Source organism: Phaseolus vulgaris, chromosome 2, assembly GCF_051622355.1.
Source record: "Phaseolus vulgaris cultivar YP4 chromosome 2, ASM5162235v1, whole genome shotgun sequence".
NCBI classification, from domain to species: Eukaryota; Viridiplantae; Streptophyta; class Magnoliopsida; order Fabales; family Fabaceae; genus Phaseolus; species Phaseolus vulgaris.
Window position 1 is genome coordinate 24,551,060 of NC_143499.1, and position 72,089 is coordinate 24,623,148.

The following is a 72,089-nucleotide window of genomic DNA, read 5'->3' on the forward strand; positions in this document are numbered from 1 at the left end:
GATCCTTCTATAAGCTTTATTATTCATTTTAATATGCTTATTTATGCTTTTGACAATTGTCAGGTCAGCTGGAGTCAGAGGTATCCGCACAAACGAGGATCCTCAATACGAGAGATGTAGAATTGTTGGCTGCCAAAAAAGAGGTTCTAATTAAACAAATTAAATCAATGCTGATCTATAGCTTGTTCTTGTAGCTTAGAGAGTTTTATTGAGCTTCAGAATATTTTCTTATTTAAATTAGGAAGTATGTTATGTGATAATGTGATGTCATATAGAATTCCTGTTCTATGAGACAATCCTGTTTCTAAGTTGTATCTGGTAATGTTCAGTAATAGTATCTGGATGCAGTTTGAGGTTTTTGTCGGAATGTTTTGTCATAGATTAGACACTACTAGGACAACAAAATAGTTATTACTTTAAAGAATATGATATTTTCATCTCTTTATATTCATAACACTGCAGCCTATAATTGACAAAATAGTGTTATCCCTTGAATGGTTGTTGATTAGTCCCTTGGCAGCAGACATACAAAGACAAGACAAATCATTTACAAAACTACATGTCTGATCTTTGACGTGGGTTTTTGTGCCACTGCAGATCAGCTCTCTAGAGAAGGAATTTTCTTCATACAAAGTTCGTGCACATGCACTTCTTCAAAAGAAAGATGCTGAACTGGCTGCTGCTAAAGATTCTGAACAACTCAAAGCTCTAGAGGAAACTCTGAAAGTACATTTTATCAGTCCTTTGTAGAAGACATTGTTCAAGTAACGTATATAAATCAATCACCATTTACATTCTTAATTTTCTTCAGGAGGTTGAAAATGAAGTATTATCAATAACAGAAGAAAGGGATAAAGTTCTTCAAGATCTTCAATCTGCTATGGCTAATCATGAGAAAGAACTTGCAGAAAGGTGTCATATATATTGACAATTTTTTATGGGTTTGTTTGCCTGATTTTGAATACTAGCTATTATGAGAATATAATTGAAAGTAAAAGATGAATCACAAGTAACTGATTTTGTGAAAAACTTGCATGTCATTGATTTGTGCTTATGGCTTAGGTAAAAAGTTAGATACACTATTGTAATTCCCTTCTTGCTGTTGAGTGTGGAGCAGTCAACAATCTCTCATTTTATGATTTTCAGAGACACAACCCTTGAAAATGTCAAGCAACAGATAAGGAGCTTAGAAATAAAGCTTGACTCAGTTAATGCTCAGCACCTAAAAGAGAAAGAGGAATGGGGACTAAGTCTTAAAAATGTAGAAGAAACATGGAGAAGTAATACACTCTGCTACTTGGTTAAATAGTTGCTTATACCTTCTTTAATTCTCCTGTATGTATGAATTTGGTATAAGATGTTAATTGAGATCAAACTTTGCAGTCAAATGTGAGGCAATGAAGGTTGAAAATGAAGCAATTGCCACAAAAGATAAACAAAAGGAATTGGAAGAGCTCAAACAGCGATGTAAAAAACTGAAGGTAATCTGCATATCATTAAACCTGTGCTTGGACTCCCCATTTCCTGTCTCTTGTGCTAATTGAATCTATAAATTTTAGGAAGAGCATGCTTCATTTCATGATCTTGCTGATAGAATGATAGAGGAGAAAGACTATGAAATATCCAGACTTTTAGATGAAAATAAGAATCTTCGTCAGTCTCTTCAATCAAGACCACAAGTATGTTTTTTATCTCCTTTTTCATTATCATGAGATTTAAGAGATTGATCTTGTACTCATTTCATGGTCTGGATATTCATTTTGCTGGTTTCACAATGCTGTCTAATGATGTCAGGTCGATCAAAATGATTATTACACAACAGGTAGTAATTTATTTTTAGTATGAAGTTGTTCCACTTGCAAAGTTTCTTTTAAGCATCTCTTCAATGTTACGAATGTTTTATCATATTGATGTTAAATGCTTTCACAAGTCAAGCATTTAGGGGTGGTGTTGAGTGACATTTATTTCTTCAAATGTTATGTACAGCCTTGCATAAATTGGATTCAACAAATTTAAGCCCCTCAGCTGCAGAACAGCAAATTCTGGTATAGCATTTTCATTCTCAATTTTCAGTTTAAATCATTTATCTCTGTAATATTGTTATTTTTTCCCCTTTTTTGGAAGTAGTGCATAGCAATTTGGTCAGATTTGATAGAAAATATTTAGTGATCTCACCATCTCTTTATTAGTTTTTTTGGAGGGGAGAATGTTCTGGAAGTTGAGGAGAGATTTTTTATTCAAAATATACAAAACTATTTCTTTCAGACTCTATTGCATGTATTTAGTATTTTCTTTAGATTCTATCATTTCATCTGTTTTTCAATAAATATTGTCATAATTTCAGCTTTTGGCTAGACAACAAGCGCAGAGAGAGGAAGAGTTAGCACAGTCACAGCGTCATATTTTAGCTCTTCAAGTATGTCTTAACATTTTTAGAACATCTATCTCATATCACCCATCTGGTCATCTCCCTTTCATTTGTAATACAATATAATATAATATAATATTGGTGTTTTAGGAAGAAATTGAGGAGCTTGAACGTGAGAATCGTCTCCACAACCAACAGGTATTTATATGTGCCAAAATTTTGTAATTGTAATTCCATATGAAAAAATGTCATAAATAGCTCCATATCAAATTCAGAGTATTTAGTCTCTGTATTTTCCTTTTCCTCACTCTGTCTCTGATATCCTATAATTTCAGTAGGTCCTCTTTTCAGGGAAAGGTCTTACTATAGTACTTGTTTTTTCTGTTGCTACATCATTTTTTAAATTTGTGACTTAAAAAATAAACAGATAATTGAGCATTCATTAGAACTATTTTATTTTAATTACATGTTTATGGAAACCTAACCTAGCCGAATGGTGTTGAATCATCCATGTAGTCGACCTCTCCAAGCGGGATAACACTTTTGTTGTTTTTGTTTATGAAAATCTAGGCTTATAAATTTCCAAATATTCTATAACTGTAGGAGGCAATGTTAAAGACTGAGTTTCGCAACATGGAAAGATCAAAAAAAAGGGAAGGTGTAGATATGACATATTTGAAGAATGTTATCTTAAAGCTGCTTGAGACTGGTATGAATTTTGAAAACAAAATAAAGTAATCCTTCTTTTTATCTCCTTTATATTTATTAACTAGATTGAGAAGCTATTAATGTTAATAATTTATTTGATCAGGTGAAGTTGAGGTATTGCTTCCAGTTATTGGAATGCTGCTTCAGTTTAGTCCAGAAGAGGTAATTTTGTCATCTTCTATTTTCCATCTTAAGATAAGACTTTATGAAAGTGTGCAAAGTAAAGGGTTGCACTCTCTGTAAAGTGCTTACATCTCAAAAATTAAAATTAAGGGTTTTTTCGTTGGAAATCACTCTGTACCAAATTCTTTTAGGAGAATGTGCTCTACTGAAACAAAGGCTGATCGATAAAATGGCCTAACAGTTATTTTTCTTAATTATTTTATGATAAAGCAATTTCTTTTAGTGGCGTAACTTTTTATAAAATCAAAAGTTCTGTTTTTTTAGTAACTGAAAATAAGCAATTTTTTCTGCATTTAATCGTGAGTGCAGATTCAGAAGTGTCAACAGGCATATCACAAATCAACAGAAGTTCCACCAACTCCTGCAAGTGATGCTTCAGGATCTGCCCTATCACTTTTCTCAAGATTCTCATTTTCTTAATGGTTAAATGGAGTGCTGGAGAATTGTTTTGCTGCTGTTAAGCTCTAGGAGTATGTTTATTTACTCATTCTTACCGACAAAGCAGGTTTTGTATCTGTAAATTAAAGAAGAGGGGGGATCAAGGTTACAGCAGCAACTGTTCCATTCAGGCGTTTAGAGGCTGACAAGCTGTAAAGAAATATCACAACACAACTGGGAGGGAGAACTCACGGATGTTCTGCCAGTTATTTAGCTGAAGGTGCAACGACGTAGTTCTTTTTTTACCATTAAATATGTTAAACAAGTATCGCTAGATAACTGTATCATCTCTTTGTATGATTTTTCAATTTGCAATGCCAAAGGAATGAGAAGTATCTTTTTGAGTTCATGCCAAGTTTTTTCGTAAGTAGTTTTAGAAGAGAGAACAATAAGAAGAAAAAAAATGAAATTAAAATTAATTTATGCACATTTAAAACAAGAATTTAATTAAGTTATATAAAAAAAAGTTCCTACCATTTAGTTCTTGTTTATGGAGTAACTTGTTCGTTTTTTTTCACTTTTTTCCTTTTTAAAAAAAAACATGAAGTCATACATAGTTTATAGGCAACAAAACGGGTGAAAGTGTCTCACGTACATAAGCTGCAAAACTCTCACGCAAGCTCGATGCTACATGACAATGATAACTAAAATGCTCAATCAAATAAAAGGTATTTGTTTGTCCTCGCAAGTGATAGTCAATGGTGAGAAGTTAGAGAACATAGTTCAGGATTCAGATTCTCTGTTTTGAAAAATTCCACAATCCCTTTCCCTCCTCCTATTCATTTTCTGACTCAAATAAAAATAAAAGATTGAAGAGCTCCGCTCTAAAAGAAAGAAAAAGAAAAAGAAGTATTAACAGTTAAATCATGGAAAAGCTTATAAGAGTATAGTGGTCACTGGTTTTGTCCATACGTATGTGATAGTGAATTCTATATATAAGCTTATTAGTCATTGAATCTTATAATATTTAAGTTTATACTTTATATCGCTTGAAATATAAGGTCCATAGTGAAACTAAATTTAATTCAACATGACTCTAGATCCAGTTAGCCTTAAAAGCTAAACAAAATCATACAAACATCAGCAGCACATTATTACAGAATTTGGTATCCTGATATAAACTCAATTTCTCCTCTCTAATTCTTAGCCTCAAACCTTGTATACTAATGCTTGTAATAACAGGTGACAGGTGACACTAAAGTTGGATGAAAACATCCACTTAAAAAATCTGTAATTAATTTTTTTGTCTATTCTAATAAATAACCGATAAAATTGTTAACAAAACCTAATTATGAAACTCTTGTTGCTACTCTTTCGAAACTGGCAGAGGGTAGCGACACAAGGGGCAGGTGTGACTGGTGTATAGCCAGCGCACAATACATTTTTTATGAAAGAAGTGATTACATGGCAGTGTGTAGCACTCACCATTCACAACCACTTCTTCCAAGCATACTGAACAATAACACCCACTCTCCACAACCGTAGATTTCTTCACCGACGTTTCAATGGCTTCTGTCGTTGCTGGCACCATTCTCAAAGTAAGCGCCGCAGGGTCTTGCCTTGCCGCAAGCATGCTGTTATCAGCAACATTGATTACAACACACACAGGAATTTCTGGCGGTTGATATTCCGAAGAAGAAGGACCAGCATCATCAACTTGGAAGATATCTCGAACTTCAAAAGCAACCGACTCTACTATGTCCTCAATAGCCTCAGCGCTGAAGAGTCTGTGCGATGATAATGATGATAACAGTGTCCGCAAGAAACATAGACCCTCTTGGAAGAAGGTTTGGCTCGGTATGGGAGTAGAAGAGCGATAATGTATTGGAATTCGAGGTTCATTTCGAAGAAAAACTTTGATGGTGAATCTCAAAATAGCAGCAGGATTCAGAGTAGTGGTCTCATTGGAAGCAGATATGGAGATGTTGTAACTCATACGCTCATTCATCCCGAACGTTGTCCTGCTGTAGCTGTAACCTGATCCTGAATATACCATCAACAACATTAAATTTCAAATTATGAGATTGCTAAATCACGATCCATAAACATAAACACTGCTACTTCTCAAACTTACTTGTACTTTCTCCTGATAAGTCCATCGCTCAACCTTTCTTTCTGCGCAGGAAAATTATGAAACCTTGCATGTCAAATTGTGTTTATATAAAGAGGGAGATTTGTTTGTTGGAAATAAATGGAAATTTGATCTTTTATCTTTTGATAATGCATCATTTTAGCACTTGATAACTTAACTTCATATTTGTTAATTAGGTTTAAATATTCTTAAGAGATATTCAAGATATTAAAATTCCTTTTAAATCAAACACGTGGAAGATTTTTATGGTTTTAGAAAATTATTTTCTAATCTCTATTTTAGATTTACTTGAATTTCATTTACTTTACATTAGTTGTTACAAAAGATTATGTGTATAATTTGTAGTTGAAAGAGGATTTGTAACTGTTAAGTTGTTGATATGCCGTTACTTTTATCATATGAATAATTTTATATTTTAAAATATAATTAAAGGTAAAATGAGAATATGAAATGTTTGTTAATATTCTTTTAAGTTGTAGATACATATATGGGTTGAACTATTATATCATCTATTACTAATTATAAATTATAAAAAAAAAATTGTCTGATGTGAGTTAATATTATTTTAGTGCTTTTTCTCCGTTCCTTATAATAATAATTTGTTTTATTAAATTTAACTATAGTAATTAAAGTATATATAAGAAGTATTTATTAATCAATTAATCCATTAAATCTTAAATAGATTTTTTATATTATTAATTGATTATAAATTTTATTATATAATTTTTATAAAATAGTAAATTTATATTTATGGTAACGACTTGTATTTTTGTTGTCTTGATTATGTGTATGTAACAATTCAAAGATGATAATTAAATGTATATTATGCTTAGTCTTTAATGTTTTATATAGTATAGTTTCAAACTTTGAAAATGGGCTTGTTTCATGCTTTGGTTGGTTGGAGAATAAGAAAAAACACTAATGTTTTCGGATTGATTCTTCCTGCACCTCTATACATTGTTCTTGTATCATTCCCATAAATTTTTCTATTTTAAAAATGTCCTTTTGTAAAAAAAGTTAAAGTGTATTTTATATCCTGAATTACATAATTCAGAAGTTTTTTTTTTCAGATTCATAATTAACTTTTGGATTATGTAATTTAAAAGTTTTTTCATATTCGTGATTAGCTTCCATATTACATAATCTGGAAGTCTTTTTTTATATGAGTTTAACTTTTAGATTATGTAATCTGGAATGAGTTACTCTCAAATCTAGAAGAGATTTTCGCATTATGTAATCTAGAATACCATATTTTTAAATATATTCCAAAGTACGTAATCCGAAAGTTATTTCTAAATCCAATATTAACTTTCGAATTATGTAATTCAGATTTTAACTTGATTATAGATTTAATAAATCAAAAGAACACTACTAGATTCGAAAATATCTTCTAAATTATGCATGGGGTGACATAAGAAGGAAAAAAAAAGTATTTTCATATTTAATGTGGGATGGCGAAAAACATATGGAGATGCAGGAATAAACGTTTAGTTGGTTTGATTTTTGGGTTAAGAATAGAAAAAAAAAACCAAAGTTAATAGCAGATTGTATTTTTGTCTCTTCCTCCTTTCCTTTTTATTTTATCCAAATAATTCAAAATTCCATCACCAATTCTCTTATTACCTCCAATAGTTCAAGCCAACCGCGTGGAGTATGAAGTCTTTTTTTGCCTTGTTTCTCTCTAAGTTTTATCACATGCATCGTTGTTGGCTTTTGTTAGAAAATGGAAGAAATTGATGTTTTAAATTTTAGTTATTGGGGTTTGAAAGAAAATTATTTATTAAAAAATTAGCTATGGTCGAACCAATCTATTTTCAGTACTTAACTTTAGGGCTTACATAAGACTAAGGCAATTTCTCCTAACACCTCCATACATTTCCCCTGCATCTTTGTACTCATTGTTAATTTCTACAATACTCTTTTGGTTATGATGAAGATTGTAATGTATTTTTCTTCATTTTCAAGTGTCAGTAATTGTTTGTGGTAGTTGTTTATGATGGTTGGCAATAAACATTAGTGATTGAGGTAAATTTTGTGATGCTTTTACTGATAGTAGTTGTGTTTTTGTTCGTTTATTATACAATCCGAAAGTCACAAAACCAAAAAATAAAACACAAGTGAGACACAAAAACATAGTACAAAAGTAAAAATAGATTATCTTCGCATTGTAAAATAAACTTTTGGTTTCGAAGGTTCACAGTTTGATTTTGTTCTTGCTAGGGTGATGGGACCTAGAGAACTATTGGGAAGCTTCGCCTTCCTCCTTCCTGTCAGTCGGTCGTGCTACATTCCAACCTCCCTCCTTGCGCGTTCCTCACCTCTTTTTCCTAGCTTCAGCTCTCGACCGTCTCGTGAGCATCGAATGGGGGGAGGGGGTACCTGCAGAAGGCACTCTGACGCTCAAGTCAGCAAAGGGAGTTCGACACTCGGAGGTGTACAGTAATAATGACGTACCTTGTTTTTGGAATGTGCGCTATTTATATTATTTTAATGGACTTACCTTATTGGGCCAAATTAGTGAGGTGTATCGCACTTAGAGGTGTATTACCTAATTTATAATGATGGTTTAGCTTTGCTAACATTGATTGAGCATTAATGGCCTGAGGGATTCGGTCAGCCCGTACGGGCGCATTCGGTCAACCCAGTTGTGGGAGTCGAGTCATGGTGTTGACTGTTTAGTCTACACCAGTACACTTGCCCCCCAGGCTCGAGGGTGAATTCATCCGAAGAGTCTTAAATGCTAGTTGTCGGTCGGTCTTCTAACTTTAGTGTGACTATTGACGTGACCTTAGGCGGCGCCTGTGCACATGATGTGACCTGCATTGATGAGGGGTTTTGTGGGTGCAAAGCGTTATGAGCCGTTGGATCTGGGAGATCTAACGGTTGAGATCGTTGTGACGCTTGATCTCCCAAGGCCTTTGGAACTTATAAATAGTGGTCCCAACAGTGCCGAGACACTGTGTTACCTCTCTACTATTTACTCTGAGATTCGAGTATTATTTCATCCTCTTGCTGTGTCTTGGTATTCGGCTTTCTGTAAGGTTAGTGATGTCTTCTTTGTCTCGGCCCACTTCTTCTTCTTCTTCTGCTCCCCCTTCTCCTCTCCCCGTGCGTCCTTCTTCCTCGTATTCGTCCTCATCTTTGTCTTCGTCCTCTGGTTCCTCTACAACCGACTCTTTGTCGGTCGATGCGACACCAGGTAAAGGTTGTAAGGGGGGATGATCCGAAATGCTGTCGACCGGTCGAACTCCCCCAAGCAAGTCAGCTCTGAAGTGGAGTATGCTTGGGTTGATCCTAAGGTAACTAGGATCGCGTCCACCTTCTCGACCGAGGTCTCTGTCTCCAAGTTTTTTGCAGGGGTCCCAGTCTTGAAGCCGGATGTGCGTTCAAGTTTCTTTAGTGTTGAGCCTTGCTTGCCGACCGAGAGTGTTTGTATGGGTCGGCCTGATACCAGTCCTCCTTTCTTCTACATGTATTAGTCTCTTCCCGGACTTACATGTTTCTCTCCCTTTTGATAATTTCACAATGGGTGTCCTTCGGACGCTCAATGTGGCGCCTACCAAGCTTCGCCCAAACACTTGGGCGTCCATTAAGGCCTTGCGACTATTATGTGACGTTTTGCGTCTTCACCCTTCGCCTTCCTATTTTTTGAGCTATTATACATCTCACCCAGCCAACCATGTTCTGTGGCATTCACTGATCAGTCGGTCGGGTAACGTCATCTTTAATTCTTTTGCCACCTCTTACAAAAATTCAAGGAGAGGTTCTTCAAGGTTTATATTCGACCGAAGGCGACGACCTACTTTATCGATGAGACTGGTCGGTCGAGGTTCCCCCTTTATTGGACTAACGAGCCTCGTGATTTTAAGGAATGGCCTCGGCCGGTCGGGAGCGATGAGGAGCTAGAGGTTCTCTCGCTTCCGAGGAAGCTTCCCACGCGGAAGCTTATCAGAGTTTACATCTAGGTGACAATTAAGGGTATGCTTATTTCTTTTGTTTTAGGTTGGTCGTTTTGCTGTTGATTAACACTTGCTTTTTTTTACATGAATCATGAATCAAGACTGCCCCCTTGCTGGCGATGTGTTGGATGCCTTTAGGCAGAGGGCCACCCAAAGAAAGGGGTGGCCAAGCATCGAAACATTGGATGCTGCAAAGGGCTCAGGAGCCCGAACTGGCAAGGGCTCAGCTGGCCCTTCCAGTAAGTCTAAGAAATGGCCAAGGGAGGGGAGCAACAACGTGACAACTACCCGCTCCCCTGGGTCTATGCCGACACCACCACCTCGCCACGAGCCCATAAACATCGACTCACCTTCGCCGATCGAGGTGAACAAGGTGATTGCCCCTTCTTAGACCAATAGTTCGATGGAGGTCAAATTGTGAAACCTTGCATGTCAAGTTGTGTTTATATAAAGAGGGAGATTTGTTTGTTGGAAATAAATGGAAATTTGATCTCTTATCACTCTATCTTTTATCTTTTGATAATGCATCATTTTAGCATTTGATAACTTAACTTCATATTTGTTAATTAGGTATAAATATTCTTAAGAGATATTCAAGATATTAAAATTCCTTTTAAATCAAACATGTGGAGGATTTTTATGGTTTTAGAAAATTATTTTCTAATCTCTATTTTAGATTTACTTGAATTTCATTTACTTTACATTAGTTGTTACAAAAGATTATGTGTATAATTTGTAGTTGAAAGAGGATTTGTAACTGTTATGTTGTTGATATGCCGTTACTTTTATCATATGAATAATTTTATATTTTAAAATATAATTAAAGGTAAAATGAGAATATGAAATGTTTGTTAATATTCTTTTAAGTTGTAGATACATATATGGGTTGAACTATTATATCATCTATTACTAATTATAAATTATAAAAAAAATTGTCTGATGTGAGTTAATATTATTTTAGTGCTTTTTCTCCGTTCCTTATAATAATAATTTGTTTTATTAAATTTAACTATAGTAATTAAAGTATATATAAGAAGTATTTATTAATCAATTAATCCATTAAATCTTAAATAGATTTTTTATATTATTAATTGATTATAAATTTTATTATATAATTTTTATAAAATAGTAAATTTATATTTATGGTAACGACTTGTATTTTTGTTGTCTTGATTATGTGTATGTAACAATTCAAAGATGATAATTAAATGTATATTATGCTTAGTCTTTAATGTTTTATATAGTATAGTTTCAAACTTTGAAAATGGGCTTGTTTCATGCTTTGGTTGGTTTGAGAATAAGAAAAAACACTAATGTTTTAGGACTGCTTCTTCCTACACCTCTTGTTCTTTTGTTCTTTTGTTCTTTTGTTCTTGTATCATTTCCATAAATTTTTGTATTCCAAAAATGTCCTTCTGTAAAAGAGTTAAAGTGTATTTTATATTTTGGATTACATAATTCAGATGCTTTTTTCCAGATTCATAATTAACTTTCGAATTATGTAATCCAAATTTTGTTTTTCATATTCGTAATTAGCTTTCTTATCTGGAAGTCTTTTCTGATATGAGATTAACTTTCAGATTATGTAATCTGGAAATAGGGGTGGGCATGGATTGGATTTTCCAAAATCCAATCTAGATCCAATCCAAATCCAAATAAGTGGATTGGATTTAAAATCCATATTCACTTTAACTAGATCAAATATATTTGGATTTTTTTAAAATCCATTTAAAGTGGATTGAATCCAAATTAAATCCACTTTGTTAATTATATTAAATCCACTTTGTCAATTACATTAAATCCATTTTGATATGGATAAAGACTAACTTGGCTCGAACTGGGCCTAAGCCGACTCAACCTGAACACAGACCAACTCGGCTCTACATTGGCCCCGACCCAGATGACTCGACATCGGTCTGGGCCCGGACGACTCGACATCGGCTTGGGCCCATACAACTCAACAGCGGCCCCGACCCGGACGACTCGACATCGGCCCGGGCTCGAACGACTCGACATCGGCCCGGGCCCGAACGACTATACATCGGCTCGGCCCGAACGACTTGACATCGACCCGGGCCCAGTTGACTCGACATCGGCCCGGGTCCGGTCAGCTTGAAATCGGCCCGGGCCCGCCCGACTCGACAATGGCCCGGGCCCGCTCGACTCGACATCGACCCGGTGCCGCTCGACTGGACATCGACCCGGTGCCGCTCGACTCGACATCTACCCGGGTCCAGTTTGCTTGACATCAGCCCGGGCCCAGTCGGCTCGACATTGGCCCGGGCCTGGTTGGCTCGACATCTGCCCGGGCCCGCTCGCCTCGAAATCGGCCTGGGCCCGCTCGCCTCGAAATCGGCCTGGGCCCGCTCGCCTCGACATCGGTCCGGTCTCGATCGTCTCGACATCGACCAGACTCGCTCACTTCGACATCGATTTGGATTCGCTCGGCTCGACATCGGCCTGGGCCTGAATGACTCAAAATTGGCCCGAGCCCGCACGACTAGACATCGGCCCGGGCTCGCACGACTCAACATTGGCCCAAGCTCGAATGACTAGATATCGGCCCTGGCCCCCTTGGCTCGACATCGGCTTGGACCCGCTTGGCTCGACATCAGTCCGGGCCCGCTCGGCTTGACATCGGTCCGGGCCCATTCAGCTCGACGTGGACTTGGGTCAACTTTGCTAAACCTGCGCCTGAATTGACTTGGCCCAACCTGGATTGGGCCAAGTCAAAATCCAACCCAAAATACAAATTGGATAATCCAAAAATGTATCCAATCCATATCTAATCCATATCCAATTAAATGGATTGGATTTAAAATCCAAAAATATGGATTTGGATTTGAAATAAATCCATTTAAATAGATCAAAACTAATATGGATTTGGATAATTATGGATTAGATTTTGTAATTTGGATATTTTGCCCACCCTTATCTGGAATGAGTTACTCTCAAATCTAGAAAAGATTTTCGCATTATGTAATCTAGAATACCATTTTTAAACAAATATATTTTGAATTACATAATTTGAAAGTTATTTCTGAATCCAATATGAGTTTTTGAATTATGTAATCTAGATTTTTTTTTAACTTGCTTATAGATTTAATAAATCCAAAGAACACTACTAGATTCAAAAATATCTTCTAAATTAGTATAGGGTGACACAAGAAGGAAAAAAAGTATTTTCATATTTAACGTATAGTGAAAAACATATGAAAATGAAGGAAGAAACGTTTAGTTAGTTTGATTTTTGGGCTAAGAATAGAAAAAAAAACAAAAATTAATAGCAGATTGTATTTTTGTCTCTTTCTCCTTTCCCTTTTATTTTATCCAAATAATTCAAAATTCCATCTCCAATTCTCTTATTGCCTCCAATAGTTCAAGTCAACCGCTTGGAGTATGAAGTATTTTTTTTTGCCTTTTTTCTCTCTAAGTTTTATCACATGCATCGTTGTTGGCTTTTGTTAGAAAATGGAAGAAATTGATGTTTTAAATTTTAGTTATTGGGGTTTGAAAGAAAATTATTTATTAAAAAATCAGCTATGATCGAACCAATCTATTTTCAGTACTTAACTTTAGGGCTTACATAAGACTAAGGCAACTTCTCCAAAGACCTCCATACATTTCCCCTGCATCTCCGTACTTTGTTAATTTTTACGATACTCTTTTGGTTATGATGAAGATTGTAATGTATTTTTCTTTATTTTCAAGTGCTAGTGATTGTTTGTGGTAGTTGTTTACGATGGTTGGCAGTAAACATTAGTGATTAAGGTAAATTTTGTGGTGTTTTTACTGATAGTAGTTATGATTTTGTTCGTTTATTATACAATCCGAAAGTCACAAAACCAAAACAAAAAACACAAGTGAGACACAAAAACAAGGGGTGGCAAAGCGGGCCAGCCTGCCCCGCATTGGCTCGCCCCGTAAACATGCGGGTTGGGTTGGTCCGCCCCACAAAGATATTGCGGGCTAGAATTTCCAACCCGTCCGCATAAGAGCTAGCCCGCGGGTTTGTGGGCCAACCCGTGTTTTTTTTTTCTTTTTTAAATTAAATATTTTTTTTTTTACATTTTGTTCTTAAAATATTGTCAAATTAAACCTATATATTTGCTACTATCAAACCTAATTTTTTTTCTTCCTTTTCAAACATAGTCAAACATCAAAACATTAAGATAAATATCAAATATCACTATTCTTCCACTTCCAAAATATTAAAAATACCTAATTCCAAAACATTAAATATAAACATAAACATTAATTCAAAAACATTAAGCATAAACATTATTGACATTCTTCCATTTCAATAACATTGGATGTCACCTTAGAAGAACTTTCATCCATTTTTTCATAATTATAATCTTCCCCGTCATCTGCATACATTAAAACAATGACAATTAATTAATTAATTTTTCATAAAAATAATACAATAAAATAATCGAATTACCTTCAGAAAATCCATGCTTCCAACTAGAAGTACAAATGATTGCTTCCACGTTTTCAGGCAAAAGTCGATTCCTATACTTGTTAAGAATTCGAGAACCAATGCTAAATGCAGATTCTGATGCAACTGTGGTTATAGGGATGCTCAAGAAATCTCTAGCCATTAAAGCAAGATCAGAAAAACGTTGACTATTATTTTTCCACCAATCTAACACATCCATCTGCTCTGAATAGTCAAAATCCAAAGTTGGTTCATCCAAATAAGTGCCAAGTTGTGACCTTCCAACTTTATTAGCTACTTGAAGCTTGCACATTTTTAATTCCTATAATGATATAATAAGTTAGTATAATGGATTGCTGTAAAATAAATTAAAAAATGAATTAAAGTGCATTAATAAGTATTATTAAAGTATATAACTTACATAAAAAAAGACTTGGTTTAGACATAGATGATGAGAATGAAGATTGTCCTTGCCTTTGCTTTTGAACACTTGATAATGTTGTGAAACCTTTGGTAGAATATTCAGCAAAAAGTTTGTATAATTTTTTCTTGATCTTTTCCAATTTTAGTTCCCAAGTAAGTGAATCAATTTTTCAAAGCAAAATCCCAATGTTTCTAACTTCATGCTTGGGTCTAAAATTGCACCAAATGCAAGTACAACGCTATATTCATCCCAATATTTCTCAAACTTTACTATCATCAATTTAGCCATGTTCTTAATTAGTACATCTTCATCCTTCACATTTTCCATCAATAAACATTGAATTTTTCAAACTTGTAAAAAATACAAGTTGGAAGTAGGATAACTTGTAGCAAAAATCAAGTTAGTGATTTCATAAAAGGGAAACAAGAACTCGCAAATTTTCCAACTCTCTCCCACTCTTCCTCTGTAGGGCAATATTTATAAGATTCATCAACCAAATGCAAGCTTCCAAAAACACGTTGATATTTAAGAACACTATTAATCATTAAATAAGTGGAGTTCCATCTTGTAGGGACATCAAGACACAACCCAGAAGATGCATCAATATCACTAAACCTTTCAAGGCATTGTTTAAATTTCACCATTCTACTTTCCGAACCCCTCACATATTTGATGCTATTTCTAATTTGGTCCAAAGCATCACCAAGCACCTTTAATCCTTCTTGAACAATTAAATTCAATATGTGTGCATAACAACGAACATGAAAGAATTCACCATCACATATCAAACCATTTTGCAAAATAAGTTGCCTTTTTAAAGTATTTTGGAGAACATCATTAGCAGAAACATTATCCAAAGTCGGAGAAAAAACCTTTTTCTCTAGTCCCCAATCTGGTAAAAATTCATTAATTTTCTTAGACAACTCAAAACCTGTGTGAGGGGAGGCATATGACAAAAGTTTAGTAGCTTGGTATTTAACTTCCAATTCAAGTTAACAAAATGTGTAGTCAATGATATGAAACCCTCAGTATTAATAAATGTCCATAAATCAGAAGTTAAGCATATCCTACTAGAAATGGAAGCAATCAATTCCTTAAGCATTATTTTTTCTTTCATATACATTCTCCCAATATCAGCCTTAACAGTGTTTCTAGAAATCATAATTGCATCAGGACACAAGTAGTTTATCTAAGTCCTAAGTTCGGGATACTTAACAAATTTTTAAGGCAAATTGTGGCTAATAACTAGACTAGACAACAATTCCCGATATACAACTTGATCTATTTTTTTCCCTTCAACTTTCCCTGCATATCCAAAATCATTTGACCCACATCTTCAGATTTTCTTTTAACACATTTCATAATATGACGACTTAAATGAGAAGTCCCATATTTTCTTCCACAAGTTATATATATTTTGTTGCAACTATTGCACTTTGCCCTTTCTTTTCCATCCTTTCCCTCCTTAATCCTAGTAAAATACCTCCAACAATCAGATGTGCTGGTCTTATCCCTTTTCTTTTTTTCAGGTTCATAGTTTCATATTGTTTCTCAATATTATCATCTTCCTCCAATTCAAAGTCACAAAGAGGCATGTTACATTCTTCATCCATTACAATCAATTTGCAAATTGAGATCCTGTTGAAAAATATATAATCCCTAATTTATATGCAGATAAACCCAAATACCCAATTTATATCAAAATTTCAAACAAAATAAACACAAATCCCCAATTTACATAAAAAAATTCAAAACAAATAAACACAAATCCCCAATTTATATCAAAATTTTAAATCAAATAAACATAAATCCCCAATTGATATCAAAATTTCAAACCACATACACACAAATCAACAATTAATTTGTAGAAAATAAAACTTGCCTTGTGTGGTGGAGAAGGAGTGGCGGCAGCAGCTGCAGCAATGGTGCGGTGCGAAAGTGATCGGAGGCGACGTGAGTGATCGCAGGCGGCACTAGCGAGCGGAGGCGGCACGATTGAGCAGCAGTGGCGTGAGCAAGTGGAGTCGCAGCGGCACGAGCGACCAGTAGCGACGTGAGCAAGTGGAATCGCAGAGGCGCTACCGGCTGTGCTGGCGGAGAGAACGGCAGCGGCATTGCTAAGAGCGTTTGTGTGTGGACCGTTTGGGAGCAACAACTGAGCCCCTGTGAGATGTGAGCGCGATTGTGTTGTGTTTCTTTCTTTGAAATTTTTTGAAAACCTAATTACGTTGCCCTGCTGCTGCTAAGTGCCAATTTTTTTTTCTTGCGGGATAGCGGGCCAGCTCGCCCCGCTACTGGCCCGCGCAAGTTGCAGGCTAATGCGGGGCGGGGTAATGCGGGTTAGCGGGTTGAAAAGGTCAGCCTGCCCCACTTTGCCATCCCTAAAAAACATAGTACAAAAGTAAAAATAGATTATCTTCGCATTGTAGAATAAAGTTTTGGTTTCGAAGGTTCACAGTTTACTTCTGTTCCTGCTAGGGAAATGGGACCTAGAGAACTATTGGGAAGCTTCTCCTTCCTCCTTCCTGTCGGTCGATCGTGCTACTTTCCAACCTCCCTCCTTGCTCGTTCCTCACCTTTCTTTCCTAGCTTCGGCTCTCGATCGTCTCGTGAGCATCGAATGGGGGGGGGGGGTACCTGCAGAAGGCACTCTGACGCTCAAGTCAACAAAGGGAGTTCAACACTCAGAGGTGTACAGTAATTAATGACGTACCTTGTTCTTGGAATGTGCGCTATTTATATTATTTTAATGGACTTATCTTATTGGGTCGAATTAGTGAGGTGTATCACACTTAGAGGTGTATTACTTAATTTATAATGATGGTTTAGCTTTGCTAACCTTGATTGAGCATTAATGGCCTGAGGGATTCGGTCGACCCAGTTGTGGGAGTCGAGTCATGGTGTTGAGTGTTCAATCCACACCAGTACACTTGCCCCCCAGGCTCGAGGTTGAATTCATCCGAAGATTCTTAAATGCTGGTTGTCGATCGGTCTTCTAACTTTAGTGTGACTGTTGGACTTCCCAAAGTATGACTTTACCTTAGGCGGCGCCTGTGCACATGATGTGACCCGCATTGATGAGGGGTTTTGTGGGTGCAAAGCATTATGAGCCGTTGGATCTGGGAGATCCAACGGTTGATATCAATGTGACGCTTGATCTCCCAAGGCCTTTGGAACTTATAAATAGTGGTCCCAACAGTGCCAAGACACTGTGTTACCTCCCTACTATTTACTCTAAGATCCGAGTATTATTTCATCCTCCTGCTGTGTCTCGATATTCGACTTTCTGTAAGGTTAGTGATGTCTTCTTTGTCTCGGCCCACTTCTTCTTCTTCTTTTGCTCCCCCTTGTCCTCTCCCCGCGCGTCCTTCTTCTTTGTATTCGTCCTTATCCTTGTTTTCGTCCTCTGGTTCCTCTACAACCGACTCCTTGTCGGTCGATGCGGTGATGTGCCGCACCAGGTAAAGGTTGTAAGGGGGGATGATCCAAAATGCTGTCGACCGGTCGAACTCCCCCAAGCAAGCCAGCTCTAAAGTGGAGGATGCTTGGGTTGATCCTAAGGTAACTAGGATCGCGTCCACCTTCTCGACCGAGGTCTTTGTCTTCAAGTTTTTTGCAGGGGTCCCAGTCTTGAGTCCGGATGCGCGTTCAAGTTTCTTTAGTGTTGAGCCTTACTTGCCGACCGAGAGTGTTTGTATGGGTCGGCCTGGTACCAGTCCTCATTTCTTCTACATGTATTAGTCTCTTCCCGGACTTACATGTTTCTCTCCCTTTTGATAATTTCACAATGGGTGTCCTTCGAACGCTCAATGTGGCGCCTACCAAGCTTCGCCCAAACACTTGGGCGTCCATTAAGGCCTTGCGACTGTTATGTGACGTTTTGCGTCTTCACCCTTCGCCTTCCTATTTTTTGAGCTATTATACATTTCACCCGGCCAACCCTGTTCAGTGGCATTCACTGATCTGTCGGTCGGGTAACGCCATCTTTAATTCTTTTGCCACCTCTTACAAAAATTCAAGGAGAGGTTCTTCAAGGTTTATATTCGGTCGAAGGCGACGACCTACTTTTTCGATGAGACTGGTCGTTCGAGGTTCCCCTTGTATTGGACTAATGAGCCTCGTGATTTTAAGGAATGACCTCGGCTGGTCGGGAGCGATGAGGAGCTAGAGGTTCTCTCGCTTCCGAGGAAGCTTCCCACGCGGAAGCTTATCAGAGTTTACACTTGGGTGGCCATTAAGGGTATGCTTATTTCTTTTGTTTTAGGTCGGCCTTTTTGTTGTTGATTAACACTTGCTTTTCTTTACTTGAATTGTGAATCATGAATCAAGACTGCCCCCTGGCTAGCGATGTGTTGGATGCGCTTAGGCAGAGGGCCACCCAAAGAAAGGGGTGGCCAAGCATCAAAACATTGGATGTTGCAAAAGGGCTCGGGAGCCCGAACTGGCAAGGGCTCAGCTGGCCCTTCCAGTAAGTCTAAGAAATGGCCAAGGGAGGGGAAGAACATCGCGAAAAATACCTGCTCCCTTGGGTCTATGCCGACACCACCACCTTGCCACGAGCCCATAGACATCGGCTCGCCTCCACCGATCGAGGTGAACAAGGTGATTGCCCCTTCTGAGACCAATTGTTCGATGGAGGTTCCTATGTCACGCTTGGACGTTATGGGAGATGACCTGCAATTCTCTCGGGGGGTGCAACTTGAACTTCGCGAGGCCACCCGGGAGGTTATCCAGGTTGTCCCGTTGTCGGACTTACTCAAGGGAGGTTTGGAGATGCTCTATCAGTCTTTGGTTATGATTCAGCTGGGGTGTCAGGACCAAGACCGCCATGCCGAAGAGATATCCCGGTTGGAGCATGAGTTGTCCGAAACTTTGGGAAACCTGAAGCAATCCCTTGTTGCTAACTCCGAGTACGCGGAGAAGTTGGCTCGGGAGACGGCCGAGAAGAAGAAGGCCCAACAAGGGGTTACTGAGGCTGAGCGCCACGTGGCGGAGGTGGAGGTCGAGGTGTCGACGGTGATGACTGAGAACACCCGTTTGAAGAGGATGCTGGGGGAGAGGGAGGATAAGATCCTGACGCTAGGTGTCAAGGTGACTCGCTTGGAGACGGCCAAGGAAGGGGCCGAGACGGAGTTGGACCGCAACTTTGACCAAACCTTGGAGTTGCTCAAGCAGAGTTTCCTCCAAGCCGTCCGCCAAGCCCACGTTCTTTACGGAGGTCTGTCGACGTCTAGTACCTTCGATATTGAGAATGAGGTGTACGAGGGTTGGATCATACCAACGGCCGAGGCGAGGGCTATGGCGCTGGCGACGAAGGAGCGGCTTGCCCCGACCAAGGGGGGGTGAAGGTGAAGACCAACATGTTTAGGTTTTCATGTTTTTCCTTCGACCGGGATGTGGCCCTTTTTGTATCTCTCTCTCCCGAGACCGAGGTGTGACCTTCCCCTTCTTCTCTAATCAATACATCGGTCGTTTCATTTAATATTGTGCACTCTTGGTCTAACAAGTAATTCAACAAAAAATTCACAAGTTAATCCATCGGTGGGTTAGTCTTCGAATTAACAAGTTAAATCGACAGTCAACCTTTGTTCTATAATTCTTTTTGCTTTTAGGTTTGGTTATGTAACCAATATTGTTGGGATGTCGGCTAGTTATGTCGATCGAGACATTGAGTTACTTAGTATTGGCAGGGTATGCCGGTTAAGGCTTCATCTAGACCGAACCGAGCATGAGAGGTATTGACAGGGTATTCCTGTTGAAGCTACATCCAGACCAAACCAAGTTAGGCAGTTTTGGCAGGATATGCCGGTTAAGGCTTCATCCAGAATGAACCGATGCTTTGAAGGTGCAAACAAGGTAACATTGAAGAAAACCGCCTCATTAAAACCTTCCCGACCGAAGACTCTCCTTGGGGAGAAGCGATCGGGCGAAGAAAGAGTGCGTAAACTTTATTTTCTTAGTTGTAGTAAAATTTGAGGTGCGTGGCATTCCACGTCCTCGGTACAATTTTGGCCGAAAGCCACTCTAAATGGTATGCACTCCAGCTATGACTTCTCGGACTCAAAATGGTCCCTCCTAGTTGGATGAGAACTTCCATTCGCTTCTTCTTGCGTCGCTTCGCATTCTCCAGACGAGGTCTCCCTTTTGGAAGCTCCTCGATCGGACTTTGGTATTGTAGCGTCTTGCCACCCGAAGCTTTCATGCGGTTTCCTGGATCCTGCTTTTGTCACGAAGTTTGTTTACCAAATCGAGGTTGACCAAGAGGTTTTCCTCATTAAGGGTAAGGTTGAACATTTGCCTTCGGACAGTAGGCTTGCCTTCCTCGACCGAGATCATCGCCTCGGTTCCATATGTAAGACTGTATGGTGTCTCTTTCGTGGTTTTTTGCGGGGTACATCTGTATGCCCATTGAACTTCTATAAGCTCTTCCGTCCATCGACCCTTAGCCTTGCCGATACGCTTCTTCAACTCATTCAGGATGACGTTAGTGGCGGCCTCGGCTTGCCCATTGGTCAGGGGAAGCTCGATCGAGGCTGTTATGGACTTCATGCCGAGGATATCATAAAAGGACTGGAGTCCCTGGTCAATGAACTGTCGTCCGTTATCTGTTATTATTGTGTTCGGTATGCTGAACCGACACACAATACTTCTCCATACAAAATTTTGCACGTTCTTGGAGAAGATGGATGCGAATGGCTTGATCTTTATCCATTTTGTGAAGTAGTCAACTCTAACAAGGAGGAACTTTGTTTGCCCATTTCTGGCGCAAAAGGGTCGATGATGTATGATCCTGCCGGTTGACTCAGCGCAAGAGCGTTGCCTCGTCACGATCTTCCTCACCAGCTTAACACCACGTGCACTCCAAGTCCACTCCACAGATAGCCTCTCTGAGAACCTGAAAAACACACAGTGGCGCCTCTGCGGCCGATGGCGGTCCGACGCTCAAGTCAGTGGCAAGAACATCCAAAAACTAAGAGAGAATATGCTCTGTAGGACCGTACTGTAGGCACACAACCTTAGCAGTATCAGCCGTAATGAAAAACGTACCTCTGCAGATTCTGTTAAAGTTACCTTTATAGCTGGGTTTCTTCTCTCTCCAGGCCGTTATGCTTTTGGACGCGTGGCTCACGTCCAGCCGTGCACGTGTCACCATCTGGGCTGGGACAGCAGGTAGCGCCCAGCCCTACACGTGTCGTCATCTGAGCTAAGGCAACTTGAGCGTCATTTCTCCATTGCTCCCAACCCTACACGTGTCATCATCTAGGTTGGAGTAACTTGAACATCATTCTTGTGTAGTAACCAGCCGCACAGCTAAGTCCTCAACTCAAGGAGCAACCCAGCACGTAATGCGCTGTGAAACACCACCCGTCAAGGCGAGTATCGGATGCAACAAAGTGCATCATCTCTGTGATATCGCTCATCGCGAATGGCACCCTCCTTACTGCTACACCATGCATGTTCTAGCTGGGGAAACCTTGCCACCAACAAACGTCTGCTCTGGGAATCCTGTCGCTGATGAGCAAGGTGTTTCCCCCAACCCACTCGACTTTCATGCCCCAAGCTGGTGCCACCATCGTCTTACTGAACTTACACGCTTGGAATTACCCTTCTGAGCCTTCGACAGCCTTAACTAAGTTCGCTGGGAGACCCGGCGACGTGCTCCTTGTGGCGGTGTGTAAACCACCCGATCTCCTAGCATTCTCATATGGCGACTGCGACGCAACTCTGGTGATCGCCGGTTACGCACACTAGAAATCGGAGAATGCCAACCCACCGATCGACAACTATGCTTACTTTCGAGGCGACGTGCTCCAATCCACCGATCGGCGACTATGCCTACTTCCGAGCCATTCATCTTTTCTTGCCTATGCGTTCCATTGAGCACGCCCCACTCGAGCACGTGCAAGACACGTCATCACGCCTGATGACCTGGTCGGTACAATGTCCATTCCCCAGATGGAGAACGACCATGGGAACGTGAGGCTATGCAGCACTTCTGGCTTGGCATGGTGTAGGGGGCCAAACTCTTAGCATCTGGTGCATTTCTTCACATATTCAGCGCAATCTCCTTGGACGGTCGGCCAATAGTAGCCGGCCTGAGGACCTTAGCAGCCATCGTTTGGGCCCCCGAATGGTTGCCGCATATACCCCTTCGTGTATTTCAGTGAGGACATACTCGGCCTGCTCTTTGGTGATGCACTTAAGCAGGCGGGCCGAGTAGCCTCTTCGGTATAGGTCTTCGTTGAACAGAGTGTATCGGGCACACTATTGCTTCATCGTTTTTTCTTTCTCTGGCTTGCATGTGCCGTGCTTGAGGTACTAGATGATAGAAGTCATCCAGCTATCGGTATCGGTCTCAGCCACTGCCAGGCATTCGGTTTTTGACACGCTGGGGTGTCTTAGCCATATTTGCATGACTGATCTCTGATGGCTCTTCTTCTTGGTGATCGAGAGCCGAGATAAGGCGTCGACCCTTTTGTTCTCCTGCCTTTGTATGTGTTCCACTGGTGCCTTATGGAAGTGGGCAATGTTGTTTTGGGCGGTATGGTAGTACCGCTGCAGCAGAGGTTCCTTCACCTCAAACTTCCCCCTGATTTGGCCGACCATAACCTAGGAGTCAGTTTTGCATGTGACCTCACGAGCTCCCATGTCGCAGGCCAAGTTTAACCCAACGAGCAAGGCCTTGTACTCGGTCTGGTTGTGTTAAAATATTTTGCCTTAAAAAGAGAGGGGGTGAATTGTTTATAAAAGATTTTCGCAAACTTTGAAGGTATAATGAACTCTAATGCAGAATCACAGAGAAAAAAAAGTCAAGGAAACAATGAAACAAAACTGTTTAAGTTGATTTCCAGAAAATCAACTGGTTATTTTTGCGATTCAACCGATTGCTTTTATCAGCAGTGATTAAAAAAACTTAAAAGCAGAATGTAAATGAGTTCAGGGCAAGAGAAAAGCACACAAGCAATTTATACTGGTTCACTCTTATCCCAAGAACTACATCCAATCCCCAGAAACCACTAGGTATCTACTATGCAATTAAAATCCAGATTACAAACAACCACACCAAAGAAGTGACATTGAACACCTCAAGCCACACACTTCCTTTGATGCACAACACCACAGAATTCAGAACACCCTCTGATTCTGCTTACACCACCAATATTCAGAAATACAAGAGATAAAGAAAGGATTACACCTGATCAATATCGAAAACGAAAGATTACAATAATCCTATTCCACTCCTTCGTGAAAATCCAAAAGCTTGATGCAAATCTTGAAAACTCAAATCTGTTTTCTTAATCTCAAAATGTCTAAACTCTTTCAATGCCTTTAGGAGCGTAAACCAACCTTTATATACTCCAAAGGTTTGTTAAAAACATTTAAAGCAGGAGTCAAAACAGTTAGAAATCATTTAAAGTCGATTTACCAAACTTAACGAAAATCTGTTATGGATTTTTAAAAAACAATCGGTTGAATTCTCGAAACAACCGATTCAAACAACTTCAAACCCTTTTCAAAAACCACTAAGTGTCAAAAAATTGATTGAAACGATAAAGCAACTGGTTGTTTTTCCACTTCTTTAGAAAACAATCTTTTTTAAAAAGGTTTTGATTCAAATTAGTTTTAGATTCAAACAAAGAGTGGATTACACTTTAATCTACCCAGAACCCACCCACACAAGTAGCAACTCCAGCCTTCCACCAAACATCATGGATTTGGAGACATCAAAGCACAAGATCATCCTTGATCAAGAGGTTGTTGGTCGCCTTGAACCCGAACTGGAGTGCTTGCTCCAAGAGGAGGTCGCCCAGTCCTTTCAGGACGACTCCTGCTCCACATGTTGTTTTGTTGGAGGAGCCATCCACATAGAGTGTCCACTCGGCCGAGAGATCTGGCAGCGGGGTGAGCTCGGTCAAGAAATCAGCAAGGCACTGGGACTTGATGGCCCCTCTCAGTTGGTATCGGATGTCGAATTCAGAGAGCTCGACCGACCATCCTATCATCTGCCCTGCAAGATCAGGTTTAGATAAAATTTTAAAGATGGGGTAGTCGGTCCTTACCGTGATGGAGTGATTTTGGAAGTAAGGGCGCATTCGTCTTGCCATTAGGACAAGAGCAAGGGCCACCTTCTCAATCATCTGGTATCTCGTCTTGGTTGTGTGGAGCGTCCGACTGACGAAGAATACCAGTCGTTCTTCTCCTTCCACTTCATGTACCAGCACGACACTGGTCGCCTCCTCCGAGATCGCTAGGTATACCAGGATGGACTGGTCGGGCCTCGGCTTCTGAATGACTGTCGGGGATGTCAGAAAATCCTTCAGTTGGTTGAAGATTTCTTCACATCTGTCGTCCCAACTGAATTTGGTCACCTTCCAAAGTAGCTGCATCATCGGCTTCGTCCGTTCGGTCAGGCGAGGGACAAACCTGGAGAGGACTGTCAGGCACCCTAAGAGTTTTTGCACCTCCTTTATATTCTCGGGGCTCCGCATGTCGGTAATGGCCCGACACTTGTCAGGGTTGGCTTCTATCCCCCTGTGGGTCAGCATGAAACCCAGAAACTTCCCTCCTTCAACCCTGAACGTGCACTTTTCGGGGTTGAGCCTCATGTTAGCCTTTCTGAGGGCCTTAAACACCACCTCGAGGTCCTCCACGTGCCGGTTAAAAGAGTCGAACTTCACGACAATGTCGTCTACGTAGACCTCTACGCACCGACCGATCAATACTCAAAAGATTTTGTCCATGAGGCATTGGTAGGTCGCCCTGCCATTCTTGAGGCCGAACGACATGACCTCGTAGTAATAATTGGAATCGACCTTCATGAAGGTCGTCTTCTCTTTATCCTAAGGGTGCATACTTATCTGGTTATAACCAGAATAAGCATCCAAGAAGCTAAGGATCTTATGGTTGGTCGCTCCATCCACTAGCAGGTCGATACTGGGAAGAGGGTACAATTCTTTTGGGCAGGCGCTGTTGAGGTTCCTGTAGTCTGCACATATTCTCCCGCTACCATTCGGCTTGGTTACCATGACAACGTTAGCCATCCAAGTTGTATACCGAGCCTCGGGTATAAACCCGACTGATAGAAGCTTCTTAGCTTCTGCCTTTGCTGTTAGGCGCTTGTCATCGACGTAGTCTCTCTTCTTCTAGGCGATTGGTCGTGCTTCCTTGAACATTGACAGCCTATTGGTAATGATGTCTAGGCTTACGCCCGACATATCGGATGGTGTCCACACGAACAAATCTACATTTTTCTTAAGCATGACATGCATTATTTCGGCCTCGGCAGCCGCCATGGCCGTGTCAATACAAGTATTGTGCTCCTCATCCAGGAGGGGTACTCGTCGCAACTCTTCTCTTGCTTCCAGCCTATCCTCAGTTGTTCGGGGTCGAGGTCCACCAGAGCGACCGTGGGTTCCACCGGCATCGGCTGGGTCTCTCGGGGCGAGTGGTTTCTTGGGTTAGGAGAGTGGTCGTTCCTTAGAGACTCCACTCTGAGGCGTTCAACATAGCATTCCCTTGCTTCTTTTTGGTCGACGTGGACCATGAGGATGTCCCCTGATGGAAAGGGGAACTTCATCGCCAAGTGGGGTGTTGATACGATCGCCATTAGCCAATTGATGGATGACCGTCCGAGAAGGATGTTGTAAGAGGTATTTGTGTCGATCACTAAATACTGAATCTTGATTGTCTTGCAGCTTTTCTCCTCGTCGAAGGTGGTGTAGAGCTTGATGTAGCCCTAGGTTGCTACCCTCTCGCCCGAGAAGCCAACCACATGTCGTCATACGGTACCATCTTGGCCTCAGGTATCCTCATGGCCTTGAAGGTCTTCCAGTAGAGTATGTCTACTGAGCTTCCTTGATCCACCAACGTCTTCCTAATGGTGAATTTGTCTATATCAACTGATATCACCATTAGGTCGTCCTGTCGATAATCTACGCCCTTAAAATCATCATCTGTAAAGGTGATGGGTGGAATCCTCGGTTGGAATGTCACCGCGTTCACCTAGTGTACCGCCCGAATGTGCTTTTTTCGGGCGATTTTTGTACTTTCTTCGTCGGCGAATCCACCGACTATTGTGTTAATAACCTCTCGGTTTCCCCTTCTTTCAGTTCCCCGAGGAGGATCATCCCTTCGTGGAGGGTCATCTCTCCTGGACCGTCGGTCGTTCCTGCGGTCTCGATCGTCCCTAATTCTTGGAGGTGAACGCCTCCTTCAAGCGGGCTCGTCTCTTTGAGGGAATGCCTCGTGTCTCAGCCACCCCTGATGAACCAACGTAGGTGCCCGACTTGGATGAGCTCTTCAATCTTGTCCTTCAAAGTCTGGCACTCCTCAGTAGAATGCCCATTGTTCTAGTGATACTGACACTGCTTTCTTCGGTCGGCGTTGTTCCGGCTGGCCGCCTTCCTGGTAGGAGGAATCAGCTTGGCACTGAGTATCTCGTCCAGGATTCTCCCCCTTTCGGCCGTCAAGGGGGTATACCTTGAGAATCGGCTTCCCCGGTCTCCTTGGTTATCTCTGTGTTTATCGCCACGCTGGCCCGATTGGACTTGGCGATCCTTCTCGTCTTTGCTTTTCTCCCTGCTAGCCTCTGCCTGGGCCTGGTTGCGGAACTCCTTGAGCACTTTCAGCTGCATGAACTTAGCTGCTCTCTTCCTAAGTTCATCAAGGCTAGCGGCCGGCTGCATACACAAATTATCAACAAACAATCTCAATCGCAGGGCCGTCAGCATATGATGCATGACAACGTCCGGGCTGAGATTCCGGATGTTCATTGCCACTTTGTTGAACCTATGAACAATGGTTCTCAACGACTCTCCCTTCTCCTAGTGGATAACCACCAGGGCGATGGAGGTCAGGTGATGCGGTCCGCTAGTGATAAACTGGGTTTCGAACTTTGACACGTGTGGCGAAGCTATCTATGGAGTTGGGTGGGAGCTTGGTGAACCAACTGAGGGCCCCTCCCTTTAGAGATGTAGGAAATATTCGGCATAGTACTGCATCGTCCGAGGTGTAGAGACTCATATGGGTGGTGTAGGCATCCATATGTTCGTCTGGATCGGTAGTGTCGTTATACTGATCCCTATTGAAGCCTTTCCACTTGTTTGGCAGTGGAGCTTCTATGAAAGCGTTGGTGAAGGGGTGTCGGCGGGCCAATTCCAGCGTGACAGTCGTCCTGGCCGACTTGTTGAGACAAGATTCGCCATCCATCTCTTGGGTGGGAACCTTGTCCCTGGTCTCCTCCACTGGTCTTGGGTTAGGAGGGGAGGTGTAGGACCTGCTGACAACGTTGTTCGGCCCAGCAGATGGTTCTCCCTCCACCAGCTTCTTCTTCATCTCTTCATTCTCCGCTCAGAGAGCCTGCATTTCCTGTTCATTCTTCCTCGTAGCTTCCTCATTCTTCATTTTCATTTCGGCCATCTCTCTCTGTAGAGATAGAAACAACGACATCTGATCAGCTTCACTTATCCTTTCCATGCTTCGGATTAATACCATCTACTTTCGTTCTTCAGCTAGTTTCTCTCGGCCCCACGGTGGGCGCCAATTGTTCTTGCTAGGGAGATGAGACCTAAAGAACTATTGGGAAGCTTCGCCTTCCTCCTTCCTGTCGGTCGGTTGTGCTACTTTCCAACCTCCCTCCTTGCTCGTTCCTCACCTTTCTTTCCTAGCTTCGGCTCTCGATCGTCTCGTGAGCATCGAATGGGGGGGGGGGGGGGGGGGGGGGGGGGGGGTACCTGCAGAAGACACTTTGACGCTCAAGTCAGCAAAGGGAGTTCGACACTCGGAGGTGTACAGTAATTAATGACGTACCTTGTTCTTGGAATGTGCGCTATTTATATTATTTTAATGGACTTATCTTATTGGGTCGAATTAGTGAGGTGTATCGCACTTAGAGGTGTATTACCTAATTTATAATGATGGTTTAGCTTTGCTAACCTTGATTGAGCATTAATGGCCTGAGGGATTCGGTCGTCCCGTACGGGTGCATGTCATTCGGTCGGCCCAGTTGAGGGAGCCGAGTCATGGCGTTGACCGTTCGCTCCATACCAATACAACTTCAAATTGCAATAATTGTGTACTTCGTGGAACTATTGCAAGCAAGTGTAATAATAATGATTTTCTTGATAGAATTTATGTGATGTTGCATGATGAAAATCTTCCAACTACAAGAGATCCAGACCATCAGTTAAGTGGGGATTTATCTTATGCAGTAAATTAAAACATGTTAAATGATGAAATTGTTCAATCAAATATTGTGATTGGACAATGATAAAAGTGTTGTGACGAGAAGGGAGGTATGAAAATAGGGTGCAACTAAGATTATACCTCATTTAAAATTATTTAAATTTTGTAAAAAATGTTAAAACTGATTTTCCATAATTTATATAAATGTAAAATGAAAATATATGAAGATTGGAGAATTTGGTATATTTAATAACTCTGATTCAATCCCAATTAGTGAACATTAAAATACCTTTTTGGTGCATATATTAAAGTATCCAATTAAGTGCATTTCTCTTAATTTCTTCTAGGTAGGTTTGTTCGTTGTCATAAATTAACTTTTCATTCCATAAATTGAGTATGGCTTCTCAAATAGAGATGTCCTAAGTTAATTAATAATATAAAATTAGAGGAATTGAATAGATTATTCTTATGAGATTTAAGTTCTCTAATTTATTAACTTGTGTTGTGTAATGTAGTCGGAAATAAATAAATAAAGTAAAACAAATGAAAAAATAGAGGAGAAAGAAAAAATTATTTGATTGGATTGATAAAAATAAAGTGAAAAAATTAAAATAAATTTTATTTTGTTTGTTTGGATAAAGAAAAATGAGAGTGGAAAAAATTTAACCGTTAACATTTTACTTATTTAACCCACTTTTTTCATTTTTATATTATAAAAATATATTTGAAAATTAAAATTATAAATATACATTTATAAGAGAAATATTTTATTCCCCTGTTTTTCTCCCCTCTAATTTTGTTCATGGCACTGGAACAAAAGTAAATGTTTTAAGTGCTTGTGATTAAGAGTGAAAGTCTCTTACAGAAAACATATGGCGGAACCTATTTCTAACCTCTCTTCTTTAGTATTATTTTTTAATTAAAGTTAGAATTTGATTTAAATAATAATAAACTGGAATTATTTTCAAAAATTATAAAATTAATTTTAATAATTAAAACTACATAGGATAAAAATTCTTATGATGCTAAAAGTAAAACAAAATGTATTATAAGTTTTTTATATAGCGTTAAATATATTTTTCGTATTTTTACGTAAAATAGTTTTTGTCGTTTGATACAAAATTTAGATCTGTATACTTGTAGTGAAATCAATCATTTCAATTTTTTTTCTTTATAACAAATAGATTTTGAGTGTGAATTAGGATGTTAAATTGTTTTTTTATATTATAATATAATTTATACTAAAAATTTATTTATTATATAAAAAAATATTAATAAAAACACACTTTAATAACTTCTTTTAAATACAAGTAGGAATAGGTCTAAAGTTTAAAATAAATAAAAAATTAATTTTACATTTAAAATATAAGACGGAAAAAGATATTTAACTCTTTTATATATATATATATACACATATATAAGTAAATTTTGTATATCATATATTTAGATAAACCAGTTTTTAGGGATTGGCCAGTTGTGAACTGATTCATTAGTAATTTCATGAGTTGAACACTTAAATCCGGTCCGGTTTCATAGAACCTTGATTTTTACCACAAAACGTAATGTTCTTTTAAGTTTTTCCATTATTAGATTAGATAGGGTGTCTCTTCCCTTTCATTTTAATAAACCAATAAATAAAGAACTTTGGTTCCCTTGCTTGATTGCGTGAAGTAGCAGCAAAAAGACACTTCTAAAGTTGAGAATTCGAATTTATACACTATAGAATCATAACTGAAACAACAAATTCAATTTAAATCTCATAAGATAGAGTTTTTAGAAGGCCATACCAAAAATACTACAAACATACAATAACTTTGGATTATGTTTGAATTTTCATCCACCTTCAATTTTATTTAGAAATAAACTACATGTTACATCCAGTAAGACATCACATGTGACTCAATTCATAGAAACCTTGTAGTAACAGAGGGTATATCAATAAACCAAACCTACAAAACTACTTCACTTGTGTTCGACAACGGTAAAGTGCAATCAAAACACTACCTGCCAACCCAAATTTGAATATCAAACATGCCAGAAGAAACTGAAAAAAGAGACAGCTAAGGAACCTAACTAAAGAGAGCAAAAAACTGACAACATATTTGACCCTTTCTGCTTATACCAGACAAATACTTTGGCACAAAAGCTACTGCACCAAAGTAGAATTTAGAGCAACACACCCAAATTTGGATGCATCTGACTGAGGTTCCTTTATCCAGGCTCTAAGCATGCCTGACCTGAAAATCCTTCATGAAAGCTACCAACTTCTCAACCCCAGCCAAGGGCATGGCATTGTAAATGGAGGCCCTCACTCCTCCCACTGACCTGTGTCCCTTCAGCTGAACCATCTTCTCCTTAGCAGCCTCCTTGATGAACTCACCCTCCAACTCTGATTTCTCCAAAGTGAATGGCACATTCATCAATGACCTCACAGACTTCTCAACAGGGCACCTATAGAACCCTTTGCTCCCATCAATTGCATTGTACAGAATATCAGCCTTCTTCTTATTCTTTTTCTCAACCTCCATCAACCCCCCTTGCTCCAACAAATCCTCAAACACCAACCCACACATGTAAATCCCGTAGCAGGGAGGGGTGTTGTAGAGTGAATTGTTGTCATCATGGATCTTGTAATCAAACATCAAAGGAGTGAGAGCCTGAGCATTCCCAATGAGGTCCTTCCTGACGATCACAATGGTGACACCAGAGGGCCCCACATTCTTCTGTGCCCCGGCATAGATAACCCCAAACTTTGACACATCCACAGGCTTGGAGCAGAAATTTGAAGACATATCAGCAACCAAAACACCACTCTGGGCAACAGGGTACTCCTTAAACTCAACCCCGTGAATAGTCTCATTGGCACAAAAATGCAAATACCCAGAACCGGGATTCTGCTTCAAATCATCAAAAGACGGAATCTTTGTGTACTTTTCGGATTTCCCAGACCAGATCACATTGGGTTTGCAGTACTTCTGCGCCTCCTTGACGGCCTTGTCGCTCCAGGAGCCAGTGACGATGTAGTCGACGGCGTCGTTGGGGGAGCAGAGGTTGAGCGGCAAGGCAGCGAACTGGCTTGTGGCGCCGCCCTGGAGGAAGAGGACGGAATATTCCGGTGGGATCTGGAGGAGGGCTCGGAGATCTGATTCGGCTTTTTGGATTATGGAGAGAAACTCCTTGCCGCGGTGGCTCATTTCCATGACGCTCATGCCGGATCCGCCCCAGTTGTAGAGCTCGGATTGGGCACGGAGGAGGACCTTTTCCGGGAGGGTGGCGGGGCCGGCTGCGAAGTTAAAGACGCGATCTTGGGAGTGGGTGAGAGGTGGGGGTTGGGTGTGGAGTTGGGTGGCGCATTTGATGGATGTGGGTTTGAAGGAGGTTGGGCGCGGGGAGGAGAGGGGGAAAGGGGTGGTGCGGGTTTGGAAGAGAGTGGTGTGAGGAGAAGTTGCCATTGACATGGTTACGGTGACGATGAAGAACAAGAAAAATGTTGAGTTTGGTGTTCTTGGAAATGGAGAATGATGTTTGAGGCAAAGATCTGAAGAAGAGGAGCCAGGATTTATATTGAGTCGCACATTGGGAATGTCCTTGTTTTATTTCACTCAGTATTTTGATTTTTTTTTAACAAAAAGTGTATAACATCAATTTTCTTTTATTTTTATAACAAGCATTCATTTCTTTTTCTCATAATTGATTTTCATAAAATGTAACAGTATATTCAGATTTTAATTCCTTATGTTTTAAATTTATCATAGAATTGGGGAACACAGTGAACTTTATGCATAGGTACGTTTTAAATTAGTTGCCTAAGACATCTTTTTTATTCATGTTCTTGTGTGTTTATTAGTTTTATTTTTTCTATTAAATGTATTAGATTGTATTAATAAGATTAAAATATGTGTTAAGATAATTTGTGGTATTTTTCGATGTTGAGACACTGTTTTTATTTATTTTTCATTAATTTCATACATAAAGCTTAGATTACTATATTGCTTGTAAGATAATTATGTAATTCAACTAATATTTATATAAAAAGTCCTAAATATGGTGAAAAATGAAATCAACAGACAATCTAAAAACTTAAAAATTCCAATGTATATTCGATTTTAGTGTTTGTATGTATACGTTTCAAACCCAACGTGATTTTTTATTTTTTTTTGCATTGAGCTTTTTCATTAACTTACTATAAAAATATTAGTTAGACCACCATAACTTCTTTTGGTATCTTTTTGGTCATTTTTATTCAACATTCGTGTGGTTTCGTAAAATTTATATAAATAATCTGATGAGACATTTTTTATGGCTTTAATAAGTAAAAAAAAAAATCAAGCTCCAAATTGAAAATAGTTACTTTCGAAAAGCCAAGGATAAATCAAGTTTCAGAGTTAAAAGACTAAAATAAATAATTAACAAAATTATTTTTTATAAAACATAAGATATAATGAATACATTTTCATGTTATTAAATGTATTTTCTACGCATGCAACTTTCGAAAAATACAGTGTAAAAATTCATGACACTATCAATGCATACGTTATCTTCTTTCTATATAATATTTAGTTATAATATATCTTTTCATGTCTTTCACGGTTTGTCTTACTAATTTTTGTATTGTTTTTAACTCTCTCTTATTTTTTAATGATTAAAAAATATTAATGAAAACAAGTTTGTGGTCATAACAATGGGGAGGAAGAAAATGTCACAATCGTATCTACGAGTGCAATGCAATTTGTGAAAGATGAGTTTGGTTGGTGGTACAAAGTTGGAGTGATTATGTAATTGGAGAAAAGGAAAGGAAAGGAAATAGTGAGAGATATCATAACTTAGCTACCAACTAATTTAACCCGGCTTAAAGATTTTTTTTACGGATTTAAATATGAAAAAAATTAGATTTATTGAGTTTTAAGTTTATAAATAATACATTTTATTAACTAATAAATAATGTTTTATTTGACGTGATTTTGTTTTATATTGACATTATATGACTTAAATATATATATATATATATATATATATATATATATATATATATATATTCTAAAGTAGTTATATTTTAGTTACAATTATGTATTTTTAATTTAATTCTTATAATGTTAATACTAATATATAACTAAATGTTTTTTTTTTCTTTTATGTTTTAGGTGATTTAGGCGACAGTAGAGATGATTTTAATAAAATATTTGAAATTGATGTTGATTATTTTTCTTGATGGAATAGTACTAACGAGGGAGTAGTAAAGTTGTAACCAATTCTAACTAATAAAAAAATCAATTAAAGTAAGTTTATTTGTTTTCATGATTTTGGTTTATTTTCCTGTTTTGGTTGCATGTGAGAGATTTTGTTACTACATCTAAGAACATACTCAAATGAGTATAGATGAATAATTGTATATTAGGTTTTCAGTAATATGTTTAGTTTGAAAACTAGATATCTAGAAATAAGTTAGGATTCTCTATCTTTTCTAATTTTTGGAAAAAATTTAGTATTTATGAGTGAAAGATAAAATTAAAGGTTATGTATTTAAATTGGACAAGTAAATCTATTTTTAATATAATGGCTTAAAATGGTTAAAGTGGATCTTTATAGCTAATTTAGGTACATAGTATTTTTTGTTGGTCCAAAATTTTGTTTTAAACTTAGTTCAAATGAGTAAATAAGATTTGAAACTCATTTGAGACTTTTTTTTGCATAATCACTTATATTTTTTTTCATCTCACTTGAGGATTGAACTACTATTCGAGCAATACTCAAGTAAGAGCTTTAATCTTGAGTACAAAACATTATTGTTAGAGCAATTAGTTAAATGATTTAGATATAATACTTCTCACTTAATTTGAAGGCTAAAAACTAAGCTAGAGAAAGGTTGTAAGGAACATTTTTTATGAAAACTTATCGTTTGAGCGAAGATATTCAATAAAATATTTTTAGTGTATTGTGTTGATTATAAGTCAGTCAAGTGACCTTTTTTAGGGTTTAAGTCATTGTTTAGTTTAATTATTTAAGAAAATGTTATGAGATTACAAATTAGAGTAAAATTGTATAATTTGGATTGTAATTGAATAATTATGAAGAGTGTATAGTGTATGAATAATATGGATTCACTTAAAGTTAAGTGTTTAGCATAATGCATGATGTATGATTGATTCATTGTTTGTTATACAATAGGTATATAGCATATTATTAATACAAAATATTATATCTTTATTGAGTATCTCACTAATGTAGATTAAGACTTGAGATGATGAAAAATGAATGAAAGATTTATTGTACACTTGAAAGGTGTATTTGAAATTTGAATGTCTTAGACTTACTCTCATACATAATTTTGTAATTCATTTATACATTAAAGTCTCATACTAAATCAAATATCATTATATGATGCTAAATATGAGTCTTCTACAAGATATTTATTAATATTTTTATCATATATTTATTTAATACTTAGATACATGCTTTAATTTGTAATTAAAAAAATAAATTTAATATCAAATTATAAATTGTATATTTTTTATAATCATATACATATATATTTTTTTTATAAAAACTTTCATGTTAGGCATCACTATGAAACATGACATCTCAGTTAGGCTGACATTCCAAGTAACAACAATCACCAACTACTACATGTAAAAAATATTATTAAAAGAAAAAAAAAATACAAGAAAATATAGAAAGACTATACCAAAACTCATATATTAACAAAAAATAGTTTATAGGTAATCTATACCTATTAATAAATTTAATATTGAATTATAAAATGTATATTTTTTTTTATAATCATATACATATAATTTGTTTATGATATTTATTTATGTACAATTGTTCCGTGTTTGGTAATTTACCATTGTCTTATTGTTTAGAACATATTGCCATTAGATTTGAACCTCTAAAAAGTTAGTAAAAATTATAAATCTTTCTTATTTATTTTAAGGAATTCGCATGTACACTTATGTGGGGTGTTATTATTATTTTTTTCATTTGGCATTTTAGTATACGAAGTTTTAGAAGTTTCAATAAGTTGCTATGTTTTCAAAAATATTTATTTTGTTTCTTTAATTAAAATATTAAACCAATTAACAAAGTCTTAGAATTTTTAATTTGGTATTTTGTGTTTTGAAAAATATCTATTCTAATTTTTTTTATTAAAATGTTAAATAGATTTGGTAACCTATTTAACATTTTTTTTATTGAAAATGACCAATAAACGTTTTTAAAAGTTAATATAGTAAAAAAGCATCAAAATAGGTAACATTTAGCCATAATATTAGTATTGTTAAATTAAATAAATAGATCTTATCTTTGCATCTAAATTTTGTACTAATCCATCCAATTAACTCTCCTTTATATTTTGTTTTGGGTCATAAATTTGTTTTTCTACTTTTTATTGGACTTTTTGCAATTCAATTCAATTTCGAATTCTTCACTTTCAAAAATAAGCGAATTTCCAAGAAAGATTGAAACTTATGTCTGTGCAAGACAGTTGGTTGATGGGTCACTACCTAAACATCTCACTCAAAAGCTTTGTTTTAGTCACAAGAAAAATATTTTAAAATGTAAAAGTTTATATAATATTTTACCAAGGGGTGTCTATTAAATACTTTCAATGTAAGTACACTTTTTTTTTAAAAAAAATTAGAGAGAAGGATTTCAAAAATATGAAGAATGAATATATCATTTAAAAATATTATAAATTGAAAACCAAATATTTATTTTTATTTCTTAAAAACATTCGTATACTTAAATTTACTATCTTTGACTTCTTAAATTCTTAGAAAAATACTATTCTTATTTTTGTTCTAGATCTGAGTCTAAGTTATCCAATTTTAAAAATAATCAATCTTAAGTTAATACTAAGTAATCATATTTTCTATTAAAAAGTAAATCTTTTTTCTTATATCACATATCTTTGATTTTTTTTTATGCATGAATTCATGTTTGTTCTTGATGTGTAATATGATAAGAAAAATTGTCCTTGATTAGTGTGCATTATTAGGAATGTATTTCTATTTTAATAAATTTTATAAGAGTAAGTTATGACTTTCTCTACTCTTCATTCTTTTAGGTAATTGACTTGAAAAAACTTAGAATTTTAAGGAAAGTTAACTGAAGTCATTACTTAAAATTATGTGAAATTTTGAAAACCTTAGGTCAAGTACCTCATGATAAATTGATGTAATACCAAAGAACTTATAGAATATGTTGAATTTTGATGAATAAACATGTATGCATAAACCCTTTAATTTTGTATTATTGTTAAATTGTGAAAGTTGAAATTTTAAAATTTGGAATTATGTTAATGAGGTATATTTATAACTGTTTGAATAAAAAAATATTATAGAAATATGTGTTTTATTGGTGAATAAATAGATTGTTCGAAGTTAAGAGATGTTTTGATTTGTCTTAGTCAAATGGGAAATCAAACTTAGCTTGTATGATTGGGTGTGTCGCTCAAGGGACAAGATGACCGTTTGAAACTCATTATATTTAATGGAATGGCAAAACATTATCTCTCCTCTACGAATATACCATTTAAGCGACATTCCATAGTTTGAGTGAGAGAAACTCATAAACTTATCAATTTTCAAGTGAAGAATAATTCCTCTATTTCAATGGTTTATGTTTAAATTACATATAATTTTTTACAATTTATTTATATGTTATATTGAAATGAAATTAATATGGATTTATTTATATGTTTGTGTGTGTGCATTGCATGATTTGAATTGTAAGTTATGTGTTATTTGAGTTGGATGAGAGATGACAAATACCTCGAATGGTAGTCTGACTTGGTTTATAATTAGTGGTATTGATGATTGGAACTCCTTACTGAAAATATATTTTTTAAATTAGTAGATTAAGATATCAGATGTCGAGAAACTAGAAGAGAATAGTAGATGCAATGAATTATTCTGACTACCTTGAGATATAATTAACGATTCAAATAAGTTTTAATATGATTTAAGTGTTAGTCTCTAATGAAACTTGCTTAGTAGGTGTCTTTGAGAATGTCTCGTAGTCCCCTCTTTGTTGAGGTGAGAGACGAGTGTGATAATATAGTTCTTTAGACCTTTGTTAAGGTGAAGGGATGAATATGTTGATATCATACATATATAACAAGGCAAAGTAATATCAACAAATCACAAAGCATATATAGATGTATTATATATGTTTTATGATTTGTTAAAATTTACTTTAGTTTATCATTGTTTTTGTTTTTGTGATGACTATTATGATTGTATTTAAATTTTTTTTCAACAAAGATTTAATTAAATTAAATTGGGAACACTTCAGGGGTGTCCCAACCCTTATACAAAAACTAAAAAATTGTACAACTATTTAACTCCCAGACTTAACAATACAAGCCTAGGCTTCCCAAAAGAGAACAAACTCTTCAAGAATCAATGCTAACTCCCCTCAAACATATGCCCTCAAATCACCTTTCAAGATGAATACAGTTGCCCAACATTTGCATAAAATGCACGCCTTCTTCCTATGCCATCCAACTTTAAATTCTCATGAAAAAGGGATATTTTATACCCCAACTATGAAGCTTTTCTGTAGATTTCAAGGCTCATTACTCAAAGCCAAAAAAGCTGCTTAAGAAGTTTGTCACTGGGCTACATCACCAAACTCAAAACTGCACACAAAAAATCAGCAACCTATTATAAGCATCTTAAATTGGCTGCTACAATGCACACTGAAAGTCTAACGCTTCTAGTAGTCCAAACCCTCCTAAAGAATCAACATTTTGCCAGTACTGAAATGTCACAAAACCTTCAAAGCTTGCATATACGAATAACCTTTGTGATTCTACATCAGTAACAGAATTATTATTCTTTGAACTTCTACTTAAATCTGCATCCAGTTTTATCTGCATAAACAATTCCACAAACATCCCACTAATTGAAGGCACTCTTTTACGCTGGATGCATAAAATCTTCCAACCTCCTTCCACGATCTTTGTTCACTTCGTGCTTCTTTTACAGGATAGATTCCCTGCTCCCCACCATCTTAACCTGCACCAAGAAAACAACCTTCCCCACCAATCAAACTAATTCAAAGAGACAAAACAACCTATACCCTTGACCTTGAGTAACTGATGCCAATTTATTGCAACATCCAACCTTACTTACAACATGTATAGAAGATTGTAATTACTCTTTTAAATTACTTTCATTAGATTATGAAAAAAATGCTTACATACTTATGCACTTACCTTGTTACCATACTAACACAAGTTATAGGTGACAAAATCCAATCAGAAAAGGAGAATATAATTTTCTTCTCTTTATGTTTCATCCATACCCATGATTGTACTTGTGCCATAGTAAAGATTTCCTCTGCATCTACCTTTGCTTGGTTAAAGATGACCCTGTTTCTATGCTTCCATATACTCCATACTACTGAGACCCAAAGACTTTTCCATAACCTATTACCTTCCTGATTAAAGCAGATGTAAGAGAATTGTTCGAAATGATAATTCAACTCATTATGGTTCACCGAACTAATTCCCATCCAACTAAAACACATATTCCACACTTTACTTGATTCCCTACATGAAAGAAGGATATGTGTCATTGTCTCCTCTTCCCTTCCGCATAAAACACATAAAGTATCCCCTAATGTCACTCCCCTTTTATGCAGGTTCTGTTTTGTCGCTATCCTATTCGAGAGAGCCCTCCACACGTAGAATAGGGCTGAGGGCATAACCTTCAGATTCCAAAGAGACCCGAACACTGATACCACCCCCCCCCCCCCCCCGGCCTGTGATTTACTAACTTATTGTAAGCAGATTTTACCGAGAAAATGTATGATGGAGGGTCGTTCCATAACCTTGAATCCTCTTTACCTGGTTGTAATGTCACCTGTGATATTATAAACATGAAATCCTCTACCATAGTCTTTTCCCATTCGAACCATTCTCTTCTCCAACTTAATTTCCACTCCCACCCATCTGCATTCCAACTACCACAACTTCCAATAGGCTTATCTTTCAACTCAGAGTTATTGTACAATCTTCGTATCTTCCTTTGAGTTGACCATTAACTAACCATTCGTCTTCCCAAAATTTGATCTTCTCCCCTAATCCTACTTCCCAAGTCATATTCTGATTGAACCAGTTGTCACCTTGGTCAGAGAGACTTACTTTGAGTAAATCATTCCACCATCTAGATGTATACCTATTTCTTTTCGGTGCAATTGAATTCAACAGCCCCCTCACTCCATACTTTGATTCTAAGACCTCCTTCCAAAGTCCACTCTCTGTAGAACACCATCTCCATAACCATTTTGCCAAGAGTGCCTTATTAAACAAATCAATACGCTTGATACCTAGACCTCCTTCCTCTTTCTCTTTACAGATATTCTCCCAACTAGTCTAAGCAATTTTCTTCCCATCCGTTCCCCACCCCCACAAGAACTTTCTCTGTAATTTTGTTATCTCCTTGCACACTTCGATTGGTGCTTTAAAAAAGGATAGAAAAAATAGTGGTACGGCGTTGATAACAAATTTTATAAGGCAAACTCTTCCTGCAAATGACAAATTCCTTCCCTTCTGATCCTGCCTGTTGACCAGAACGTTGGAACTTGCCTCGTCAAACTTGGATCGACGTGTGCACCGCGTCAACCTCCGTCCTTCGCCGCGATCCACCTCAAGAACCTGCAAAAGAACAGAGCGGCGCCGCTGCGGCCGATCGCACTCCAACGCCCAAGTCAGTGACTGAACCACCAAATACTTCAAGAGTAACACTCAGGAACTCTCAAGGAACCGTGCAATGTTCTCTCTCACAGTATGCTCAAGAACTCGCAAGCGTAAAGAAGACAATCTGAACGTGCGTACCTCAGAAGTTCGTTGGGAAACCCTTATATACCTGGTCACTTTCTCTCTCCTGGCAGTTACGCATCTGGACACGTGGCTCACATCCAACCGTACACGTGCCATCATCTGGAGCCTCCTTGACTTGAGCGCTGCTTCTGACTCTCCTTTGGCTAAGTTACTTATGCATGATACTACTCAGTGCATAGCTGTCCTGGAGTGCGATCTCTATTGGATTGGCGAGCTAGGGTGCCTTCGTACACACCTTCCCCGTGGTCTCGCCGGCCGCCTTCATAATATGCACCACCTTCATCTTCGGCGATGTGCTCGCTCCGGCGATCTCTAATCACTTGGTCACCTGAGTTTACATCTGGCGACTTCATCTTTAACCCGGTGACCGCCGGTTCTGGTATGCTGGAGATCGGAGCACGCCAACTTAATAACTGGCGACTTCACGAGCCCCCCGACTTCCTTCCCTTCTGCCAACCTGGCGTCTCATCAACACGCCTCACTGTAGCTTGATGCCATGTCATCACTTCCGACTACCAGGGCGGTACACCTTCCATACATAAAGTTTCTTTCTTATCTTTGATAGTACATGCTCCCAAAAGGAACACCTAGATGGGTTTCCACCTATAGGTAAGCCTAAGTATGTGAAGGGAATATCCATTAGACTGCAGTGGAGTATTTCCGAATACATTTTCACCTCATACCTATCTACTCCAATTGCGCCAATCTTGCTCTTGTAAAAGTTTACTTTTAGGCCCAAGCTTAATTCAAAACATCTTAAAATAGCCTTAATGCACTTGATGTTCTGCACATTAGGTTCACATACAAAAAGGGTATCAGCCGCAAATTGTAGTAAATTCACCTCCACCTTCTTATCCCCTACTTTAATACCCGAGAGAAATTTTTTCTTGTCGCTTGATTTACTAACCGAGCTAAACCTTGTGCGACAATTAGAAACAAAAACGGTGCCATCGGATCCCCCTGCCTAAGGCCTCTAGTTGGTTTAAATTCTTTTGTCGGGATACCGTTTACCAACACCGAGACTGTAGCTGATTCAAGGCATGCTTTGATCCACTGAATCCATTTCCCACAAAACCCTAGTCTTCCCATCATATAAAATAAGAACTCCCAACTTACCGAATCATATGCCTTTTCAAAGTCAAGTTTCACAATCACCCCGCTTTTCCTCCTTTTTTTCAAGTCATCCACAACCTCATTCACAAAGAGGACATTGTCTAACAAACCTCTATTGGACAAAAAAGCAGATTGTGATCCATCTATCGCCTTATCAATAACCTTTTTAATCCTATTAGATAGTACTTTCGTCAGTATCTTGTACAAAGAAACCTACTAGTGATATAGGTTTGTACTCTTCAAGGGATTGGGGATTCTCAGACTTAGGGATCAACGTTAGGAATAAGGCATTACAACACTTCAGAATCTTCCCCTCTTTGTGAAAGAATTTTACTGCCCCCAATACATCATTTTCTAAAAGGCTCTAGTTGTTTTTAATAAAGCTGAAAGATACTCCATCTGGGCCAGGACTTTTATGTCTATCACAATTCCAAATGGCTTCCTTTATTTCTTTTTCATCAAACGGATATGTCAAGAATCTTTTATCTAACTCGGATATCTCCTTGAATACCACGTTATCCAGCCTAACTCCAGAATCTTCGATAGCCGACATCTTGTTTTCGTAGAACTCCTTAACCATCACCTTTACCTTATTTGGTTCTTCCACCCAACTACCTGATTGGTTACAATAAACTCCTTTTATCTCGTTCCTCATCCTCCTCCATTTGATAGATGCGTGAAAGAATTTTGAGTTGGAATCCCCCTGCTTGATCCATAATGCTCTTGACTTTTGTTGTAGTAAAGATTCGTTCCTCTCATTTATGACCTGTTACTGGCTCAAGAGTTCTCTTCTTTCTCTAATTTTATTTTCCTCCAAACTGACTACATCATCTCTCATATTCAACTCTTGTATTCTCCTCAAGATATTGAGTTTGATCTTATTAGTATTCCCAAAAACATCTTTATTCCAACCTTTCAGGTCACTCTTTAACATTTTCAGTTTCTCTTTTAACACTAAGATTTCATTCCCCTGTACCAAGTAACTTTCCCACTTGTTTTTAACAAAAATACCAAACTCCTTATCTTCCTGCCAAATGTCAAGAAACCTAAATGGTTTTGGTCCCCAATCTACCACATTAGATTTTAGCTCTAATGCGCAGTGGTTAGATATCTGTCTATTAATGACAAATTGCTTACAACCTGGCTAGTGCTGTAACCATTCAAAAGTCATTAAAAACCTGTTGAGCCTGCTCTTTGCTTTACCATTAGGCCTATACCAAGTATATTTTCTTCCAACACAGGGTATATCCACGATCTCCATATTATCAATAAAGTTGTTAAATCCTTGCATTTTTCTCTTATTTGCACTTGATCTATTAATCCCCCTGCGTTCCCTTTCGTTTCTTATTGAGTTGAAATCCCCCAGTATGCACCAAGAGTTACAAGGTTCCCTTTGTCTAATCTCTAATAACTCTGTCCACATTTGTTTTTTCTCATGCAGATTGCAAGAAGAGTACACATTTACAATGACGACGGGGATATTTCTCTCCTTAAACAACCCAGAAAACACCATGAACCTTCTATTAATAATGTGATTAGAACACTGAAAGAACTTATTGTGCCAAATCATAAGAATCCCTCCTGATCCGTTAGTTGGTTCACTATAAAAATAATCAATGTCGTTATCTCCCCATAACCTACAACAGTTATTAAAACTGAAATTAGCCATTCTTACCTCTTGTAAACACAACATTCTGACACCTTCCTTTCTAATCATTTCCTTAATATATCTCCACTTTACAGGGCTCCCAAACCCTCTCACATTTAAAGAAAGAATTCGCATTGGTAACCCAAATCCTCCCCCACTTCCCTTTTGGATTTCAAAATTATGTCCCTTTTTTCTAATTCATCTAGGCTTACCATGACTTTTCCTTCTTCCCCGCATGTAGCCCCTAACTGTTTACCCAATTCCCATACTCTAATCGTTTATAAACTACCATGTTTTAACCAGAATAAGCGGTTACAGTTATTAATGGCCAAATCAGAAACAGAATTGCTAATTTGAGATAAAACTAACCTTATGTTCTTGCGTTCTTCCCTCTTACAATCTTTGCTGGAATTCACCCACCCATAACACTCTTCTTTCCGTTGTAGCGGATGAATTAGTAGTCGTTGAAATGTTAATCTTCTTTTTTTGTTTATCTGCTTCGTTCCCAAATAGTTGAGACCCTTTTTTCCTTTGCTTGCCAAACGGAAAATATGTATCTTTGATTCTGCTTGATCTCGAAACAGATTGAAATTGGCACTCCTTTTGTTTGTTCTTCGATACTTCGAAAGCTTGTTGTGTATGTGATTGGAGAGCCTCCCCATCTTGTGACACTCCTAAAGAGTCTTCCACCCTTGATATTGACGTCAATGAATTGTGCTCCCCCCCCCCCTCAACCTCTTCCGCCGACGTGATTGCTTGATAGGTTGGGGTTTCCGCACCTTTCACTGCGATAATCGTTGTACACGGTGGTTTCCTCCCTATCTCCTCCGTAGCTTCGACCGAAAAGGATCGAGGTGCGGCGACTGCACCGTTTCTAGTTTCTGCGTTTTGTACGTTGGCTTTGTCGTTCCCAGATCGTCCTCCCTGTTCAGTTTCGTCAAGATCGTGTGACTTTTCTGAGGTAAACGGGCTTCCAGGCGGCCCGTTCCATAACATCTCCAACCCACCATCATCTGGGCCAGGTTTCGAAAAAGCCTCGAAGTGATTTTTAACCTTTGCACCTCCATGCCTTCGTCACGTAATCTATTATTGAGTCCCCACCTTGGGCCATTTGTGAAGGCCCATACCTTTTTCCCATTTCAGCTCTGAATAGATCCGTTGGGGTTCTAGACCCTAGGTTTTCCTTTCCTATGTTTGTACTGAAAATAGGTGCAGAGAAAGGGCCTATAGGTCTAGCCACAGTAGACTCACAACAGCGTAACGGTGCATTAGGTTCCGATCTCCGGCAGCCTTGTGCCGACGGTGGCTGGGCGATTCCCAATTCCGACTCGATTTCTCCTCGACCTCCTTTCTACCTTCTTCGAAATCCTTACTCCCCGATCGCACTGTTTCGTTAGAACCTATTGAGTCAGCCTCTGTTTCCATACCTTCATATTCTTCACTCCAATGGCATTGACAAAGTTTATAATCTGGGGTTGTGCATTCTTCCTCCACTGATACCTGGTACAGCACTTCGTTGATTTTCATATAACTGGTAATCTTCGCCTCGCAACCCACTAACACTCTAATTTTGAACCTTGCGTACTCGAGCTCTTCTAAAGCCAAAGTTGCCTCGTCAACCTCAACAAGGGTACCCATTAACGCTGCAATGTGCTTGAAACAACCTGTATTCCATAACTTCAAAGGTAGGCCCCTACATCTTACCCATACCAATTTGTCTACCGCAACGAATTGTTCTTCCCAAGGAATAATAGTGTCAAACATTTCTTCAAACCATTCTTTATTCTCCTCTATGACTTATTTAATCTTTAGTTAATTTTCCCCCTTCAGTAATACATGGAAACCCCCCAGAAATTTTACCTTTATGTAACCAAGACCTCCCAAAATGAAGCTTTCATTCAAGCTTGAAACCTTGTTTAAATCCGCTACTCTCCCTATAAAGCATTTATTTAACCATTCTCTGTGAGTTTCCTCTGCTCTAAAGTGAATAGCATGCAAAGTTTCCCTATTCTGCGATTGTGCTCTTTTCTTGTAACCATTCTTGACAGTGTTTGCATACGTGTTTGTTCCTTTTGCCCTCCACTCTTTTTTAACCTCTTTCTCTGACTCTAATGCTTTCTCCTTCAGCTTAACATTCCACTCCTTTTTTGTTTTTGCTGCCCTGTTGTATTTTGGTCTATTAACATTCAATTTCCAGCTCCCAATCCATATTGTGTTCAGATGAAATTCTAGCTCCCTAGTATTCTGAACTCCCCGAAATCTAACAAAACCAAACATTTGCTTCTTGATGTTTAATCTATTGGATATGAAAACGTCGCTCACCCTTCCCCATCTTCGGAAAATTTTCCACAAATCTGTTTCTTTGAGATCAAAGGGGAAGTTAGAGAAGAAGAAAGGTGTCCCTCCCTGGTTCATCATCTTTTTTGTTATAGTGAATAATATGATTGTATTTAATAGTATGTAGATGATGCAACATGTCGAGTAGATTGTTTAAGATTGATGTAGATACTTGAAGATATTTACCTATAGTTATTATAATTGAAGCTTTTCTTTAAGATTTTTTTTGGTCAATATGATATGATGCATTTGACAAATAATAATATTTTCATTTATAAGAAGTTTCATTTTGAATTTAAAAACAGTTTGAAATATGAGATATTAAATGCATTGTACCAACTGATATTTTAGTTTATGTGACTTAGATCATCAATGAAACTAGAAGATATATGTTAAAACATAGGTTTTTCATACTTAATGTACCAATACACAACATCTCATACATTATCCCAAATATATGACATCAAGTTCATACAATCATTCACACACATTACATATCATTCACATACAATACATATCAATCATTTATACATTATTTATGATTTCTCAAATCAATTACACATAAAATTTAAAATTTCACAAATAAATTGAACATACAAACTAGTATTTAATTTATATTTTAATAAATGTTAGATTTACTTGTTTCAAATATTCAAATTTTATGAATTGAATCACAGAGAGTTGTAATCAATTACAATTTATAAAAGGATAATTTTTTAAAAGATTTAATTCAATTTCATAGCCTATAGAAAAGAAACAAAAATGTAGATAAACAAAAAAAAAATGTTGTCAAAATGGCTTAAGCTTAGAAAGAAAGGGCGTAAGCCCAGGGAAAGTCCGAGGGGGATTTGGCTTGAGCAAATTTGAGATAGAGAACACCTAAAAAACTGCAACTACAATCTGCTTAGCGGTGGAAAATTTTGTTGAGCTGATTTGACGTTGAGAACACCCTAAAACTTCAACTCAAATCCACCTAGCGCAATGAAATTTTACTAAGTGGATTTGAGGCCAAGAGAACCCCAAAATTGCAACTCAAATCCGTTTAGTGCAGTGAAATTTTGCTGAGCGGATTTGAGGTTAAGATCTCCCCTAACTCTACATGTAAAATCCGCTTAAGCGCAGGGGAAAAATGTTGAGCGGATTTGGGGTCGAGATCTCCCAAAATTGTAAAATTTGCTTAAGTGCAAAAGAAAAAGGTTGAGCATATTTGGGGTCGAGAATACCAAAATATGCACCTCAATTTACATGGGGTTGCGCTGAGCAAATTTAATAAATTTTGCAAACTAAAACCCCAACTTGTACCAAAAATCTAACATTTCCAACAACTCAAATCTATGTTTCAAGTTGTATTTAAGATCAGTTCAGTCAACATGCAAATATCTCCCCTTTGAACTTATCTCCAAAACAACATTCCAAAGTCTAAGTAAAAGATGTTTGATATTAAACTTGGAGACCAAGAAGAAGTCATTCAAACATAATCAAATTTCAGTATATGGTAAAATAAGTTGACATTCACTTTTCTCAACTAACCCAATTAAAATTGATAACAAAATAATGAAGAAAAGTAAAGAACCATGAATCTTTCAAGAGAAAAAAAATCACTGCTTTTGAAAATCTGATTAATTAAAAGTGATTTATGATTTCTCAACTACGGTGAAGTATGATCAGATTTTGAAATGGATAAGATTTTGAAATGGAAAAGGTTTGATTCTGAAATAGATTAAGTTGAAAGGATAAAAGTTAGAAAAAAAAAAAGAGTTTAAGAGTGAGAGTGAGAAAAAAAAAGAGTTTAAGAGGGAGAGTGAGAAAAGAAGGGGCAAGTTCCCTTATTATAACTTCACAATCTAAACCTATACTATTTTTTTAAAGTTAAATAATTTTTCATTATGTTTATTATAACTATAAATCTTATTTATGTAGATTTTAATATATATAAATTCTTGTGTGAACATTTTTTTTTATCATATCTCAACGTATTTTGTGATGTATGATGATGGTTTTGGTGGGTAAGATCATCCTTTTTAGTTTATTTTGGTGCTCTATAATTTAAAAATTGTTTTCAAATAGGATTGGTTGAAGGATGTGGATGGGATTTGTCGTTGTTCACCTTATGTGGAGCACAAGGGTCAATGAAACATTAAAGAAAGCATTTATTTCAGGGTCAGTTTGCAGAAACCAAGTGATCAAAGTTGCAACAACTTTTTAGTAAAAAAATTATTATTTTTTTCAGTATATAAAAATGTAGATTAGTGGATGTCATATCAGTCTTAAAAAAAAATACAAACTAGCTTATCATAATCCGAAACGGGAGAACTATGATAAGAACAAAACCAAATAGTCTCAGGACTGAACTTCCACTTCACTCTACTATATATACATATAAATACTAAAGAGTTGCTAATGATTTAATTTTAATTATATTTATTTTATACAATATATTAAAAAAAAATATTATATTTTCACACATATATATATAATTATCCTATGATTACATTAGTATAGCTTACATAGTTAATTAGTGGAAAATATATTTATTAATATGTTGCCATAAAACATAATAATCCTTCAAATATATTTGGTAGATCTAGAATGAAAATTGTTGAAACATGACTGATGTAACAGATTATGTAATTCTATGAGCCGGTCAAGGATAGGCTCAAAATGGCGCTGATACCATATTACGAAGTGAACTTTAAGTCTAACTCAACTCCATAAAACCGGCTCATATACAATGAAAGGCTCTAATTTCCAGTCGATGTGGGATCTCAAACACATTCATCTATTTAAATTTATATTTTTATTCTATTTTTAAAATATATATATATATATAATTAAAAATAAATTATTATTATATAGGTAATTTCATAAATTGAATAATTAAAAATAAATTCATATTCACCAATTATTATTATTGTTATTATTTTTTTTTTTTTTAAATATTTAAATTATTTATGTAATAGCTAATTAAAATAGACGGATTTTTATCATAGATAAAAATTATACAAATTTTTTTTTTCAATTTACTTATTTAAATATAAAAAATCAAACCTCCAACTAAAAATAAATTCAAAATCTTTATTTTATTTATTATTTTATTAATTCTTTTTCCAAATTGTATAAATAAATCAAGTTTCACTTATATATAACATAATAATTAATATAATAATATGATTAAAATATTATATAAAAATATTGTATTATATAATTTTGAAATAACCATTATTATATCATAAGTTTGAACAGAACGATGATATATAAACTAGAGAAATTGAAAGTCAAAGTTCACTTCTTGCATGAGACTAACCAAGAGAAATTGTTCTGTTTTTCCCATTTTAGGGTATGTAATGGATCTTATCTGGCTGAGACACATTAATGGATAAGAACAGTTGCATGGTGCATTTGTGGCATGTTGAAAACAAAAAAAAACTCCATTTGTTGAATATGAATGAAGTTGTTTCTATGTCATCGTTTCCATTATTTTGTTCAATGGGAACAAGAGAAATACAAGACGACTCAAGTGTGTTCTGTTCACTTGGAACATAACAGAAAGTAAAGGATGGAAAAATAACATGAGTAGAAGAACAACAAAATACATAAGACAAACCCCGACACTTCAGACACAATATTTAAGTGCAACCCAAGTTGCTCACCTTCATGTGCATGCATGCATTATAACCAAATGGCCCCCCAATTATGAAGTCAAGTGTATCATCATGATGTTTGTTAGTGGCTATACATTGCCTGCTACAACGAGTTCTCCAGAAGAAAACGTGCCGGTTCACATTTTGCAGTGTAGTTAAATTTTGATGAACAGTACTTCCTATGTACCCCAGTAAGTTTCCCATTCCCAGCCTTCTGATGAAAATCAACCATTGATGTAGAGCACTCTCTGTGAGTCAGTCACAAATTAACAACACTTCAGTATCTATCATACCATTTCAAACTATTGGGTAATTGGAATATTAAAATTATAGAGAACTTACAATAGCTGATCTTCTGAGTAATTGGAGTGCCATTCACATGTTTTACTCCACTGTTTGAAGCCATAAATGGAGCATTGAGCTGTATAAACAGCAGCTGCTGCTAGTAAGGATGGAGGGAACTTCAGCATCTCATATTCTACTAGAGATAGCTCTACCATGAAGAAAGCCAGTAGCTCAAGCTGTTTCATTGTGAGGAATACAGTGAGCAAGTTAGTGCATGCTTGGAAACTCAGAATCACATCAGTTTAACCCCAAAGTGCATAAGCTGAACATGGAAATATTTGGCAGAAACATATGAAAATACTGACCTTTCTGTCTGCTTGAGCTGCCTTTAGGAATCTTTTCATAAAAACATATGCGGTTGGCACAGACATGTTAAACTGCAATGTGTTGACCATCAGCTTCTCCTGCATAGTTTACAATGAAGAAACTCAATTAGTTCAGTTACACAACACAAATGCAGAGGTTAAAAGGTTGTCGTTGTGTTAACAAGGCAAAAAAAAAAAAATCTACCATTTCCAGAACTTCCTTCCTTGTGTATGCTTTGTCTGATATGAGAATTAGATCCCCCACCACAGGAACTGAAACTTCTTCGTACTTGCATGCCAAAAGCATTGCAACTAATCCAACCAACTGAAGCTTCTTTCTTACCACTGTCTGTTTTGCCAAAAATCTGTCTATAAGATTAACAGTAAGAAACAATGTCTCGTGCATGAGATCAAATTTGTCGTGCACCTGAAGGATCAAACAAACATATCACACTATTAGGACATTTAAAATTGAATGAAAACAAAAAAAAATCCATAAGGATCATTGTAGCATTGTACGTGAAGTGGGAGCACATTTGGTTTACCTCAATAAGCCAGTCAATGAGAATAGCCCTCATCCTTTCATTAATGTCAAATTGCTGTGTCATGTAATTGGGCGAGACACAGCTAGTACTCTGCAATGTAACAAGTGCTGTTAGTTATCAAAATTCAATAGAAAGGCATTCCCATGTTAGTTTAGGTGTCATTCTGAAATCCATTTTGATTTCCAAAATTATTACCGTGAAATTATAGAAATTATATCTCAAAAGTTCATTTGACAAGTTAGAATTCAGACAGTATCCCCATTTGAAGTTAAAATGTTTTTGAAATAGTGAGAAAAGTGCACCAAATTCAAAGTAATCATTTCCAAATTTACCTCCGTTTTTCTGTAGTAGCCGTAAAGATCTTCAATATAATCCACCACTGCAAGGGGATTGTTTGCGTCACATATATCAATGTCCAAAACAGTCTCATCAATTATATCCTCCATTTCAACTTCCTCCTACCAGGCCAATTGTTGCACCATCACCAACTAATTTTGAAATGGATTTGCGTGACATAAACAAAATAAATAGAAGTAACATTATAGAATACCATCTGATCTAATTCACTATGAATTGGCTCTGTCAGTTCTAAAGACATTGGCACTGGTTGGTCATCCGTTGGTGCGTGTTCATCATCCACAAATATAGCCTCTCCAAATCCATTCGAATTTGAATTCCCCAAGTTTGACCTCTTGGTTCCCTGTTCAAATTGACCCCACAACTCAAATATCAGTTTCAACTTTCAAATTGTCAAAGGATACGTGCAATGTGCAAAGCATCAAAATTCATCATAAAAGTACCTCAGCACGATTTTGCTGTGTGCTACTAGCAATCTGTGCAGCAAACCTCCTAAAAAAGTAGACCAACATGAACATTACACATAGAAAACTTGCGTCTAAAAATAAAGAACATAACAGTCTCATTAATTGATCTCTTCCCACTATCAAGAAAGCGAATGGGGCTATACATTACACTCATTGAAACGCACTTCAATTTCAAAATTCAAACACTTAATTTCACTTTTTTCATCCATCACTAAATAAAATCGAAATCACACTAAAGGACCACATCTTCTAACCTTGTGATGGGTCGATGCACCGGATACGCCTGTTTCTTCTCACAAACATCTTGTTTTCTGAAAACCCCCGCAAAGAGAAAACCACACCATCAACATCACAAACATAAAAACTGAAAAAATCACAAGAAAAAAAAAAAAGAGGGAGAACATGACCCAGTAGAAAAAAAGAAAACAAAAAGAAAGTTACTCTGCCAATGCTCTCTTGTTAACAACGCAAGGGTAAGGTCTCCCTTCCGCCACCAGATCCTGATTGATCACGCTCAAAGCCCTTCTGTTCTGCCCCACCTTTCTGTTTCCCCCACAATTCATCCCTCCTATCACAACAACCAGACACAAAAATTAATAAATAAAAAAAATCCCACTACCCATGTTGTTATTATCATTAAATCTTCAATCTTGCCTCAACATTGAAACCGAAATCTTTAGTTAATAATACCTTGAAAATTTGTGGGGTTGACTGGTTTAGATCTGTTCTCATCTGATATCACCATTGTAGATGAACACACAGAAAGAAGAAACCAGGCACAACACTAGAATAACAAGGAGAAGGGCATGTAATATAGGAGGAAGTGGAAGAAGAGGGTAGCGTACTCTAGACTTATTAACAGTGACACTACAAACACCACACTGAAGGACTGAAACCATGGGGTATTTGTCTGGTGAGACCACTTTTCAAAACTCAACGGCTAGTCACTAATGACCGTTGGATCGTTTGGCTGGCACCACCATTACTTTATTTTATTTATTTTTTTCTATTTTCTCTACGTTGTCTGTCTGTCCTAAATCCTAATAACGGTAATAATATGGTTCCCATGTGGAGAAGCGTGTAGCCGTAGCCAACCCTCCATCCTCTTTATTCAAACCACAATCACAATTTCACTTTACTATTTTACCTTTTTTTATCTTTACTTTAAGGTAAATAATGCTATTTATATTCAAATTCTAATAATTATGATTAATTTTCTCCAATGTTTATGTTTTTTTATTCTACAATATATCTCTAAGTGAGTGTGGGGGGATTATGTGTAAACTAGAATGGTTTTTATTTTATGCAAGGAAATTTTAACAGTTTTTCTTTATCAAATTGTTTCACAATTAAGAGAACATTAAATAACTCCCATTTGAATAATGTAGCTGGGTTAGGAAAAAAGTTGCATTCTCAGTAAAAAATTAATTTAGTTTGAAAATTTTGTATTTTTATACTTTAATATATTAAGTGCTTGAAATAAATAATTATTCTAAATCTTTCCAGATTTAGTTAAAATTGAATATATTAAGGGCTTGAAATAAATAATTACTCTAAATCTTTCCAGATTTAATATATTGCACTAGATTTTTAATGACTCATGTACAGACAAAAATTTAAAATTGATTGAAGAAAATTTATCAAAAATTATAGTACATTTTCAAATTTTAGGCATATATGTAGGGACATGTATAAATATTTTAATACTAAATAAATTTTTTGATTTTTTATGTATATTTTTTTTTATGGTATACAATAGACACAATGTTTAATATTTCTTATTTTTTTATTGTTAGTGTTTGGTTACAATTTATTTGGGGATAGAAATCTAGTAGGTGATCATTTATAGTTCATTGATGTCTTTTGTAATAAAATTTTATCTTGTTTTTAATATTCTTAACCACCTTTAATTCCGACAAGAATGTAAGTCCTACAAAATAACTGGTATATTTGAAATAGTAATTTTGTGAGAAAGATCGAAAGTATGATTTGTTTATCTGATAATAAATATTTTTTAATATTAAAAATGATAGAATGTGATTTTTTTTATTTTAATACTAATTTAATTTAACATAACATGCTAAAAAGAACTTTAGAAGAAGAAAATAAGACAAAAAAAGTATGAATGTGAAGGCAATGATTGGGTGTTGAATTTGGCTTCTTTTTTTTGCTGCGTTTTCTATTTTTCTCAACGGTCACTCATGTGCGCTCCTTACTGCGCTCTACCGCACTTGCCTACATCTTCTTTTTTTTCATTTTTTAGAAGAAATATTCTAAAGTGAACACAAATCCTAAAAAAATTTATGCTAAGAATATAATATTTTATGGTCCAATAAAAATATTGGTTTTTATTTCATAATATTCTTATATTATTGTATTTCAGTTTTATATTAGTGGACAATTGTTGGGTTTTTTTTATATTCCGAATTTAAATTTTAAAGTAAAATACATTTTATTTATTTAGTCAGTTAAGTAAGAGATAAAAACATTCACAATAATAGTGTCTAGGATTCAACCTGATCCAATTCTCAACATCCTTACATATATTTGAAGCTTTTGATTCTTTTTCCATATTTTTTTAGTGTTACACTGAGAATAGGAAAGGAGATTGAAATGTATATCAATGCTTTATCTTTTAGAATCTTTCTAAAAACATAAATCATCTAATTTATCTATCTTTTTTATAATTATTCAATGATTCTATTCTGTACATATGACTATGGGTCTCTACATGCATGATTAGTTTAAAAAAATAATCTGAATCTATGTTAGTTTAAGTTTGCATTGATGTATTCATTGGTTAAGTTTATTTTCCGTGAATAATTTAGAATATCTCTGAAATTTTTTTATTAATTTTCTTTTTCAGAGGATAGAGATGTTGTGAAAATTATAGAAATTAATATTAAAATTTAAACTATATCATAGTATAGAATAAATTAATATAATTTTTAATACAAATAAAACTAAAATAATGATGACTATTTTTTATAATTTTCTTATATTTTTTTTTTACTTTTAGATAAAATATGTGAATGGTTGAATAATTTGAAATGTTACTTACTTTAGTAAATTAAAAAATGTTGTTCTTATGTGAATTGATAGTGTTATTTTTCTCACTTTTCTAGGTCTTTAATTTTTTTTTATTGGAGTTCATACATGGGAATAAAGGAGACTACATTAAAAAAAAAATCTTTGAATGTTCAAGTTAGTATTTAGGAGTTGATAGTCGGAATAATAAATTTTATTAAATGTATATTTTATTTAGACTCGATCCATATATTTATAGGGTAAAATAAACCTTTATGTTAATAGGTCTGATTTAGCATAAAATTACCAAGTTAATCTGTGTATCAGACGGATATTTTATAAGCATGATAATGCAGGACGGGCCATACGGGTTGATCCGTAGCGCGCTAAAAAAATGCGGGACAAACTCACTAATTTAGCCCACTAACCCACTTAGGTCCGTCCCACATAACGGTCTTCTGATAAAATTTTATTCTGAAAAAAAATAAAAAATCATACTCCACTCTCACCTATTATTACAGTGTGATTTTTATTTTATTTTATTTTGAAAAAAATAAATTTAATGTACTAAAAGAATAATGTTTTATTTTAATTATCTAAAAGGGTTAATATTAAAAGTGACAATGGATTTAATTTTAAGTAACACATATATATATATATAGGAAAATAGATGCAAAACAAAACTTTAATTATTTTTAATTAAGTCTTCTAACAATCTCATACTTGAATTCATATCTTTATCTTAATTGAATGAATTGAAACAGAGATACAATTTTAATTTTTCAGCAACAGGAATTGATTTTTTTCTAAATAATGATTTTCTTAAAAATAATTCTTATGCGGGACGGATTAGTAAAATGAGTCCGCACTTCTTACACAGGATAAGTCAAATACAAGACGGGCCTATATGAAACAGGATAACCCGCATTACCACCCCTAATATTTCATACACCTTAATTGTGTTAATAATGTTCTTTAAAGAGTGACTTAAACTAACTCCTAAAATATACTTATTAGATCTCTACCATTAATTTTAGGATGTTATTGCATAATATATAATACAAACTTGTTAAGGAGGATATAAATTAGATGGTATGTTATGATTTGAGATAAATGTTTCTATTAACTATAGATGTATATTGGATTTTTTTTAATTGAATTATGAATTTTTAATTATACAAATTAGTATTAAATCTTATTTTTCATATCATAGATAAAACTTAAGATAAAGCTAAGAAATTTGTATATGGTGAAATCTAAATACAAGAGATTTAAAATCTAACCTAAAATATAAGAGATTTAAATCTAAAAAAAATTGCTCAAAAATAAAATATGAAGTCAAATTATTCTTTACTTAACTATCTTCTAAATTGTATATTCTAATAAAAAAGAAAAAAATATATAATATGTCATAAATTTTTATATTTTATAGAAATAAAATATTTTAAATAAATGAAAAATAAATTAGTTTTATATTATATATAACTTTAACACTTCTTAAAGAATAAAATATTTATTCTATATTTAACTTAAATTTTCTTCTTTGAACTTATAAAAGCTTACACTTTTCTCTCTTCATTATATAGCCACACTATATTATTATTATTATTATTATTATTTAACTGAATTATTATTATTTTTCAAAATATCAAAAGTAAAAATGTGTCTTAAAATTATTTTTAGAGTACTTATCCCTTCTTTGCTATATAATAATAATAATAATAATAATAATAATAATAATAATAATAATTTATTTCTATTTGACAATTCAAAATACTATAATTTCTATGCTTGGATTGTTGCAATAAAGATTAGAGGACAAAACTATGGTTATAAATTGAGTTTTAACTTTAACGACTACATATTAAAATAGCATTTTAATCAAATTTTTTAATTCAGTATTGATATTAATGTACTGGTATTTTTCTTATATAATATTAATTATTATAATAATTAATTATGATATATTTATTAAATTTAAATGTAATGATGATGTATGTGTATTAAATATATATTTTTAATTTAAGTTAATATTAAATTATTATTATTATTATTATTATTAAATAAAACCAATCATAACAAATTTAATGCATACTTATGTATACACATTAAATATTTTCCTCACTATTTATTGAAAATTAATTTATAAAATATATTTAAAATATAATAATTGAAATGTGCATTAATATAAGACATGATAATTTATTTCGTTATTCTTAATTGACTGAATTAAATTTAGTTGACATGATAGTTTTTATATTTAAATATTGTGAAACAACGAAAATAATTTTAGGTAGAATTCAAATTTTAAAGTGACTGGCAATATGTCAATATTTAGATAGTATTTAATTCATTTGTATTAAAATATATAATATATACATAAATGATATATATACAAAGTTTGTTTAGTAAATTATATTTGCACTTTCGTGATTTTTGTTAATTGCTTTTGATAATCAAATTAATGGTGTAACTGTAATTTAGAATTCCGTCTCCTTCTACTCTTAATATATAATTATTCTCATACAAATATAAAAAGTTAATTTAGTTTGATTTTTCAAAGAATATTGCTGAAATATTAAATTGATATTTACTATAAATGATTTTAATTTTCTTTTCATTATTCACTGATATAAAACAAATACTCACAGTATATAATAAGCCTAAATAAAGAAAAAAAAATCTAAATTATATAAAATTATAAAATATATTATAAAATAAATAATTTTTTCCAAAATGTATTTTATAAAAAAAAAAATTGTTAGGCAAATGTATTTTGTTAGTTATTAATTCATATTTTATTATTATTAATTATGATTTTATTATCTTTAAATTATTTTACTGTTATTATTGCATTAACAGTTTATAGAGCTATTAGTATTCCTATTTTATATCTTCCAGTAATTGTAATTTTATTATATATATTATTGAAGTAAATCAATGAATAAAAGATCAGTTCAACAGTCAAATTTTGTGCAATTATGTTAAATCAGTTGCTAAAACCTTTTGCCTCCTGTTATTTATTTTCTTTAATTAGTTACTACAACTGTTATCAGAGCCAGTTTGTTATCATGAACACTACCCAATTATCAGTCCTTATCCTCCTTGATGGAAAAAATTACAATCTTTTGTCAACCAATTATAAAGGTGATGATAAGATCAAGAGGGTGCGTCTTCAAACCCTAAGACGTCAATATGAACTGCTGCAGATGGAAACCACATAGATTGTTGATGTCTATATAAATAAAGTTCTTGTCTCGACAAACCAGATGAAGACCAATGGTGAAACACATTCGGAGCAGGCAAAAGTGGAGAAGATTCTGAGATCTTTAACTCCCAGATTTGAACATGTTGTTGCCGCAATTGAAGAGGCCAATGACATTTCAAAAATGATAGTAAGGTTATTGTCTGGTTCCCTACGATCACATTAGTAGCGGATGAATGACAATAATATTGAAAAACCAATTGAACAGGCTTTACAAGCACAAACCTCAATTGGTAGTTCACGAGGTAGAGGATGGGGACATGGTGGTAGTTATTCTAGCAAAGGTCGTGGTGGCCAGAATCATGGAGTCGCTGAGCAAAACAACATTGATTTCACTCACAATCCAAGTTCAAATAACTCCTGGCACGGAGGACGACAAGGAGGCATTTATAATAAATCAAATGTTGAGTGTTATAATTGCCATAAACGCGACCATTATGCAAATGAGTGCAGATTAAAAGGTGATAATCATGCTGCCAATTGTGCTCAAGAAGATACTAATCACGTACAAGATGAAGAGGATCATGCAGTACTAATGGCAACCACATCAAATGAAACACCAAACAATCAAACTTGGTATTTGGATACAAGTTGCACGAATCATATGTGTGGTCAGAAGGAGTTGTTTGCATTGAATGATTCATTTCGCACACAAGTGAAATTCGGTGATGGCAGGTTCGTTCCGATGACTAGAAAATGGCAAATCTTATTACATTGAAGAATGGTGATCACAGGTACATCTATGATGTTTTCTATGTACCTGATATAAAAAGTAATTTGTTGAGTATGGCACAGTTGGCCAAAAAGGGTTACGTGATGCACATAATTGAAAATAAATTCTCAATTTTTGTTAAAAAAAGTAATTTGATTGTTAAAACCTTTTTATCAAAAAATCGCATGTTTCCAGTAGATATTCATATGGGTGATTTCAAGTGCTTGAATGCAATAGTGAATAATGAATTGTGGTTATGACATTTACGCTTTGGGCACTTAAATTTTCAAGGTTTGAAAAATCTCTCCAAACGAAATTTAGTGAATGGTTTACCCCATATTCATCACGTTGATCAATTGTGTGAGGCTTGCATTTTTTAAAGAATCACAGGATATCATTTGTTAAGGAGCCTTGGCGTGCAAAAATTTCCTTTGGAGCTTGTTCATACATATGTTTGTGGCCCGATGAACGTATCATCAGTAATAAGTACTTTTTAACCTTTATTGATGATTTTTCAAGAAAAACCTGGATTTATCTATTGAAAAGCAAGGATGAGGTATTCCATTACTTTAAAATATTTAAAGCATTTGTTGAAAGAAAGAGTGGCAGGCAAATTAAGATGGTGCGTAGTGATGGAGGGGGTGAGTACAAGTCTAATAAGTTCAAGAGGCATTGTGAAGAACTTGGGTTGCGGCATAACATAACTTGTCCCTACACACCTCAACACAACGGAGTTGCTGAGAGAAAGAATAGAACAATCATGGACATGGCGAGGAGCATGCTTAAAACGAAAGGTATGCCAAATTTTTTTGGGCTGAGGCCGTAACATGTGCGGTATATTTGATAAACAGATCACCCACTCGGAGTGTTCCTAACACAACTCCGATTGAGGCATGGAGTGGATTCAAACCCAATGTGCAACACTTGAAGATATTTGGGTCAATTACTTATGCTCATGCCCCAAGGCAACAAGACCGAAGTTGGATGATAAGGTAGAGAAAACCATTTTCATTGGATATAAGCATGGGGGATACAAACTGTACAATCCAATGACAAAGAAGGTGATTGTTAGTCGTGATGTTACATTTGCCGAAGATGAGGAATGACAATGGAATGCAACAACTGAAATGGATTCGAAAAAACTATATTTACGTTTTGAACGATGATGTGGAAGATAGAGTCACTCTTGAAGCACCTGCAGTTCAACCTGAAGTTGTAATTCAACCTGAAGTTGCAACTCCAATTGCAACTATGATGGAGCGATCGAGAAGGCAGTAACGACAATCTGTACACCTTCAAGATTGTGAAGTAAATCTTGATGATGAAGTTGATGACAATGGAGATTTAGTTCACTTTTCTTTTCTGGTAGAATCAGAACCTGTGAGACTGCCAGATGCCATTCAACATCCCAAATGGCAAGAGGCTATGAATAAAGAATTGATGACGATTGAGAAAAACAATATCATGACTCAAATTGGTTTTAATATAAATATTCCAATTAAGATTTATGTTAACAATGTCTCTGCAATTAATCTTGTAGAGAATCTAGTTTTTCATCAAAGTAGTAAACACATTGATATTCGATATCACTTCCTACTAGACCAAGTTGTGAAGAACATGATCAAATTGGAATACTGCAGATAAGAAGAAGATCGATATTACATATTAGATATTTTCACTAAGTCATCATTGAAGATCAATGCTCTCATCAAGTTAAGAGATCGGTTGGACAGGAAGATTTTTCCAAATCAGAATTAAGGGAGAATGTTGGTTATTAATTCAGATTTTATTATTATTAATTCTGATTTTATTACCCTTAAACTATTTTACCGTTATTATTGCATTAATGGTCAGTTTATAGGGCTATTAATATTCCTATTTTATAGCTTCCAGTAATTTTAATTCTATTATATATATTATCGAAGTAAATCAATGAATAAAATCAGTTCAGCAGTTTTGCAATTTTGTGCAATTACATTCAATCAGTTGCTACAATTTTGCGCCTCTTGTTATTTCCTTCAATTTTCAATTAGTTACTACATATTTTATAGTAGGAATGGGAGCTTTTTTGTTTGTTTTAATTCAAATGAATAAATATAGAGAATTGAAAGATGATTTTTTAAAAAGTTGAATATTGATTATATAACCAAATTTAAATGTGAGAATTTAATTTAGAATTTAAAATGTATGAGAAGTAATACACAAGTAAATATACCACAAGAAACAACTCGTGAATTTTTCATAAAAAATATGTAATTTTATTTCGTAATTATGAAAATAATTAAAAAAAATATTACAAAATTAAGTTAGTGTCTTGAGAGCATGACTTTATATAGAAAAAGTTGTATTTAAATTATATAATTTTAATAATTTTAGTGTTAATGAAAACAATATGCCATCTATTTACGATTATAATTATTTTTATATAAAATTAAAATAGTGTCATCCATATACAGATATCTAATTTTTCAATAATTTTTTTAATTTTATAATTATAAAATCAAATTACACCATTTTGAAAAAAAGAACCCAACTTATTAATATAATATTTTACTAATTACATAGATGCATCTAAAATAAAAAACAGTATGATTAATAAGTTAATGGATGAGCACAAAAATATTATTGCTATCATCATCATCATATCTTACATTCTAATGATAGTAATTTTGTAAGACGGTTAACATAAATATTTGTGAGTTTTTGTCCAAAAATATTGTTAGTTAAATTATTTATCTGTTTTCTTTAATTTTATTGATTGTACCGATCAGGTCATCGGGTGTGATGACGTGGACAAGAGAAAGGTGGATGGTCAAGAAGGCAACATAGTCACCGTTTATGGAAGTGGCGTTCTGCGGCATACATAATCGGTTGTCGCCGCTTTGTGTGTCACCAACATGTTAGATAATGGAAGATCAGGTGGTCTGACATCGCCCAAGAGGAACAGTCGCCGAAAGAAGGCGTCGTTAAGATAAGGCGTCGCCAAGAGAAGACATAGCCAAGCGGAGATATCGATGGTGTTACCCCCCGATGCCCATGGGTAGGAAAGACCGTGGAGGGGGCGACACCGTGAGGAAGCCTAGGACCTTGATAGCTCATAACAGTAACAAAGAAAGGTGGCTTCAAGGCCATAAGTTCTAGTACCAGTGGGGGGTAAACCTGACTCGTGAAGTATCCACGCCACTGCTGGGAGACCCTGGTGTTGGGTTTAATAGTGCCAAAGTTCAAGAGGGGGGGGTGAATTGACCTTTTAAAACTTTCTCGCAGAAACAATGTTTAACCAGTTTTACAGAAAATAAATCGATTTATGTGAAAATGAACAGATTTATTTCAGCACTGTTTTTGTTTGAAAAGCTTTTAATTCAGCAAGGTTAATCACAAGACTATGCAGTGAGAATTTCCAGATGCACACACACAGATATCAGATTGAAAAACAGTGAAACACAAAACAGCAAGTTTCAATTTCAAGTAAGTGATTGAGGTTCAATTGATAGCAGGCTAATTAATTAAGTGACCTTTGCAAACAACCTGTTCCAGTGGCTTTTAACAGACTATGAGTGTTCTTCTTGATGTCAAGCAATTTTCCAGAAATTAAGAACAATGAATCACAGAACAGCAAGCTTCAACTTTAAGCAATTGTTTAAGGTTCAATTAATAGCTTTGACAGTTTCTTGAGCAACCTATCACAGCCAATCTGTTCCAGTAGCTTTTAGCAGATTTTATACAGATTAAAACAACTTTTTCAGAAATCAAGAACAGTATGCACAATGCCCAGAAAGAACAGATTTATTTTCAATTGAACAGATTTATTTCTTTGCTGTTTTATCAATTATGCAGAAACGAAATTGCAGAGAGTGAGAGAGAATGAACACAAGCAATTATACTGGTTCACTCAACTGAGCTACATCCAGTCTTCACCAACAATAGGTGGAAATCACTAACACACAGTACAACCAAGTACAATTCCCACTGTTCTTGAAACCTATAAGAACTTAGGTACTCTTGCTGAAAAAACCTATTTCAGCATACACACACCCACTCTTCAAGAACACCTATCAAGAAGAGTGTTCAACCAAACTATTACAAGAAATGAGATGTGAAACGACTACACCTGATTGAGGATACAAAGATCTGCCTTAAACCAGTAGGCAAGATTGCTAGAACAGTAGTTGCACCTCACACCAAGCTTTTGGAACCAAACCAAGAACAAGCACTTTGTGAGTTTTGAAATCTTTGAAGAACAAATGCTAATCCTTTGTAAACTTTTGATTCTCTGCTGTAAAACTCGTTTTTGCAAATGTATGAACTGTTTGAATTGTTATTAAACTCAGAAAACAAGTTTGCATTTTATAGAAAAACCAACTTATAACAGATTTTTGAAAAATAGTTAAAGCTGTTATAAAATGAACAGATTGAAAATAAAATGAACAGATTTATTTTCAAAAAACAGTTAGAGAATCTGTTAAGTGAGGAGACTTAGTCAACCATTCTGGTGCAGAGATAAAACTGAAAACGTTTAAGCTTGTCATGGCACCAGAGACAAAAAGAATCTATTCATTTACAAATGAACAGATTTATTTTCCAAAACGAAAACAGAGAAAGTTTAACTATTTAAAAATCAGTCGTTTTGAAAGGAAGAAGACTTAGTCAAAATACCTGATGCACAAAATCTAATTTTCACAAGACATAGCCAAGGCATCAGTGTAAAAAAGAATCTGTTTATTTAGAAAAGAACAGATTTATTTTTATGCAGTAAACGTGTTTTTTGTAAAACATGTGAAAAACAGTTTAAGAAAACTTATGCTTGTTCTTATCACATGGCCAGTGATTATGAGGTGAGTTACTCAGCAAAAAGCCCACTCTTAGACAACCTTTAAGCACTACCTAAGACATACTTAAAGCAAAGCAAAATACAAATGAAATGTACATGTAAGTCTTCATCAAACACTACATATAAGCCTTCATCAAACACAATCTTGAAGGGGCAGCAACCATCTTCAACAATCTCCCCCTGTTTGATGGAGACAAATCCCCATAGCTAACCTTATAGCTTTGTTGCTTTAAGTACCTGCACTGCACCAGATTTTAAACCAGAAAAAAAAACAGCAGTATTGCATAGCATAAGACATGGTTTTAAGGTGCAGAATTAACTCCCTGTTTCAGCTAGCTTCACCTAGCATGGTGAGCTATTTTTCTCCCCCTTTGGATTCATCAAACAGCATATAAGCATAGGGAATAAAGGGATATAAAGCAGAAACCATAATCATAATAGTTCAGAAACAGAAAACCAAATTGTTCATCATTACAGAAACCAAATTGATAAAGAAAGCATTAAAAGCAGAAAACTACTGATCTTTGTAGTAAAGCTCTGCAAGTTGTGCCTGAACCCCTTCAATCTGATCATCAAGGTGTTGAAACCTTGCATGAGTAGTCTCAAAGTGTGCCCTTTGTTCTGCAGACATGACATCAAGACGATACAACACTTGCCTCTCAAACATAGACATTGGTTCTCCACGGTATTCTGGACCTTGATAGGCAACTATGGCATTTGCAGCAACTTCCTCATGTTCAGATTGGGTAGCAGGTGAGTCATCATCCATAGGAACAGCTTCATCCTCATCCTCATGTTCTGCTTGAGGGTCCTTCTCCTTGAGAACCACCCACTTGTCTTCAATTTTGTGAAAACCCATTTTGGTGAGAGTTGAAGTATCAATCTCACTTACAGCTTTGATAGGGTCATTTCTCTCATTTGTAACATCAACACCAAAGTAATCAATTAATTTGGAAACAAGAATAGCATAGGGAAATCGATAATCAGCCAACCTTTTTGACTTGAGCATGTGTTCATTGACAATGAACACCCAGTTTACCTTAATCTGGTTCATGATGCAATATAGGAGAATAAGATCCTCTTCATGTAAGACAGCATGGTTTGTCCCTCTAGGAATCAGTTGCCATGCTATGATGTATGCAACTAGACGTGGAGTGAGGTTCAAATGCCCTGCATGGAACCTGTTTATACTCTCTGTAGGATTCCTCATGCAACTCTTATAATATTGCAGCTTGTTGAATTCTGAAATTCCACTGGTATTTCCCTTTCCTACTTTCAATCCAGCATATTTTATTCCAGCCACAGAGTTCCACACCTCACTTGTGATCTTCATCTTGGTCCCTTTCACATAAGAGACAACATTCTTCCCATCCAATGTGAGGTTAGTATAAAACACTTTAACCAAGTCAGGATAAACATTACCCGTTAATTCCAGCATCTTTTTCAGTTTCTGGTGCTTCAACACAACCCTTGTTTCTACCAGTTTTTCAGATTTCAGCCAGTTGAAATCTAGCACCTTGGGTATGTTGATCTGCTTCCTGCTTGTCTCGTGAATGTAGGCATTGATGCCTTCTTCGTTTCCAGCGAACCAACCTTCTAGTACACCTTGAGAAGTGGTTTGCTTTCCCTTGCTTTTCTGTTTTTGTCTTGAAGACGAAGTCATGTTTGAACCAGAAAATATTTCTTGTTTCTAATGGTGAGAATCAAAGAGAGGCAGCCAATGTGGGTAGCAAATATTCACACAGATTTATAGCAGAATAAATGGATTGATATGGCAGTTATGAGTGGATATGCATGAAGATTTTATGCTCTGAATTTGTGCAGAGAATCTTTGAAAATATGCACCAAATATTTAGGGTCACGATGCATACACTCAAACTCTTATTGAGCACCCAAACCATCAAATCGGTTACATAACCATGACCAAAACCGTCAAAGGTACAGAGGTTAATGCCCACTAAGTCAGTCAAGCAGTCAAAGATCAGAGATTCTCTTTCCTAGTCATCAATGCATATCAGTGCAGAAAATAAACACATTCAATTACGAATAAACAGATTTAATTTTTCACTGCTAGGCACAATTGACATTTATAATACCCAATTCATTAAGCAGAAAATTAAACCTATCTTTGGCTAATGGTTTTGTGAACAAATCAGCAAGTTGTAAATCAGTACCAATGAACTTAATCTCACATGTTCCATTAGATATGTGTTCCCTTAGAAAATGATGCATAATTTCAATGTGTTTGGTTCTTGAATGCATAACAGGATTTTTAGTTAAGTTGATTGCACTTGTATTATCACACAGCAGAGGTATATGGTTAAGTAAGATACCAAAATCATTCAATTGTTGTCTTAGCCATATAGTTTGAGCACAGCAACTCCCTGCTGCAATGTATTCTGCTTCAGCAGTGGAAAGAGCTACACAAGCCTGCTTTTTGCATTGCCATGAGATCAAGCTTGATCCAAGCAAATGACAGGTTCCACTTGTGCTCTTCCTATCAATTTTGCAACCTGCAAAATCTGAATCAGAATATCCAGTTAAGCTTAATGAAATATTACCTGGATACCACAAGCCAACTTCTTTAGTTCCTTGCAAATACTTCAAAATCCTTTTGACAGCATTGTAGTGTGATTCTTTAGGAGCAGATTGAAACCTTGCACACATGCACACTGCAAACATTATATCTGGCCTGCTGGCAGTGAGATACAGTAGTGATCCTATGAGTCCTCTATATTTGGTTTCATCAACAGAAATTCTAGCTTCATCATGATCCAAATGACAGCTTGTTGAGAAGGGCGTGCTGATTGGTTTACACTTGTCCATTTCAAATTTCTTCAGCAGATCCTTGTAGTACTTAGCTTGACTTAAGAAAATGTCATCCTTGAGTTGTTTGACCTGCAAGCCTAGAAAATAGTTCAACTCACCCATCATTGACATTTCAAACTCACTCTTCATGACTTTCACAAAAGCTTCACACAATTCTCCATTGTTTGATCCAAAAATGATGTCATCCACATATACTTGAACTAGAATTGAGTCATCTCCTTTTTTCTTAATGAACAAGGTCTCTGATGTGCCTCTGTCATAGCCTTGTGAGGTAAAAAAATCACTTAGCCTCTCATACCATTGCCTAGGAGCTTGCTTGAGTCCATAGAGAGCCTTTTGGAGTTTGAACACATATTCTGGATGTTGATGGTCTTCAAAACCTGGTGGTTGTGAAACAAATACCTCTTCATTTATATAGCCATTTAGAAAGGCACTTTTCACATCCATTTGAAATAGCTTGAACCCTTTAATGCAGGAGAAGGCAAGCAGCAGTCTAACAGCTTCTAACCGAGCCACTGGTGCATATGTCTCATCATAGTCTATCCCTTCTTCTTGATTGTACCCTTTAGCTACAAGCCTAGCCTTGTTTCTGGTGATCACTCCATGCTCATCCATCTTATTTCTAAATACCCATTTTGTTCCAATTACATTCATCTCAGGTATTCTAGGAACAAGAGTCCAGACCTCATTAAGAGCAAACTGATTTAGTTCCTCTTGCATAGCTAAAATCCAGTTGCTGTCCTTGAGAGCTTCATTCAAATTCTTGGGTTCAACTTGAGATACAAAGGCCATTGCTTCACAGAAATTGTTCAAGGATTTTCTAGTTGACACTCCTTTCTCAATGTTCCCAATGACATTATCAAGGGTTAAGTCTCTTGGGGTTTTCCACTCTTTTGGCAAACCTGCAGCTGCAGTAGATTCTTGTCTAGCATGTGTATCAGCAGTATCAAAATGAATCGATTCATTTTGATTTAAAACAGATTTAAATTCATTACTGTCAGGGTCATCAGCAGCAATTTTAGATATGCTATGATCAGTTTCATAAAAAACAACATGCATTGATTCTTCTACTATAAGCAACCTTTTATTGAAGACTCTATATGCATGACCATTCAAAGCATAACCAATGTGCACACCTTCATCAGATTTAGCATCAAACTTACCAAGATTTTCTTTGCCATTATTCAATACAAAGCATTTACACCCAAATACTCTAAGGTGACTCACACTAGGTTTTCTGCCCTTATACAATTCATATGGGGTTTTCTTAAGAATTGGTCTTATTAAGGTCCTATTTAAGACATAACCAGCAGTATAAACAGCATCAGCCCAAAAATACTTAGGAAGCTTAGATTCATTTAACATAGTTCTAGCAAGTTCCTCTAGTGATCTATTTTTCCTTTCAACTACACCATTTTGTTGGGGTGTCCTAGGGGCTGAAAAGGTATGAGCTATCCCATGCTTCTCACAGAACCTCTCAAACTTAGCATTTTGAAACTCTCCCCCATGATCACTTCGAATTGATTTAATGCAGCAACCATTTTCATTTTGCAGAATTTTTGCTAATTTCTTAAAGGCAGTGTAAGCATCATGTTTATGTGCAAGAAATAAAGTCCATGTAAATCTAGAGTAATCATCCACAACAACTAAAGCATACACATTTCCAGCCAAGCTAGCAACTCTAGATGGACCAAATAAGTCCATATGTAACACATCCAATGGATTTTTGGTAGAGACAATATCCTTTAACTTGAAAGAGGATTTGATTTGTTTACCTTTCACACAAGCATCACAAAGCCTGTTGTCCTGAAATTTAATGTTAGGCAAACCAGAAACTAAATCTTTAGATTTCAATTTATTCAAGTGATTTGTGTGTATGTGAGCTAACCTCCTGTGCCACAACCAAGACTCGTCACTTCTGGACAGCAAGCACTCATTTGAAGAGTTAGTTTCCATGATATTCAACAGATAAATGTTATTCACTCTCTTACCAGTAAACAGTGCCTTACTAGATGAATTACTTGAGATTGTGCAGCCACTTGACTCAAAATTCACTTTGTATCCTTTGTCACAAAGCTGACTTATGCTGAGAAGACTATGCTTGAGTCCTTCTACATACAGCACATTCTCAATGGTTGTTGAATTCCCTGTTCCAACAGTTCCTCTGCCCAAAATCCTCCCTCGGTTATTATCACCATAGGTTACATGTCCTTCTGCTTTGAGCTTTAAGCTGGTGAACTTTGTAAGATCTCCATTCATATGCTTGGAACAGCCACTGTCCAAGTACCACTGGTTTTTCTTGCTCCCAATCTGCAAAACAGAATAAAAATTATACAAATGGTACCCTTTTCAGTATAGGGTCCAGCACAGATTAAAACCTTATCTTTGGTAGCCATTTTGCTAAGTTCTTAGGCACAAGATGTTTTCTAGCAATGCAAGACCTAGATGTATGACCAGATTTCATGCAGTAAAAACAGGTTACATGAGATGCCTTTTTGCCACTGTTAAAAGCTGAAAAAACTGATTTTGCTGGAACAAAAAAACTTGAAAGCTTTTTTACATTGGTTACGTTTCCAGGGGTATAACCAAGTCCATTCTTATTGAAAACAACATTCTGTGATCCAAGGAGAGACTCAAGGTTTTCTCTTCCCTTGGTGAAATTGGAAAGGGTTTTCAGCAAATATTCCACTTGTTTTTCCAATCTTTTGCAGTTTTCACAGTTCTTAATAGAGGCATGCAAGCAAGTCAGTTCAAGGCTTACCAAATCTGTTTTGGCCTTATGCAATTCTTCCTCAAGTGTTTTTACTTTAGGTGCAAGCACGTTATTTACCTTTTGCAGCTTATTACATATTACAGCTAGCCTATTGGCTTCATCATGTGTTTCCTTGAAGGCAGCAAGCAAATCATCATAGTTATCAGAATCAGCAGAAAAATTACTTACTGATTCAGAGCTTGACTCCTCATCCTTCATCATGAAGCACAAATTATTCTCCTCATCTTCTGTTGAAGAGCTGCTAGTTGAGGATACTTCATTTTCCTCCCATGAGATGTAGGCTCTTCTTCCTTTGTTCCTTTCAAATTTCTTGCTGGCAGATTTGTCCCTTGTTTGATTGTCTGGACAATCTGTTTTGATATGCCCTGTTTTGCCACATCCAAAGCAAGTATATTTAGAGGAATTTGAATCATTGGGTTTAGGATACCTTCTTTTCTGCTGGTTCCTATTTTTGCTTTTCTTCCTCAGGAATTCGCTGAATCTTTTTGTAAGAAGGCTGATTGTATCATCATCTTCAGCATCTTCTTTTTCTTCCTTGATCTCATTTAGTTCAGTTGCTTTCAGTGCAAGACCTTTGGGTTTTCTCTCTGTTGTTTCCTGCTCTTTAAGTCTTTTAAGCTCTAGCTCATGCTCCATCAGCTTTCCAAACAGTGCAGCAGTTCCCAACTTTGACAGATCACGGCTTTCAGAGATAGCTGTCACCTTTGGTTGCCAGCTTCTGTCGAGGCACTTCAATATCTTTATGTTGAGTTCCTCTCTGTCAAACTCTTTTCCCAAGCCAGTGAGGTGATTCACAATATGGGTGAATCTTTTCTGCACATCAGCAATGCTCTCCTCGGGTTGCATTCTGAACAGTTCATATTCTTGGATGAGCGCATGTTTCCTTGACCTTTTCACATCTTCAGTCCCCTCATGAGTCACTTCTAAGACTTCCCACATCTCCTTAGCTGACTTACATTGAGATATCCTGAAGAACTCATCCATAGTCAATGCAGAGGTTATGATGTTCTTGGCCACAAGATCATGTTGAGCCTTCCTCCTTTCGGTCTCATTCCATTCTGATCTTGGCTTTACCTTTTCTTCATCCTTGACAACCTGCATTGGCATATAAGGTCCATTGACCACAACTTCCCAAATTAATGCATCAATGGATTCCATGAAAATTCTCATTCTAACTTTCCAAAATGCATAATTCATTCCATTGAACATAGGTGGTCTATTAACAGCAGAACCCTCAGCAAAAAGCACATTAAACTCAGACATTATTACAAACAAACTTGATTAAAATACAAGTCCTAGCTCTTGATACCAATTGTTGGGTTTAATAGTGCCAAAGTTCAAGAGGGGGGGTGAATTGACCTTTTAAAACTTTCTCGCAGAAACAATGTTTAACCCAGTTTTACAGAAAATAAATCGATTTATGTGAAAATGAACAGATTTATTTCAGCACTGTTTTTGTTTGAAAAGCTTTTAATTCAGCAAGGTTAATCACAAGACTATGCAGTGAGAATTTCCAGATGCACACACACAGATATCAGATTGAAAAACAGTGAAACACAAAACAGCAAGTTTCAATTTCAAGTAAGTGATTGAGGTTCAATTGATAGCATGCTAATTAATTAAGTGACCTTTGCAAACAACCTGTTCCAGTGGCTTTTAACAGACTATGAGTGTTCTTCTTGATGTCAAGCAATTTTCCAAAAATTAAGAACAATGAATCACAGAACAGCAAGCTTCAACTTTAAGCAATTGTTTAAGGTTCAATTAATAGCTTTGACAGTTTCTTGAGCAACCTATCACAGCCAATCTGTTCCAGTAGCTTTTAGCAGATTTTATACGTTCTTATCAGATTAAAACAACTTTTTCAGAAATCAAGAACAGTATGCACAGTGCCCAGAAATAACAGATTTATTTTCAATTGAACAGATTTATTTCTTTGCTGTTTTATCAATTATGCAGAAACGAAATTGCAGAGAGTGAGAGAGAATGAACACAAGCAATTATACTGGTTCACTCAACTGAGCTACATCCAGTCTTCACCAACAACAGGTGGAAATCACTAACACACAGTACAACCAAGTACAATTCCCACTGTTCTTGAAACCTACAAGAATTTAGGTACTCTTGCTGAAAAAACCTATTTCAGCATACACACACACCCACTCTTCAAGAACACCTATCAAGAAGAGTGTTCAACCAAACTATTACAAGAAATGAGATGTGAAACGACTACACCTGATTGAGGATACAAAGATCTGCCTTAAACCAGTAGGCAAGATTGCTAGAACAGTAGCTGCACCTCACACCAAGCTTTTGGAACCAAACCAAGAACAAGCACTTTGTGATTTTTGAAATCTTTGAAGAACAAATGCTAATCCTTTGTAAACTTTTGATTCTCTGCTGTAAAACTCGTTTTTGCAAATGTATGAACTGTTTGAATTGTTATTAAACTCAGAAAACAAGTTTGCATTTTATAGAAAAACCAACTTATAACAGATTTTTGAAAAACAGTTAAAGCTGTTATAAAATGAACAGATTGAAAATAAAATGAACAGATTTATTTTCAAAAAACAGTTAGAGAATCTGTTAAGTGAGGAGACTTAGTCAACCATTCTGGTGCAGAGATAAAACTGAAAACGTTTAAGCTTGTCATGGCACCAGAGACAAAAAGAATCTATTCATTTACAGATGAACAGATTTATTTTCCAAAACGAAAACAGAGAAAGTTTAACTATTTAAAAATCAGTCGTTTTGAAAGGAAGAAGACTTAGTCAAAATACCTGATGCACAAAATCTAATTTTCACAAGACATAGCCAAGGCATCAGTGTAAAAAAGAATCTGTTTATTTAGAAAAGAACAGATTTATTTTTATGCAGTAAACGTGTTTTTTGTAAAACATGTGAAAAACAGTTTAAGAAAACTTATGCTTGTTCTTATCACATGGCCAGTGGTTATGAGGTGAGTTACTCAGCAAAAAGCCCACTCTTAGACAACCTCTAAGCACTACCTAAGACATACTTAAAGCAAAGCAAAATACAAATGAAATGTACATGTAAGTCTTCATCAAACACTACATATAAGCCTTCATCAAACACAATCTTGAAGGGGCAACAACCATCTTCAACACCTGGGACAGATACGACCCATGAGAGGGCCATGACCAAGGGAGAACCACGTGCATGATACGAGAGAAAGGTAGATACACCCCCAGGGCGAGTGACTAGCGATTGGGGCGCATGAGTTGACACCCA

At 36.0% G+C, this 72,089-nt stretch overlaps 3 protein-coding genes across 3 annotated transcripts in view; 1 reads left to right on the forward strand and 2 right to left on the reverse strand.

The window, feature by feature from the left end:
• ATGRIP (Golgi-localized GRIP domain-containing protein) overlaps positions 1 to 4,046 on the forward strand; it is a 10,857-nt gene extending 6,811 nt beyond the window's left edge. The window contains exons 10-22 of the mRNA XM_068612566.1: positions 64 to 143; positions 598 to 726; positions 812 to 912; positions 1,147 to 1,280; positions 1,384 to 1,481; positions 1,560 to 1,679; positions 1,795 to 1,822; positions 1,987 to 2,045; positions 2,345 to 2,416; positions 2,519 to 2,566; positions 2,972 to 3,077; positions 3,180 to 3,238; positions 3,569 to 4,046. Of these exons, the coding sequence (XP_068468667.1) occupies positions 64 to 143; positions 598 to 726; positions 812 to 912; positions 1,147 to 1,280; positions 1,384 to 1,481; positions 1,560 to 1,679; positions 1,795 to 1,822; positions 1,987 to 2,045; positions 2,345 to 2,416; positions 2,519 to 2,566; positions 2,972 to 3,077; positions 3,180 to 3,238; positions 3,569 to 3,679 (1,145 nt within the window). The 3' untranslated portion in view covers positions 3,680 to 4,046. The remainder of the gene's footprint in view (positions 1 to 63; positions 144 to 597; positions 727 to 811; positions 913 to 1,146; positions 1,281 to 1,383; positions 1,482 to 1,559; positions 1,680 to 1,794; positions 1,823 to 1,986; positions 2,046 to 2,344; positions 2,417 to 2,518; positions 2,567 to 2,971; positions 3,078 to 3,179; positions 3,239 to 3,568) is intronic.
• A 26,570-nt stretch (positions 4,047 to 30,616) lies between these two features.
• LOC137811021 (phosphoserine aminotransferase 1, chloroplastic) lies at positions 30,617 to 32,427 on the reverse strand. Its single transcript, XM_068612570.1, has one exon. It carries the CDS (start codon positions 32,253 to 32,255, stop codon positions 31,020 to 31,022), a length of 1,236 nt encoding a protein of 411 aa, XP_068468671.1. The 5' UTR covers positions 32,256 to 32,427; the 3' UTR covers positions 30,617 to 31,019.
• Positions 32,428 to 49,171: 16,744 nt separating this feature from the next.
• Positions 49,172 to 52,359, reverse strand: LOC137811022 (G2/mitotic-specific cyclin-1). Its single transcript, XM_068612572.1, has 11 exons — positions 52,091 to 52,359; positions 51,842 to 51,968; positions 51,655 to 51,711; positions 51,377 to 51,425; positions 51,127 to 51,276; positions 50,909 to 51,034; positions 50,577 to 50,666; positions 50,237 to 50,458; positions 50,032 to 50,130; positions 49,724 to 49,902; positions 49,172 to 49,629 (listed from the first exon to the last, which is right to left on the reverse strand). The coding sequence occupies exons 1-11, from the start codon at positions 52,143 to 52,145 to the stop codon at positions 49,485 to 49,487; spliced, it is 1,299 nt and encodes a 432-aa protein (XP_068468673.1). The 5' UTR covers positions 52,146 to 52,359; the 3' UTR covers positions 49,172 to 49,484.
• Positions 52,360 to 72,089: the final 19,730 nt, after the last annotated feature.

Excerpts from the sequence above, each read along its gene's own strand:
- LOC137811022 (XM_068612572.1), bottom strand. The coding sequence starts at position 52,145 with ATGGTGATATCAGATGAGAACAGATCTAAACCAGTCAACCCCACAAAT. Across the intron at positions 51,035-51,126 it reads ATAGTGAATTAGATCAGATG|GAGGAAGTTGAAATGGAGGA; the intron begins GTATTCTATAAT and ends TTGGCCTGGTAG. Across the intron at positions 49,903-50,031 it reads CAGCTCAAGCAGACAGAAAG|CTTGAGCTACTGGCTTTCTT; the intron begins GTCAGTATTTTC and ends ACAATGAAACAG.
- LOC137811021 (XM_068612570.1), bottom strand. The coding sequence starts at position 32,255 with ATGTCAATGGCAACTTCTCCTCACACCACTCTCTTCCAAACCCGCACC.